General features: G+C 32.9%; 4 protein-coding genes across 9 annotated transcripts; 3 read left to right on the forward strand and 1 right to left on the reverse strand.

Moving 5' to 3' along the window:
- Positions 1-13433: 13433 nt before the first annotated feature.
- On the forward strand, positions 13434-19709 carry LOC128173468 (uncharacterized). Of its 2 annotated transcripts, none has more exons than XM_052839158.1 (2): positions 13434-13483; positions 18712-19709. In XM_052839158.1, the coding sequence occupies exon 2, from the start codon at positions 18721-18723 to the stop codon at positions 19507-19509; it is 789 nt and encodes a 262-aa protein (XP_052695118.1). In that variant the 5' UTR covers positions 13434-13483; positions 18712-18720; the 3' UTR covers positions 19510-19709. The 2 variants fall into 2 exon arrangements, with proteins under 2 accessions (XP_052695118.1, XP_052695117.1); XM_052839157.1 differs by lacking the exon at positions 13434-13483 and adding an exon at positions 15491-15603.
- Positions 19710-24052: 4343 nt separating this feature from the next.
- LOC128170687 (uncharacterized) lies at positions 24053-51382 on the forward strand. Of its 4 annotated transcripts, none has more exons than XM_052836447.1 (5): positions 24053-24166; positions 27046-28837; positions 31543-32063; positions 32185-32214; positions 50300-51382. In XM_052836447.1, the coding sequence occupies exons 3-5, from the start codon at positions 31974-31976 to the stop codon at positions 51083-51085; spliced, it is 906 nt and encodes a 301-aa protein (XP_052692407.1). In that variant the 5' UTR covers positions 24053-24166; positions 27046-28837; positions 31543-31973; the 3' UTR covers positions 51086-51382. The 4 variants fall into 3 exon arrangements, 3 of the variants coding, with proteins under 3 accessions (XP_052692407.1, XP_052692406.1, XP_052692408.1); XM_052836448.1 differs by lacking the exons at positions 24053-24166; positions 27046-28837 and having other exon boundaries at positions 31438-32063; XM_052836446.1 differs by lacking the exons at positions 31543-32063; positions 32185-32214; positions 50300-51382 and having other exon boundaries at positions 27046-29289.
- A 2441-nt stretch (positions 51383-53823) lies between these two features.
- LOC128170427 (uncharacterized) lies at positions 53824-57154 on the forward strand. Its single transcript, XM_052836196.1, has 6 exons — positions 53824-54470; positions 54794-54930; positions 55161-55510; positions 55685-55813; positions 56197-56389; positions 56514-57154. Exons 1-6 carry the CDS (start codon positions 53970-53972, stop codon positions 57037-57039), a joined length of 1836 nt encoding a protein of 611 aa, XP_052692156.1. The 5' UTR covers positions 53824-53969; the 3' UTR covers positions 57040-57154.
- LOC128170428 (uncharacterized) lies at positions 55637-60162 on the reverse strand. 2 transcript variants are annotated; one of them, XM_052836197.1, is made up of 6 exons: positions 59753-60162; positions 59310-59502; positions 58858-59038; positions 58122-58747; positions 57326-57568; positions 55637-55776 (listed from the first exon to the last, which is right to left on the reverse strand). In XM_052836197.1, the coding sequence occupies exons 1-6, from the start codon at positions 60059-60061 to the stop codon at positions 55754-55756; spliced, it is 1575 nt and encodes a 524-aa protein (XP_052692157.1). In that variant the 5' UTR covers positions 60062-60162; the 3' UTR covers positions 55637-55753. The 2 variants fall into 2 exon arrangements, with proteins under 2 accessions (XP_052692157.1, XP_052692158.1); XM_052836198.1 differs by lacking the exon at positions 55637-55776 and having other exon boundaries at positions 57404-57568; positions 58604-58747.
- Positions 60163-60948: the final 786 nt, after the last annotated feature.

The raw sequence follows: 60948 nt of genomic DNA on the forward strand, positions 1-60948 counted from the left end.
AAAGTATCACATGATACATTTATTACGATCTTCTTAAATTTATTTTTACCTATCAGTTTAACATGAATCGCTTCCGGAATATCGCGGGAAGTGAGCCAGACTTAAAAAACCAAAATTGCGACCGTGACGAATCTTGTTATTAGTATTTGGAATAATCTTATAATATAAAACATACTTCTAACGGCAGATTTGTTTGTTTGTTATCTAAATTGGATACCGGATTGTAAAGTTTCAATTGAATCACAATATTTAAATATTCTAATAATTAAAAAAATCTCCTCAAATAAGTAGATCTTATAGCAAAGTTGTAGTTTTTATTCATTTTACCTTTGGGGTCTTATTTTACATAAAAATGCTGTTACAGCAATGTTCTAGAATTATGAAGGACTGTCCCTGTCGGGATTCAGTAAAAAAAATATACACAAAATATCAGGCAAAACTGCATCTTAACATAGTTTGAAATGCCCAAATCAAACTCATTATTCTTTTGAGCATTTTTAGGTCACCTGAGTCACTCAGGTGACCTATTGCAATTGGTCTTCGTCCGTCGTCGTGCGTTAACAATTTTACATTTTTAACTTCTTCTTAAAAACTACCAGGCCAATCGTTACCATTTTTGGTGTGAAGCATCTCTATGGTAAGAAGAATCTAAATTGTAAAATTTATGGCTCTACCACCCCTGGGGTGCCACGGGGGGGGGGGGGGGGGGCAAAATATGCAAAAAAAGCCAAATTTTCAAAAATCTTCTTCTCTATTTCCACACGTAAGGAAAAATCTGAATGCATTGTTTTGATGTCAATGAAGCCTTCTACCAATGTTGTGAAATTCATAACCTCTGGTTCAGGGGGTTCAGGCTCTAGGGTGGGGCCAATATTATATAGTAGAAATGTATTAAATCTTAGAAAATCTTCCTCTCTACCCCCATATATATTTGTTAAAAACTAAATGCATGATTACGATGTCCATGAAGCCCTCTACTAAAATTGTGAAATTCATGACCCCTGGATCAGGGGTTTAGGCCTAGGGTGGGGCCAATATGGCCATATAGTTAAAATGTACTAAATCTTAGAAAATCTTCTTCTCTACTCCCAGATATATTTGTTAAAAACGAAATGCATGGTTATGATGTCCATGAGGCCCTCTACCAAAATTGTGAAATTCATGACTCCTTGGTCAGGGGTTCAGGCTCTAGGGTTGGGCCAATATGGCCATATGGTATAAATGTATAAAATCTTAGAAAATCTTCTTTTCTACTTCCATATATATTTGTTAAAAACTAAATGCCTGCTTATAATGTCCATGAAGCCCTCTACCAAAATTGTAAAATTCTTGACCCCTTTGTTAGGGGTTCAGGCTCTAGGGTGGGGCCAATATGGCCATATTGTAAAAAATGTTTTAAATCTTAAAAAATCTTCTTCTCTACTCCCACATATGTGGGCAAAAAACTGATTAAAATGGTTATAATGTCTACTAACTCCTCTACCTAAATTGTGAAATTCATGGCCTCGGGACATGGAGGGGGGGGGGGGGTGCAATATGGGAATATAGTGTTAATGCATATACTGTTTAAAAATTTTCTTCTCTTTTCTCACACATCTGTATTAAAAACTGACTTATAGTTATGTTTACCAGGGAGTCCTCTACTGAAATTTTAATTTTCATTTCTCCGGGAGTATGGGTTTTGACTCTAGGGCAGGGCCAAAATAAATGTATGGGTGTTAATGCATATAATGTTAAAAAATTATCTTCTTTACTCCCACACGCCTGAAAGGAAAACTGAATTCATGATTTTGTAGACCAGATCTGTAAGTTTTTTGCGAAAATTATAGGTTTCATTGTTCTTTTTTTAAAGATTTCAGGCAGGGGGGTGGTCGTAATTACAAATTTATAATTTTTCTACCCCAGAATGAAACCTAATTAATTAAATGCATATATAAGACTCCTCGACAAGTTTGTGTATGGGTTATATGCTACTCAGGTGACCGTTAAGGCCAATTGGCCTCTTGTTGAAGAAAAGGTGGACAATAACAAATTCAAACATTCAAGACCCCCTTCTTTCAGTACTCTCGGTACTATAATTTGGGTGTTGCTGAAACGCGGAACGGAACGGAAAACGGAAAATCTTGTCTAATGTTATTTACTTGATAGATTTGTTAATCATGCTAAAAAAACGATATACTTTATGTAATTTTTAAATTTTTTTGAAAGATTATCAATATTAGATTATATATTCAAGAATAACTGTTTCCTCAAAATTAACAGTACATGCATTGACCACTATATTCTATCCCAAAATATCCTCGATTCACAATTTGCTGAGTAACTCGATATATTAATATATACCTCAGGGTTCAAGCGATTTTCTTTCAGAGGCATAAATAATGCTCATTATTCCCTCTTTAAAACATCCTCTCTAGCTCATCAGCTGGTTTCAAAACATGGCTAAGAATAAAGAAGTCTATGGGGATTTGCATTTCAACAGACCTTGATTATAACTTTGAAAAATCGGCAAGGTCTTCTTAGTGACTTCCAAATAAAGAAAAGGTGTCAACATTTTCCATTATAAATCTCCGTAAGAAATCTGTTTTCGATCCTGTGAATTTTTCTGATTAACAAATGATATGTCCATGATGTTTTGTTGGATATTTCCCGTTTCATCTATTTCAATTGCATCTTTTACAGGTATGTGTATTTTTTTTTAAATCGTCCAAATGTGCTGCATGAATATTTTGGGATCTACATACTATAGTCCCAATTTATAATCGGAAAATCTAACCAGGCAAAGTCTAGAGCTCTCTATTCGGATCACATGTATATAGCTGCAGGAATGAACAACTGCCAAGTAATGCTAACGTAAACCAAATTGCATGGCTAAAAATACTAGTTTCACTAAATACCGGGTATTTTAATGTTTAATGCATTTTAATTTTTAATGTCGTCAGTCGTACGGTTTTTTCCCCATCTTAATGATACTGTATCGTCTGTATGATTTAAAATCGTATAGAACTCCAAAAATTCAATTTCCAAAGTATATGTACAACATATTTGAAATATAAAAATACTCAAAAAACACATAAAACGCTTTTATTAAATGCGTACGTTACGCTGATATGCCAGCAATACAATATAAGAAAAATAAGTAAAAAAAATTATAGCTAATTTACTCGTTTAATCATGTTATTATTTCACAATTCGTATACATTTGATTTTTTTCCGTTTCATACTCAACTAAAGACAATTGAATACAATGCTATATTTGATAGACATTCATAAGAATATCAATAAGACAGACACATGTTGATAATCATTTAATAGATATGAATAAATGATGCAAAGTAAATCATTTCCGGCCAGTCTATACCCTTTTAAAGCAATAAACGTGATATGATATTTTCCGTTTTCCGTTCCGTTCCGCTTTCCGTTCCGCGTTTTAGCAACACCCCAATAATTTTACTTTGTCGCCTGGGATAATCTCGGCGATGAGTCGTTAGCCATTTTTGTCTCTGTATACACACCCCTGGGATTGTGTTTGGAATTTTTTCTTTAACGTGGTTAAGTTTGTAAAATATCCAGAGGTGCTTGAGGTTCTTAAGACTTCTGCGAGATTGGTTCAGTTCTTGAAAAATGTTCGAGCGGAAGTACAAGTGCTCGGATAATATTTTCAAAGTACGCATGTACTTGTCTTTTTTCCTATCACATCCTTCTTTGATTTATGTTCAAACATTAAAGTTTATTAAGATATATGTCTTATTTCATCATCTAGCGGTTATTAAAATTAAATGATATTCAGAACAGAGTTATCGTTTGCGTTCAACCACTCTGCATGTGGTTGTAGGTAGAAACATTGGATTGCTTAATAAAATAATAGCCATGTGTGCATGACATGCTTTAAAAAATATTGGTGGCTGTTTTATATAAAATCCTAGTATATCGAGCAATTTTCAAGGAACATTCTAAATAAAATAAAATAGTCTGTTTCACTAATTAATTGTCTGTTTTAAAAATAATGGTCCGTAGTGCCATTTTTGACTCCTTATAGAAGTTTTAAGGACATGAATATTGCAACTTTTTAAAAGTTGAAAAATGGATTTAAAACGGGTTATCTCGCTTTGCTTAATGAACGTAGAAATAGGCATACCACGTTTTCTATTTAAGAAATGAATACTTACATTTTATGATTTTTTATTAAAATATTCTTTTAAAAATTAAAAGTATTTTTACTTTTAGTTCTGAAGTTATCTTTTTTGTGACATTTCATTACTTATAAGTCATTTCTAGGCAACTGATTATACCAAGGCGGTGAAGAATTCTTAAAAAATATATATTTATTGTTTTTTGGGGTTTTTTAATTGAACTTTCACATATTCACATACCATAGTATAAGTATTGCACATAATCACACACACACACACACACACATATATATATATATATATATATATATATATATATATATATATATATATATATGTTGCAGTGTATACATTTACATTAAATTTATAGTATTTGTTTGATAGATATAATTAATATTTTGATATAACGTATATATATGTATTACTTCTCAGAATAGAATACAATATAATTTGAACAAGTTGTGGTATATAAATATATGTGAAAATGGTTTTCTTTTTAGAAAAAAAAGGAAAAATTCAAAGATACAGAGCAAAAAAAAAAACAAAAACAAAAGAAAAAATAATAAGAAACAGGGACATTAAGGAGAGAATAAAGATGGTGATGACTTTTCCAAACGTTGAAATATATCTTTCCAATAAATATCAAACAAATGATAATTACAGATTTTCAGAAGAAAAAGTTTTTCAATAAACATTCTTCTGGTTATAGAATTCTTAATGTTTTCTACATTTAGCCTTGATGTTTTTATTTTAGTTTGCAGAATACATTGTTTTGTGAAAAGATTGATTAAATTTTTCAACCTATGAATATCTCTATTATCAAATTTTCCAAAAAGGATTGTATATTGGTCAAAATTTGTTTGTAAACCAAAGATATCTGTCATCCATTCCTCCAAATCAATCCAAATTTCTTTCACTAAATAACAGTCAACAAAAATATGTTTTATTGTCTCAGGGGTCTGTTGACAAAAGTAACACAGTGGAGAATTTACTATCCCTACTCTATGTAAATGATAATTGATAGGCAAGATTCTATGTTATAGTTGGTATTGAAGTTACAGTAATTTTGAATCTTTTGTGCACTTAAAGGGCAGACTTTAAATTTTCCTCCATTGTTTTTGAGTTAATCTGATTTCTGACATCCATTTTTTCCTGATTTTGGATTAGTTTTTTTCTTTGATATCAAAAGGTTGTACATGTCACAACAACCCTTCTTAGATCTACAAAATATTTCTACTGTATTTGGGTAACCAATATTACAATTCTTAGTTAACGGTATATTTAATACTTTCACATAATTTTGTAATGCTTGTGTTAGACCGAGATATTGAACACAATTTGTTTTTAATTTGAATCTCTTTTTCAACTGATTATAACTAAAAATCTGATTGTCATATTCATACATATCCCATAAAACCTAAGTTAAATAAATCCTTAAAGAAAACTGATTTATTGTCGATTTTAATATCTGGATTATACCATATGTGTTCCTTAAACAATCTATCACAAAATATATATGATTTTACCTGACATTTTGAATCTAAAAGGGGACAAGGGGATGTCGAAAAGCCCTTACTTTTTGTTGAGGACAAAAAAGTTCTTGTTTTCCTTGCTTTTGATTTTCTATCAACTGGTCTCTCTGCACCTTCACACATTTTTTTAAACGGATCAAGTTGCCGATTCGTATTTTTCTTAATTTTTTACCGGGTTTTCCAACGGAAAAATTCGGTTATTAAAATCGTCAAAATGACATGCGGGCGGGGGGGGGGGGGGGAGGGGGGGGGGACTGGCATAAGGGTACCCTCATTGTACGGATAACTCTTCCTACAGTTTTCAAGATAGGAAGTTGTTCTTTCGAAGATCAGTTGTACATATATAAGAGGTCTGCATAATACTATGCTTTTGATTTTTGATAATTTATGAGAAAAAATACATGTACGAGCTTTTGAACTTAGTCATTTTTTGTCAAAATATTGCATATAGGGTACCCCATTTCATTGGACACGGTTGTTAGTGTTTATCAATCCGGTTTGCTGTCATATTGACAGCTTTTCACTTATTTCTTTTTATTTTATAAATTTATGATTCATATTGAATGTATGGTATAGTTTGCCTGTTTTGGACAAGCTTGAGTTTCTCATTAACACTTATTTTAGACCTTATCTCATTTGAAATATTGTCAGTAAGTTTCCAATGGCAGTTTAAACGTAACATACAATTTTTAAATGTTTTTTTGTATACTGGAAATACGTTGCATGATATAACTCTGTTAAAAGGCCTATGTGATGTCCTTTGTATTGATGTTTACTAATTTTATTTTTATCGGGCTCTGCTTCTTTTACCCGTTGCCATCTAAAAGTCCCACGTTATGTACGATCAATAGTATTTTACTGGTTGAAAAATAAAAAAATAAATCTTTATTTATATATATCACTGGAACCTCGAATCAGAATATTTCTCTCTCATAAACCCGTGATCTCTCGGACAGCTTCTGACTATTTTCCAAGCATACACTACATTGTGGCAGAAAAATCAAGGATCATTTCATTTCTTTTTATTACACCTCTTTATGGTGTGACATCCTTGATCAATTTATCCTTGGTTCCGAGGAAAAGGTATCGGTAAAATAACTTTTTGAATTACAAATAAATAAAATTTCTGCATAATAATATAAAATATATATTCCTGAATTTACCTGTATTCTAAGATATCTCCTTAAAAGAACTAGGCGATAAATTAGCACGAAACACTAGAACTAATGTATATAACACATGATAAAGAAAAATTTTCTGTTGTTTTTAAGCATTATCTTTTATTTCCATGCAAAACATAAAAGATAGTAAGCGAACATCAAATTAAAAAAAAAGATTGAACAAACATTGCACGAATCAAAGGAGACATATCTTTCAGGGATACCGTCGTCATGAATCCATTGATGACTGTCAACAGTTCATCAAAGTGGTATCGTGGATTCAGAAAACTAGTAAATAGGATTCTCACCCATAAAAATGTGAAACTGTATTCCTTTTATTGATTGTATGTCAATATGGATATGTATTCCCTTATATATTTCGTACCTCAATGGCTGGTATGTGAATTAATCGTCGAATAATGCCAAAGAACTTATTGAAAACGGTCTCATGAAACATCGTTTAATTGGAAAAAATGATGGTATTTTGGAATCATGTTTCGTCACGTCTTGAAAAAATGTAAACTCTGAGTTTTTGCGATGAACATTGTCCTGTTAAACCCAGCCAGTGAATCTTTCTGATGGAATCATGCAATTGAAAACATAATTTTAAACAACTTTGGAAGCATATGCGGTAGCTAAGGTAATGGCGCATACCCTAGTATATATATTCGTTATTGACATTTTTTATTCATATTTCAGAAACATGTATTTGAGGGTGTATCCATATTAAATTTTATCCAGTTGACTGGTCAACGGTTATAAAAAACTAGGTATTTTGATAGTCACATGGGGTCATTATAAGCATTCCAAATTAATTTTCTGTATCGGCTCTAATACTTGTCTTCTGATTAAATTCCACCTTCCCTGATTAATAGCTCTGTTTTAATAAACTGTTATATATATATATATATATATATATATATATATATATATATATATATATATATATATATATGAAACAATTTAAGGAGTTATTAGAGTTGGAATCGCTGAATTCAGTAAAAAAAAATGATAAAACCGTACATAGGTAAACATATACAACAGACTTTATAATGCAACAAATTTTACATGGCTAGGTATAAATTTCAAAATACTGGCTCAAATGTTTAAGGAGTTTGAGTCGTTACTTAAAAACCAAACTGTATTTGAAATTATATCAAAGTGTAATGTAAACGTAATAGTATCAAATTTGGCAAGTTCAAACGGCCTTACACTATTGAAATACGACCAAATAAAGGATTGTGATTAATTTCTGTAAAAAAATGGCTTAATTATAAGGCAGTCGGTAAATAATTAATGTTTGATTGCTAGGCCGTCGTCGCTTCAAATGTTCTGATAATGTACCTTTGTGAGCTCCTTCAACATGAAAAATATAATATATTTCGTTTGAACTCTTATTTTCTTTTTGGAAAACGTCAATTAGAATCAGGGCGGGTCTTAAGGTTTTATCGGTTAGTCGTGTTTGATATGTATTCATTCTGACGTTCAAACTTTGCACGGGAAAATTTGTAGTGTATGGTCATCAAAATCAGTAATTGATAAGGTTCTTATTGAGGTAACCGGTATAATGGTAATGTGCTTTTGAAGATATATGAAATGCTGCTTGTCCAATAAAAACTTAAGAAGTTTTCAGATACAGTTGATCCAGCAATAGCTATAGTCACCAGTGTTCCGGTATGTAACATCTTACCACCCGTGTATGCACACCATACAATTGAACCGAACATTACTAGTTCTACAAAACCGTTAAGTGTATCAGACCCCTTAAGGTCAGACGACACGTTCCTCGAGCATATTTTTTTATCTCCTCGAAATAAAGAGTTTCAATAAAAATTATTATTTATAATCATTTTTTTAAATGATTTAGAATTTTTATTTGATACATTTGTTAACGTAGATGGCCGAGTGGTTAGTACGGTGGCCGCACACTGCTAGGACTTTAGGTTCCATGTGCAGTGAGTTCAAACACCAGTCCCGGCTTTAAATATCATAATAAAAAATTTTATATTAGCAATTCAAGCGTATTCTCAAGATGATTATATTGGATATTTCATATTCTAGTATTTTGCAGAAATTTATGGTAAGGTATCCTAATTTTTTGCAAGAAAGCTTCTCAATGTAGTAGTAAATCAATGACAAATTCCTGGAAAAAAAGTTATATAAAATTGTCACTGTCACAGTGTAGCGTATAAGACCACTTAACATGCAATACAGTTAATGGTGTAAGACCACATGACAAAACAATCAATGTATAACCAATAACAAAAAATAAACTCACAAATACACTAAATAAATAAATAAAACATTAACCTGAACATTCTATCGAACACGTATAAAAACAGATACCTAAATCCTATATACTTCAATATTACTAATATTGTTAATGGACTCCGGCTCACTGACCAAAACATGGGTATGGATAGTATCATAGTAAAGAGAACAGCCCGAGTATAGTCCATTACCGAACAATACCTGATGTGACACAATTGAGGCACTAAAAAGGACAAACTTAAAGTAAATTAAGAAGTACCCTTCAGAAAAATGTATGCATGAATTAATCTATTAATTGTGACAGCTTGCAGAAGACAAAATCTTAAAAAAGATTTGTTTAAAGATCAGCTTGAATCCTTTCAATGAATGTTTATTTCTCTCAAACCATATAAATGCTACATGAGCTAAAAAGAACCCAAAAATATTTACAAATGTACAAATGGAGTATCAAGTAAGGAAGAGTACAGGAAGTAAATAAGTATTTCAAAAAGACATCGTTTATGCCTCAATTAAATCATACATGGACTGGATGTAATAGCGCTTGAATTACGTCAGACATTGTTTAATGATGCATATAGAATTACCTTTAAATGCAAAACCATTGTGTATTGCTTTTAAATTTCCTGTTTATTAAAAAAGACAAAAATTACCTGCACCGAAAAAACTAATCACAGTATTGCCGTTCGCATCTCTAGGTGCTGATTTAAGAGAGAGAGAGAGAGAGAGTGAGTACCACATTCTTTATAAGTGTTACCTCAACAGCTTTTGCAGCAAACAATATATAACGACTCGCTTGTGATTAACAATCAAACATATGCAGAGAGTTGATGAGATCTGTTTTGTTTGTTCCTGTTTTATGTAAAATGACTTCTTTAACCGCCATCGGACAATCATTCTCATGTAGCATACTTATGATTTAAGTTCTAGCACTTACCACTAAAGTGTTGGCACCTCGAAGCATGAATCAAACAAGAAGCAATCTCAAAGATCTTAAGTGAAATCGGAAGACATATAGCAGCTTAGATAAATTGCCTTTAAAAGTTCAGTCTTTGAATTGAAAATCGTACTTTTCAGGAACAAATAGCGTATATAGCTGTCATTGGTGTTATATAATTGATACAAATAAAAATGAAAATTGGCAAACTCAACCCTGGGTCTATTCAAGAAGGATACAAACAATCAAAGTACTGGAGTACTGAAAGCCGGGCTCTTTTGGTGTGTCCTTGTGCATATTGTGTAGTAAAGACTGAAAATCTCTCTCTCTCTCTCTCTCTCTCTCTCTCTCTCTCTCTCTCTCTCATGCATTTAATGTCGGCAAAGCGTCAGTGAGCGACTAAATTTTGTAAGCGGCTATAAACAAAAATATGTCTGTCTAGTAGAAAAAAGTTCAACAGTTGCTGCCATGAAATTTGCAACAAGCGTTATATATTCAATCCCCATTTCTTCAACACGCAGCAAAGTAGTTCATGGAAATTCATTCGATTTGTATGTGTCCAATATGCATAATCTTGTTTTTAAATCACAATATTAATAAGAAAACTAAAAAGATTGACAATTCTCTCGAAATTAAAAAAGAAACAAAATGCCAACACTTTTGACAAAACGTGGCTCTTTGTGTAACTATTTGGTATAGCGGAAGCTTTTACTTTTACGTTGTTTGGTTTTTTGTTTACTTTTGAAGTTGCGCTATTTATAGTAACATTGGCGATTTGCTTCCTACAGACAGAACTCTGCTTTCAGCAGAGCCCGGCTAAAAATGAGTGTGAAATAACTCGTAAATATACCTTTTTTCTCAATATATATTTATTTAAAATAAGTTTAAAAGAAGAAGAATAAGTGAGGTCGCACTCAATATTAACAGCATCAATCTGATATTGAAAAATACCATTTACACAGAGCGTTAATATAAATAGTTTTGTAGTATTTTTATGCGAATAACCCTTTCTACCCTCAACAAACTAAGAGCATTTTCAAATGGCCTACTCTACATGTGGTAGACAGTTGTTTTTTTTCCTTATTACATAGTGACATCGTCTTGTGGCATGAATTAAATATTAATAAAGGAAAATGTTGTACACGGAAACAAAATTATAAAAATAAAGAAACAATTATAGTGATACATACAACATGTTGAAAAAAAAATATAATCATAATTCAGGAACATTTAGTAATGTTGAAAGATATTATTTAAAGCTTTTTTTATATTTAGCTCTGAATAATCATTTTTCAAAAAATGCATTGTCGTTACGTACATGTTCATTTGATTTACCTGAATCCTTTATTTTATTTCCAGAGCAGAAGAAAAATAAAATATCGTATTGCTAAATTTCAAATGTCAATTAAGCTCTGTACAAATTTGGTATTTTGGTTTTGGTACAATTTACATATATGAACATTAAGGCAGGCATATACCCAGCTAGGTTTTAAGATGTCATAACTACATATTCAACGCATAATGCTAAAGTGTTACTTAGTCATTTTACAACAATTACTGGTCTTAACTGTACTGTTAATTAAGATTGCACAAGTCGGTTGTCGCGATACCCGTTACAGGCATAAAATTAAACATTTACCTACTAAATGTCGGTATTAAAAAAATGTTCATTTTTCTATTTGTATAAACTTTAACGCCATGCGGCGCAGCAAATATACATCATAGCGAGCGCAGCTCTCCGGCGCCGGCGCGAAGCGAGCTCTACCGGCAAGGCGTGTGTGAATAGAAAATTCGGACTAGTTGCACATTCATTCAACGGATTTTTTTGGCGTCAGTAAATCGGACCAGTAATGCCTTGTTTTAATCGGACCAGTAATTCCCTATAAATATGGTTTCCCATTTCACACTCTCACGAGAACAAGATAAAGACTATGTACATCATGCATTGTAAATAAAATAATTCCATTACATTCTTCTTCTTACATTTCTTGCACATTGATCTCACAGAATATTTCGGCGTCAGTATATTTCGACCCACAATGCAATTTATCAATGTCGGTCGATCTCACTAGACTTGATTCCTTCTCGCGAGAATCAAAGTAAAACTTTTGAGAAACAGATAAATTGTGTAATTTCAAGAATATCATGCTTTTTAAGTAAACAAAACAGTATATTTCACTTAGGTTTTTTTTTAAAGAGACAGACGACACTTGACGACGTGAACTTTGACGTCACAATAAGGGGAAATTACTCTAAGTAGTTATTGTTAATCTGCTGAAATATTAATACCAAAATCTTCTCAAAATCTTGCAAAGCTAACGAATGGGGACATCTTTTTTTTTTTAATAGGAAACAGTTGTAACCTGCTCTCATTTTGGATGAAAGCTCACATTTATTTTATTCACTATATATTAACAGTATCTTCCAGAAACGTTTTTTTTAAAAGAGGGCGCGGCAGCATCATTCAAAACATATTTACAAGCAAAATGAGAAAGAAATTCTCAAAATCAGGGAAATTCTAATCCGGGTGAGGAATTGTGAGTGCGTAGTATGCATTTAGCTCTTTAACTGCTCAATGGTATTTTAATTTTCACATTTATTACATCCTTTCGGGGAGGGGGGGGGGGTCCAAAACCGTTTTTCTTATAAGATTAGCAATTTTTTTTATACGTAAATTATATATTTTTTTTTAAACGGGGGGGGGGGGGGGGGGGGGGGAGGGACTCTATGATAAGTCAATTTTTTATATGTAAGTTTAAAAAAATGTCTGCTGCAAGAAAAGAGGAACTAAACTGCAATAAACATTATGTTAAAATCTTTATTATTCAACAACATTGTATCTGAGATAAATTCTATTTAATTAAATAAACAATCTTATAAATTATGAATAATGAAAATTTACTATAAAAAATAGGCATGTTTATATTTTATTTTGCATTCAAATTCATTTACGTTACGTTGATACTTTCATTTTTATTGATTTATCATAATTCATTATTTGATCACATGCTGCGCTCGCCCCAACGGTCGCACCGTAAAACATATTATGTAGAAAATGACTGTAAAGGACGTTTCATATAACTTTTACCTAAATATAGAAATATTTTTATTGAAGAAAAATCGGGTGTTTACATCATAGGAGTAATCGGAAGCGTTGCTATGAATTTGTGGTTGCTGCGGGTCACTTGACGTAGGCAAGTTTGTCAGCTTATCGGAAATGATCAATTGATGTCATTGATTACAAAATTTTAAAGTGGTGAAATTTCTATGGTTTATCTTTTTTTCCAAAGAGAATAAATGCTAGCAAAAATTAAGCAAGAACTTTATCAATATTTCCTGCAATTGAAAATATGTTGGTCATGTGATTGAAAAGTTCCGGTTTTATCCTGAACGAAAATATTACATACACTAATAGTTAAATATTAAAGGCCCACGATACAAAAAATATAAATCGTAAGTAAACTTTTGGTCGATTTTTTAATATTCATATATATAACAGAGAGCGAAAGTTATTTGGGGGGGGGTGTTAGTTTTTTTTTAACTTTAGTAAGATTATTCTAATTGTAACGAATACTTAAATAATAAGTGATGACAATTTTTTGCTGGATTGCTGAAATTTGGCTGAAGTTTTAATAATATTACTAGCATGCACTGTTTTGATCAAAATAATGATAACTGACACAAGGAACAAATAACTCAATATTTTTTGATCGCTGATACAATAATGACGACTATGAATGAAATTGCTTACATTGTTATGCAAACGACATATACTCTGTGCGCACGGTGTATTTGTTTATACAAAATTCGAATATAATTGCAAACTATATATACTTATTTCTTCTGTGTTTTGTTTATTTTCAACGTCCTTCGCCTGTTCAAAATTAAATGGACATTTTTTTGAAATTCGTAAAATGAGCAACCCTCAATCTGGAAAAAATCGACAGTTAATTTCTACACTAGCAAAGATACTCTTGTACTGTTTAACAACGATGCACACTTTTGAGTTCATTTAATTGTATGATTAAGTTAGTTAAATATGTGTAGCATCATGAAACAATATTTCCGATGTGCGTTGTCAGCAATTAATAAGAAACGAACTTTTTTGCTGTTTTAAAGTTTCCTGTTTGAGTCAAACCTTTTTAGCGCAGAAAAAAAGTTATTAATAAAATAAAGGAAAGAGCTACTTCAAACATGCAGATAAAGCATGGTACGAGAGTCGTGATTAACGGCTTATCGCTCAGAACATCTAAGCAGAGAATTGCTTTATTAAAACATCATACCCATGTAAAAACCTTTATTCGAAAATTGAGGCGGTAGACATGGGTTACAGATTTTCGATCGGTTGGTTAACAAAAATTTAACCAATGGGGGATCAAATGTTCGTGGCTTTCATGGGTAACCCTTGCCAACGATTTTAAATCCCCATAAATCTATATACAAGCATTTGTTTAATATTTATTAAAATTAGTCCAGCTTGCAACCAACGAAATTAGATCCCTACAAACCAGAAAATAATGGCTACTCAAAAACATTGACCCCATGAATTAAAATGATTCATCAGTAGTCAGTACAAAATATTTATCCCCTTTTCTGATTAAGGAACAGATCATTAATGTGTACACATTTTATTTATGAACTAAACATGGTTACCATTTCCATATTTTTTGTATGTTAGAGTTCGACTTTGACAGATGTTCTTAAACAACCTATTATCAATCATAAAATATATAGATGAAGAATGTCGGATTTGATATACTTGTATCCTTTATTTTATTCCCAGAACATAAGAAAAATAAAATATCGTAATGTTAAATTTCAAACGTCATTAAAGCTCTGTACATATTTGGTATTTTGGTTTTGGTACAACACACATATATTAACTTTAAGGCAGGTATATACCCAACTAGGTTTTAAAATATCATAACTACATATTCAACGCATAATGCTAAAATGTTAGTTAGTCATTTTACAACAATTAAGTGGTCTTAACTGTATTGTTGATTAAGATTGCACAAGTCGGTTGTCGCGATACCCGTTACAGGCATTAAGTTAAACATCTAACTACTGAATGTCGACATTAAAAAATGTTCATTTTTCTATTTTTAAAAACTTTAACGGCAAGGCCGCCCAGCAAATATATATCATATGTACAAAATGACTGTAAAGGACGTTTCAGTTAAGTTTTAGATAAATCTAGAAACATTTTTATTGAAGAAAAATCGAGTGTTTACATCATAGTGGTAATCGAAAGCGTTGCTATGAATTTGTGGTTGCTCCGGGTTACTTGACGTAGGCAGCTTATCGGAAATGATCAACTAATGCCATTGATTACAAAGTTTTAAAGTTTATAAACTGTAACCTTGTGTCCTTATTGGTGAAATTTCTATGGTTTATATTTTTACCAAATAGAATAAATGCAAGCAAAAATTAAGCCAGAACTTAATTATTATTTCCTGCAATTGCGAATATGTTGGTCATGTGATTAAAAAGTTCTGGTATTATCCGGAACTAAAATATAACATACACAGATTGTTTAACATAAAAGACCAACGATACAAACTATATAAATCGTAAGTAAACTTTTGGTCTGTTTTTTAATATACATATATGCAACTGAGAGCGAAAGATAGTTTTGTGTTGTTTTCAATTTTAGTGAGATTATTTAATTGTAACAAAATAGTTAATTAATAGTGATGGCAATTTCTCGTAAGATTGCTGACTTTAATAACTTTACTAGCATGCGCTGTTTTGATCAAAATAATGATAACTGATACCGGGACCAATAACTCAATATTTTTTAATCGCTGAAACAGTAATGAAACTACACCTTGCCTTTTTACGACTTAAGATGATATTGCTTACAGTGCTATGCAAACGACATTATTGTACTATTGTGCGCATGGTGTTTTCGTGCATACAAAATTCGTATATAATTGCAAACTACATATTCCTATTTCTTCCGAGTTTGTTTATTTATTTATTTTTTGATAGTATGAAAATGTATTTTTTTATCATTCAAATTGTATGATACAAAACATATTAATAAACTAACTGCTTCTACATAGATCTCAAATTTTCAAAGATACAAAGTGTATTTAACAGTGCAATGAAACAATTGCATCAATATTGCATATATAATGAACGTTTACTAAGAAAACAAATTACATATTAAGCACATTTTATATTGAGAGAGAGAAAGCACTCTAGAGTGAGTTTGTTTATTTTAAACGTTCCTTGCCGGTTCAAAATTAAGTGGGCATTTTTTTTAGAAATTCGTAAAATGAGCATCCCTCAATCTGAAAAAATCGACAGATTCTTCCCTATATTTCACCAAATTATGGTGATTTTTTTTTATAGGGCAATTGTTGATGCTTCGTGGCTCTAGCACTTTCTACACTGGTATAAATACTCTTGTAGCGTTTTACAACGATGCACACTTTGGAATTCATTTAATTATATGATTAAGTAAATTAAATATGTGTAGCATCATGGAAAAATATTTCCGATGTGCGTTGTCAGCAACTAATAAGTAACGAACTTTTTTGCTGTTTTAAACAGTTTCCTGTTTGTAGTCGAAGCCTTTTAGCGCAGAAAAAAAGTTAATAATAAAATAAAAGGAAAGAGCTACTTCAAACATGCAGATAACGCATGGTACGAGAGTCGTGATTAACGGCTTATCGCTCAGAACATCTAAGCAGAGAATTGCTTAATTAAAACATCATACCCATGTAAAATCCTTTACTCAAAAATTGAGGCGGAAGGTTACAGATTTTCGATCGTTAACTTACATTTGTGTAATATAACTTCGATATTATTTTCTCAATAAAAAAAATATATCTCTTAAATTTTAAGTGTCTGTATTTAATTATCAAACTGAAAGTTTTTTTAATTCCTCTCTAAAGTACAGGATCATTCAATCAACTTAACAAAATAAGGATGTTGGTCGGTAAAATAAGCCATTAAGCTTTGAAATGTTACATGAATGATATGATTTGTCTAACTATAATTTGTTATTCAGTTAAGAAAAAGTCAAAATATTTCTCACTTTTAAGTTAAGGTATTCTCCTATATTTTGATATGGAGCTCGTCGTTTTAAGGAAATTAATAGTCTAAAAATAGCTACGATCGTTTAGCCTGCCAAAAGATATTGTATAATCAAATGAGTATCTATAATAGAAATTGAGCATAATTACAGTTTATACAACTTATTTATCTACTGAGTGTTGATCTTTTAGATAGGAATTTATAGTGGTCAAAATAACTAATAAGTCGATGACATATTTATAACAATTGGAAAAACGTACCGTGTAACCTTAAAAGCGTGCTTTGTACGTATAATTTAAAATTTTTATGTAAAAACCCCCAAAAATAGTTTTATTTAAAAAGTGAAATTTAGTCTCTTTGTTACTTATAATATGACAAAACGCGAACATATTTTTATAACTCATCAAAAATGAGAGCAAGACACCAAAATAGATATAGTAAATCCTTCCAAATACATAAGATTTGTCTGTTTCTAATTCAAAGGTTTTAACGTAATATTCTAGGATTGATATCTAACGTGCGAGTACCCATTATTGCCGAATGTTATAAAAACAGCTAGATTTCCGCTATCTAATCGTAGTTTTCAGCTACAAACCAAATTAATTAAATAATATAATTTTTAAGACACTATAAGAGTTGGGAATGAAAAAAAATCTACTTCAAACAGTTTGGAACTCGCCTTAACAAATGTAAGCCTATGAAAACGTATCTCAACTGTATCCGTGCGATGACACATGCCACAGAATGTTTGACTTGTAATCCATTTTGATGACAGGGCATTTTTTGTTTAGCTCCAAATTCGAAGAATATTTACCTCCTTGTTATGATATTTGACAAAAATACGCAAGATACAATTCCTACTACACAATGATAAAGAAAGAAAGCCGAGCGTCTGCTTGCTTGTAAGACGCCATTTTGTTTGCAACCTGAGGCGGATAAAAGATTTATCCACACGCACTTGCGGTGTGAATCAGAGGCGTTGCTATTAACTTTCACACACATTATTTCTTTTACTGGACACACATAAATATATATTGAAAAAGCTTTTAATAAATGAACAATGCATTTCTTTAAATTTTAATCATTTGTCCCAAGACATGTGAAGCGCATGTTCCCCCGTTTGTGTGCATGTGGCCGCAGGGACATTGAAAAGAATATTGCTTATAATATGATTGAATTGCGTTTATGATATAATTTTCTATGTTATATTCTTACATTTTATCTTAAATTGATAGATTCTTTAAAAAGTTTGACCTTTTTACCGATTAATTATTGGAAAAAAACCGAAAAGATATGAGCGGCAATAATGGGTACTCGAACTTCCGGTAAATCGAAGGTCATGGACAGGGTTTAATTTTAGCCAGAAGTAAGTCGATATTGATGAAAATAAAATAAAATAATTCCTCAAATTAAATAAATGATCAGTGCAGAGATTTGCTTAGAAATTTTTACATGACAGCTTACATGAAGAGAGTAATAGAGAAAAATTGTGTATTTTTCGGCAATTACTGGTACTCGCACGTTAGGGAAAGGAAGAGCTAGAAATAACGCAATGTCATTTTTTTGAGAGTTTTATATACAAGTTATAAAATACGACAAAAAACATGTACTTTAAATAACGTTGTTTTTTTCAGCAAGTCATTATGGACTACAGTAAATCATATACAAAAGCAAGAAGTTTTTTTGACACAGAATTTTCCTCTGAGCGAAAACAAGTTATTAAAGATTTAGAGGCCCTAGAATTGGATGTTCAACAAGAAGAAAAGAACCGGAATATTGGGTTTTCAGTGTATTCAGGAGTCGGTATTATTGGATGGGGTTTAATCATGGCAGGGGTTTTGGCAGCCCCGATTACTGGGGGCGTTTCTACTTCTTTGATAGTTGCAGGTCTTGCATCTGAGGGTGCCTCTGGTGGAGCATCTTTTCTTCATCACGGAATAAAAAAGAGCATTGTACAAAGTAAGATGGGTAGCCTACGAAAGAAATTAAGAGAGCATGAGAAAACTTGTGAAGAAATGAATCAGCATTTATCAGAGATGATAGACAGAATGGAAAAAAGGGAGATGGAAAATTTTTATCACACTGACCCGGACCAGGAAATGAAATATTTACTTAAGCAATTCAAAGTCCTACTTGAACATTCTGACAAAATGAAAAAATTCAAAGCAAAGACCGGTGATATTTACGTACTGATATCACTGCAAAATTTATTAAAGGATGTTTCTTTCAAAGAACCAAGGGATGAAGACAAATTCGCAGCTGTCACGTTCGTTGTCGATCTAAAGTCTTTGTTAGAAGATCCAAAGAGTAAGGCGGATCTAAAAGGAAGCGGCGAGTGCAAAGAGGAATGGTTAATAGAAAAAGTTCGCCAACGATACCAGGAAGAATACGATGATATCAAAAAGGTTATCCATTCTCCTAACTTCAACTAAAAGAGCAGATTTTTTGACAATAAAACAATTGCTAAATTTAAGTGGTTTCAAATGTGTAAAGTTTTAAATTCAATAAAGTTTCTGACAAATTATACCATATATTTATGACTTAAATGCATCGTGAAGTTTTCTACCTTATATCATGAGTATATATTAAGAAAACAGGCGAGCCCGGCGTTTCATTTTTGGTCGATATATTTTAAATACACACTCATTACTTTTCGTTCGCCACTTTAATATGACCATTCTATAAAAAATGTAGTGCTTACGTTAAGTTATGAAAATCAAACATACCCAACTGAATCCACCGTTTATGAGATTCTTTGAAAATTTAAAAAGTAAAATTAAAATTTGTTTGAGTTACCCTTCCGTATACAAGTAAAACACATTTTCAAAAATCCTTTCTTCATGTTATCGGGGTAGAATTAAATTTGAAAAAAAACTTGTTTAAAATTTTAATACTTTTAAAAGATTTTAACCTCGATACCAAGTTAAAGGGATTTATATAAAAAAAGATTTACTTGGAGATTATTTCGGGTTTACTTTTCGAAAAGTTATGTCCAGTTGGGGTTTACTTTGCGTCCACTAAGGGTTTACTTTGGGTTTACTCGAATTTTTCTTTTGGGGTCATCTTTAAACATTCAAATGAGAAGCAGACCCGTCTTTTATCTAACTATTTTTCTGCCTGTGATTCCCACCCCTTTTGAATTCCAAATATACATGTAGCGTCTGCCTCGGAGTTTAGTATGGGTTTATTTATCGCTAGGTTTGGTCTGACCGGTATATAGCACATTGGCCTCATTCAAACTTTAATTGATTTCTAGCGGACTAAAAATGCCGTTTATCATTATAAACAAACACTGAAAAATGTTAGAACTAGGCATGATCTCGTTGCGAGAGGATGTCCGTCAGAATGCACCGGAAGTTGTTTCTTTCTATCAGTTCTTTAAATCTCCTTATATTCCATTTAACCATCTCTAAAAACTTAAATAGACATAAAATTAAACTTTAAAAAGACACTTTTATTGCGAGCTTTTATAAACTTTTTCGGAAATTAGTAAAATCCATCCTTTTCAAAACAAAACTGAAATTAAGAAAATAAAACCGTAAGTCGGCACTAGGGAACTGAATCCGGATCACCTGGTCCCAAATCCACCACTCATAAGCCAAAATCTCGAGAACACGTGGGTCATGTTTTGTATTTATTTGAAAGTCAGCATCGAAAAATAACAAAAAATTTGAATAAAAAAATTGGAAAATTCATGTTTTATTTTTTTTCGGAGACGACCGGAAGTGAAATCTTTAGCCGAATGTTATAAAACGTCATTTATTTGGTCGTCACATCCGGTTCCGAGATATTAAATATTTCATTTTTTTTCCTCTTCACGATTCTTTTTATCAAAAAATATCGTATATATAACTTAAAAATTTTCAGTGGTGTAAAAGAGTCTCAGCCACAGTGCCCTTCGTATATCCAATCGTTTGCCATCACTTCGTCTCCGAAATTTTTTTTTAAAAAATCATGACTTCTGGGGGTAGGTTAGGGCCATAAAGGGGGAGTAGAAGTTTAACATAGGAATATCTAGAGTAAATCTTTAAAAATCTTCTCAGAAATTCGTCAACCAGGAAAGCTGAAATTTTTGTGGAAACATCCTTAGGTAGTGTAGGTTTGCAGTTGTGAAAATCATGACGCCTTGGGGTAGGTTTGGGCCACAATGGGGAATCAAAGTTTTGCATAGGACTATATAGAGAAACTCTTTAAAAATCTTCTTTTCAAACACTTATCAGCCAGGAAAGCTGGAACTTGTGTGGAAGCATCCTCAGGTAGTGTAGATTCACAGTTGTGAAAATCATGGCCCCTGGGGCGTAGGTTTGGGCCACAAGGGGGGGGGGGGGGTTAGAAGTTTAACATAGGAATATGTAGAGTAAATCTTTAAAAATCTTCTTGTCAGAAACTAATCAGACAGGATAGCTGAAATTTGTGTGGAAGCATCCTCAGCTAGTGTAGATTCACAGTTGTGAAACTCATGCCGCCTTGGGGCGTAGGTTTGGGCCACAATGTGGAATCAAAGTTTTACATAGGACTATATAGAGAAAAACTTTAAAAATCTTCTTTTCAAACACTTATCAGCCAGGAAAGCTGAACCTTGTGTGGAAGCATTCCCATGTAGTGTAGATTCACAGTTGTGAAAATCATGACCCCTGGGGGTAGGTTTGGGCCACAAGGGGGGGGGGGTTAGAAGTTTAACATAGGAATATGTCGAGTAAATCTTTAAAAATCTTCTTGTTAGAAACTAATCAGACAGGATAGCTGAAATTTGTGTGGAAGCATCCTCAGCTAGTGTTGATTCATGATGCCTTGGGGTAGGTTTGGGCCACAATTGGGGGGGGGGGGGGGGTCGAAGTTTTACATAGGAATATGTAAAGTAAATCTTTAAAAAATAATATTCTCAGAAACTAATCAGCCAAATGATTTTTTATAATTGTTAAGACTTTGGCCTAAGGAAAATTCTTCGGCCTCACAAAAAGGTTCAGAGTTTGATGTAGGTTTATTTCCAATACATAAACAATTGTTAAGGATCTTTTTGAGAACTGCAATACTAAACATGTGATATGCCTATAAAATCATCATGTTAGAAAAGGGACTAATGATTATAAACGTAAGAATATACAAGGAGAAAAAATTGACTTTATTTATACTGCATCTACATGTATCATTGTACATTGTCCAGATAGTTTGTATTATGACTACATAAAGCTGATTTATCTTACCTATTGTTCCTCAGGTGAGCGATGTGGCCCGTGGGCCTCTTGTTTTGTCAGCGTTATAATTCGATTTCTCCAAAATTTTGTCTGTTGTTGTGTTCATTATGTACTGGCATTTGAAGTCACCGGTATATAGCAAGAATTTTTAAACTTTGACCTCGATTTTACTTTTATAGTGTTCAACTTTATACTGTATTAAAATCATAACACCATAATAGTTTGAACTATAGGTATTTGTTTCATTTCTTCAAATTCCATGTCACATTTTAGCAAACATTTCAAAAAATTATTATTTCTGTTTTCCAAAAAAACGGCGTGTGACATGGGTCGCAAATAAAATATATGAACATTTTAGGTCCCCATCTTTGTATGCAAGTGGTTTTCGGATGATTGACATTACTAATTTTTTAGGTGCCAACCTCCTTATCTAATATCTGATTTAAAATAAAACGAATAAACTCGTTCATATTAGAAGCGAAGATGTATGTTATTACTCAGGCATGTAGCATGGGGGAGGGGGGCATGGGGGGGGGGGCCTGTCCATCCCCACTTTTTCTTGTTGTAGTCATTTCCTTTTATCATATTGAGAATTGAATAAAATGGAGTTCCCTCCCTTTTTGGAGTTTTTAAAAAATTGAATGGGAAAGAAAGAAATTAATATTGAAAATTAAAATTTAAGATTAAGTGCCACCACCCCCTAGTTGTTGATGTCCCTTTTTTTGCTTGTCAAATTTTTTTGGAACAGTCTGACCCTCCACTTTAAAACACGATGCTACGTTCCTGTAATAAAGCTTATTTTTAAATCTTAAATTAAGTATCAGCATATCATATGATTACGCCATTCATTCATCTAAAACTCTGAAGGGGCAGTTGATTTGGATTAACGATTTAAATTTTGAAAATGAACTTTTATAAAAAGGGTAAACATACGTCAATAATCTTAACATGTTGTCAAGCACAAGAACAACTACATCGATGTAAAGAAAGGTGGTGTATAACGAAAAAACGCGAAATACCCCCCTTATCTCTCTATATATGAATTCAATCAGTAGCTCAAAAAAAGACGAAAAAGTAAGGTCGTACTGAATTAGAACAGAATAAACGTGATGTTAAAATTTATTAATTTCCCGTTTCAAAATTTAAATCACGTTAATTTTCCGTCTTTTTTTTTCAATGTTGATCAAAATACTCATACCTACCATACAATTGAATATTTTGTATACTATTAACCAGATACCTCAAGGTGGAATAACACATCATCACAAAATGGCTGACCGCTGATCAAAACGTCATTTCGTTTTATTAAAAAGATTTCATGGACTGAAACATGTAACTTACTCCATAGCCAAGTGGATAAAGTGCCGGACTTGTGAACCGTACATACCGAGTTCGAATCCTGCAGAGGCTTTTGTTGTTACTTACTGGAATAATTATATTAGACATTCATTTTTTATCCCCAAACTGCAATTTTTTTCTTATTTGCCATTTGTACAGTTTATTTATAATTATATCAATCATTATCAAAAAAATTCCTATTAATTTGGGTGACTTTTCCAAGGAGTGATATTTTACCTTAATGTCGATTGCAATGCAAATTCATTCAGACCTTTTTCAGCAATGTTTTATAACCCGTGAAGATAGAATCAGCGTTCTCGTTTTTTCAACTATATTTCATTACGTAATGCATTTCGAGATCTGAAATGCTTTAAACAAACAATGCATACACATAAGAGGATTTAATCGCTTTGCCGAAAATCAATACTCGCATAATAGCGAGAGGAAGTATTCAATAAAGGTTTATATGTTAAGGGAATAAACTGTTCAGGTGTAATCATTTCTAAAATGTTATGAGTTCCGTGGTGTCTGGCTTATAGAAAGTGGCATTTAAAAGGTAAGATCGTTTCCATGTTTTTTTAGATCTTTTTTATATGATTGCTTGTCCATTCCTTCGTTGTGCTATATGTTATCATGTACATACAAATCCAAAAGCGGAAACCCAAACTAACAAACCAAAAAGCTATAAGAAATTAAGATTCAAATGTTTTATGCACTGATCTTCGTTACCTTCTTATAAATATTTGATGTATTGTTATCTAAAGTGTTCTGACTTTCAAAGTGTGTTGATGGTTTTTTTTCGATTCCCTATCGTTTTGTCGCATATCATAACAAATACAGCAATCTTCAGAAATTATGAAAGCAAAATTCTTCCTTTTTTAAATGTCTCTCAAAATGTTTACCCCGCGTTAACATTAACAAAAGTTCAAATTTAAAGATCATGTCTTATCAGGTAGTGATGTTAAGACCGAGACTTTTAACATCGTATATATTTCAAGCAGTCAGTGTACAGTTCAGCAATGTTCGATTATTTATTATTTAAATGCCCCCAAAATGTTTACTGGCATTTATTTACATTTGTTGAAAACTGACATCATCAAGAGTTGCCTTGCACAAATTTTCAACATTATCATCTTGGTACTTTAGTGTCGAATGCAATGAATTACCACTTGAGATAAAATAAACGTTCTTGGTTTTTATTCTCTATCTTTCATACTAAAAATGTATATAATTTGTTAATACAAATAGAATACATATGTTACAAGATAAAATCGATGGCCCCCCCAAAAAACCCGCCTAAAACGGTGAAAAGCAAAATCCTTTTGAAGTTTGCTTTTCATTTTACTATTAAGATTATACCCCGGATGTTTTAAAGAAGTCATTGTTGTCTGCTTTCGAGTAAGGGACATTAAAGCGGTATAATCGATTGAATATTATTAAGACCCGTTTTATATATAATAATTAGTTATATTTGGTCGTTTTATATAACACATATTACATCCTCCTTTTTTATATATGTTTTAATTACTAATGTTGTATTCAACGGGAAACTTTACATTTAAACGTTATCTTATTTAGGATGCAAAACGTTGTGTCCGTTCATTACATTATTACCTTAACGTATTAGGTAGCAAACCATTACCCAGTTTTTTTTCAATAAGCTGTAAACTGTTAGCTCTAAAATATGAATTTTGTGTACATTTGCAAAACTAGATTGTTATCTAGTCAATTAATTTGCGTGTTTTAATAGCCATTTCTGTATCAACTATTTTGTTACCAGAGACTGTGAATTTATTTACGCCTGTTTGATATTGTTAATATTCATCTCAATTCTAAATTTGAACTTGACGCTAGAAAAAAGTATTTGATGAATGCAATTTACACTAAATGATTAAGGTATGTATGCATTAATCTTACATACATGTCCAAGACCAACTGTGTTGTTGATATCGACGATATCGACAACAAAATGCCGATATCGACATCGAGTTCGATAAATGCTAAAAAACCAATTATGGTGTCGATATCGATGATATCGTTCACAAAATGACGATATCGACATCGATAATAAGTATAAATAATAACTAATAAGTTTTAAGGCTAACTATTTATAGGCGATATCGTACACAAAATGACGATATCCTAAACAATAGCGATCTTTATAATTACATTAAAACAAATAAAACAATATTGTTTCAATCGTCTAAATGATGGGTTTTAAGGATTGTAAAATGATGTAATTGTGATCGTGTAGATAGTCAAATCTAAAGATAAGCATAGTACAGTTTTCCAAAGTACTTGAAAACATTCTGCACTAAAGCAAATTGCTTTTGTTGTATACGTATGTCAATCGATATCGTTACGATATCATCGATATCGACGTTAAAATATGGTGAGTTGCAGTTGTGTTTATATGCAAATCGATATCGATATGATATCGTCGATATCGACGATACGACATAAAATATGGACAACTTAAGCTGAAAACAACGGAAAATAGATTTTGACACGATATCGTCGATATCGACGTTAATTACGGACAGCGGTAGTTGTGTACATATGCAACTCGATATCGATACGATATCGTCGATATCGACATGAATATGGTCAAATTCAGTTGAGGACAAAGAAAATCGATATCGATACGATATCGTCGATATTGACGATATCGACGTTAAATATGGACGTTAAAGGACTATGTGCGGTATGGTCAAATATCTGCCCCCGATTTCAACCAATTTTTAAATAGTATCGTATAAAAATGAAATCTTCAGAAATCATTGTAAAGAGGATGCCTATAACTTTAATCTTGATTTTAGTCATCATTGCTCACTCGCTGTTTATCTATGACGTCACCTAAATGACCTAATTCCCACAAATTTGCAAACAAATGAAGATATTCTCATTTTTGCTCTATATTTTGCATTCGGAAATATAGAGCGCAGGTCTGCTCAAGTGCGATTTTAAAATATGTTTTTCTTCAGATAGTTATACATATCATACTAAAAAATGGTACTTGAGCAAGCCTGCGCTCGATGTTTCCCAGTCGAAAAATCATCGGAAAACACCCATATTTTGCCACAAAACATTAATTTATCAAAATAATGCAATATTCATGACGTCATTTCTACATTATGACGTCACTGTGGTGATAACTTTTTACACCTTTATTTCCAATATGATTTTAACTATCTTTCACCTTATTTTAAAGCTCTTTCTAGAACTTTGATTTTGGGGGGCAAAAATTGCATAAAACCGCACTTAGTCCTTTGGACAGCTGTAGTTGTGTACATATGCATAAGTTCTATTATATTGCAATCAGTGAATCGATATCGATACAATATCGTCGATTTTATCGATACTACATCGTGTCTTTGACATAACTCCAATCTTAATACACATTAGCTTTATTTCTTAAATCAATAACTTTATCAGGTTGTGATGTGAAGACCTACACCTTCCCAAAACATCATGGATGCAGCGAGCAAGCAATATCTGGTACCTTCATGTTCTATGTGTCCTGGGGACGCAGAATACTTCTGTGCATCTTGCTCGTGTGACCTTTGTCTCAATTGTAGGGACAACCATGTAAACAATCTGAAAACAATAGATCATAATGTGGTAATTCGTAAAAAATATAACTTTATGCCGATACAAGAGTTATGTATTACACATCCAGGAAAGGCTTACAAAAAATACTGTGAACGTTGTGAACTGCCCGTATGTAACCGTTGCAGAAAACAGAGAAATCACAGACAGGTTGTTCTAAAAAAAGCATATAAAAGCAAAGTTAAACAATATAAGGCAGTCATTCATACAATCAGATGTGATACCCTTTTTTCAAGATATGTTCTCCAGGGAAGAATCAAAGCTGAAGTCAAAACTGTCCAAACATGCTTCTCCCTCTGTCAGTCAGAGCTGTCTGCAAAGGCCGAGACATTGAAGAATATCGTTAAGTATGTGCTATTTGATCTATTGAACAATGTGTTCTGTGACTTTGATTTCAAACACAGATGTTTAAAACAGAAATTTGAACTGAGCAGACGTCTTGCCAGAATACAAAGATATGAATACAGATATGAACAGTCAGCAACCTGCTCAGTGATAACCGGATTATGGAAGAAGATCGTAATTCCGAAGATATGTCAAACAAGCAAAGCAAACACAAGCAAACTCTCTGTGACTGATTTACTACACAAGACGGGTGTGATTGATACACTGTGCAAAATCGAAATAGGGGGAGGAAAAAGGTATATGGGAAATGCGTGTTTGCTAAAACTGATGCCTAGTCCCGAGTTACATCAAACTATTACACTGAAAAACGCAGATGGATGTAAGCACATCACATTTATGACATCAGATCAAATTTGGGTCAGTGATAAAAACAACAATATTATGTTGACAAATAAAACAGGTGTCAGTGACAGAAAAAACAATATCACGTTGACAGCTACTAGTAGTGACACAATGCAAAGACAGAAAAACTTTTTAAGTAATTTCTATAAAGGTTTTGGATTACATATAGTTAATAGAGAGGGTGAGTTTGTTTATATTGATAGGGAGAATAACATCAATAAACTGGCAAGAAATTTAAAAACAATTACTACTTTTATAAAGTTAACAGATAAAATACAATTACCTCAGTGTGTATATTGCTCCCCTTTAACTGGGGATCTTCTGGTCGCAGCGTTTATAGTGAATACAAGGTCTTTTTTGCCATCAAGCGTTGTAAAGCGGTACAATCAGAGCGGACAACTCACACAAACCATACAGCACGACAGCAAAGGGATGAATTTATTTAGAAAACCTTGTATAACAGAAAACAACAATGGTAATATTGTTGTATCTGACTTGACATCAGTAGTGGTGACAGAGGCTGGAGGCAGCCATCGTTTTTCCTACACAGGAATTTCATCAGGATTAGAACTATGGCCAATTGGAACCTGTACGGAATCGCAACCGCGATCCATACACGATATTCTTGTGCCTATTGGAATATGTACAGACGCACTGTCACACATTCTGGTGTGTGATGAAACCACCAACACGGTCCAGATTATAAACAGTGACGGTCAATTCCTGTCCTATCTTCTTATAAGACCATCAGGGATATTTTTTCCACGGAGCCTGAGCTATGATGTCAACACTCACCGTCTCTGGGTCGGATCACCGTGGTTCAAAAATATGTGTTGCTTCAGATATATGACCCGACAAACCGTACAAACCGGTAGGTTGATTATAACTCATCTCTTTTCCCGTAGTTTTGACTTGGAAAATTATATATTTAAAATTTCATTTGCACGTGTTTCTCATATGAATCACTACTTGAGCAAATCGTTGTTATTACTGCAAAGACTTGGTTAGGAGGTCACATTAGCGTATGAATAAATGTGACGCTACTTTATCTATGTACAGATGAAAAACATCTAAAAATTATTACAGAATGAAATCACAGTTATTTAGGGCATAAATTATAAGCTCCCTAAAGACATACTTATTTCTTGTTATACAAAATTTTATCTATTAATTCCCCCGACAAATTACAAATATTTAGGTATATTAATTGTTTACTGGGCTATATTCGCCCGTGTAATATACCTGCAAACAGTTTTAGCCCATCTTGAATTCGCCCAGAAACAGTTGTTTTTCACTATTTGTTACTAAAAAGCTTAAATTAAGTTGATTGATTTACTATACTCTCAGCATATTATTCATGAAAGAGAAATTATAGTTAAATGCCTCACAAAAAATTTTACATTAGAAAAGTAACGCCTTATGCGGCTTCTAAGAGATAATTGATAGTAAACTTAACTACCCCAAAATACACGTGGGTTTGACATGTTGACAAATAGACTCAACACCATCCAGAAGGTTGCATCATGCGCATCAAAAAATAGTTCTATTAAACTAAGTGTGACAATTCCACTAAAGTAATATTTCTCCTAGCCACTGGATTAAAATTAAAGAAATTGTCTTTTTATATAGAACTACAATTGAACAAGTTAAGTTTGATTTGATATTTTCTTGCGTAAGACCTTTAAGACAACTAAAAGTTCATAATAATTAATGATATTTGCAGAAAATATATACATAGTAGTAGTAATCTATCTCTTTTATGCTATTGTATGAAAATCTACTTTTGACCCTGGGGAATTAAACAATAGGAGATAACTGAATTCTGGAGTAAATGTCTGCTAAAATCCATCTACAGTTCATAATTCAAAATTCAATAAAATTTATTCAGTGAGTGGTTGAGAAAAGAACTTGGAATGAAAGGAAACCAGAAATGTAAGAGTTTATGTGGATGTGTTATAAAAAAAATAAATGTAATTAATGGACATTAGTTAACTAAGAAACAGAAAGTTCACTTAAATATTAGAATTAATTTGCAGAAAGTTATTAATCTTAATTCTAAGACAAAGACAGAGACTGGGTAAAATGGTGTCTGAAGAGTCTTCAATAATGTCCCTCGGAGCTTTGATAACGGTAGTCACTGATTAATGGCTAGTGATTTAGTGATGATGCTTTTCCATCAGTCATTAAAGATGTGGTTTTTCTTAAAAGACATGGCAGCTCTAAAATAAATAGAAAGTTGGGTCATGAGCATCTAAATATAATTCAAAATCAATACTGTAGGTGCCAAAAAAGGAAGATAGAAAAAAATTGTCTCTATATATTAATAATATTATATGGAACTACAATTGACTACGTTCAGTTTGATTGGCTATTTTCGTACGTAAGACCTTTAATTGCCCAGCTAACAACAAGAGAAAACGGGCGAAAATAAATTGGTGAATGGAATTTTCCTTTCTTCAAAACTTTTTTGTAGAGCTGATAAAATTTGTCAGTTATCTAGTACGTATACCACATAAACATTCGCTTATAGATCAGAAAACAACACCATCAAAACAATGGAATAACTTAATCGAATACGTTACAGTATGATAGTAGGTCATATAATGTAATAATGTTAGTTCAATGAGAATATTTTTTATTATCATTCTTATGGTTTCATGTTGCTTCATACAGTAAATCATTTAATCATATTTTAAACTAATATACCTCTTTATTTATTGTCAATGTAAAAATAAATATACAAAACATAAGAAATTATCTAACTGGCAAATGGTTTCCATGGTATCTACCCATATTGAATTGTCATAGAATCTTTTCACCAACTCGATTAAATTGCTTTTTTAATAAACGTAATCGCTACATTAAATGCAGTCCGATAACTCTAGTTTTCTTTACAGAGAAGAATATCTGCATGGCCGATAAAAGGAAGCTTTTCTTTAGCATGATAAAATAGGTATTTTTCTGACTACACAGCAAAATATATATAAACAGTTACAAATGTTTTGCCCCATGAGACCGGGTGACAATTTAATTTGCTAGTGTTTTGATCCCATCACTAGAAAATATGAATACTAAATAATCTAAAATTTTGATAAAATAAGAATATGTTTTCCCTCAGCATGTGATGTATCGTCGGGAGTTATATTTTCAATATGTCCTTACTTTCTTATTTCTAAATCTAAACCAAAGCACAAATGATGTAAAGGGATCCAGGAGTTTAGTCAAAGAAATGGGAGAATGTTAAAATATAAGTAAGATGAAACTGATGTCTCCACCAAAGTTTCTTCAATCTCTCAAAGTGACGCATATCGTTGACTTTTATCACATTTCATGCGGCACATCAGATCGAATATGGGTCAGTAGTGAGCATGAGCTAATATTGGTTAACACGAAAGGTAAAGTTCTTCATCATCGAGAGGATATGTTTTTGGAAATGGTTGGAAATGGTAGCGGAAAACACACAGTAAATAGCGACAATGAGCTGTTTTATATACACAGTAATAATAACATCCACAAACTATCAAAGGACATGAAAAACACACGATTTATTAAGAAATGTTCTTTTTGGACCCACAGGTGTATTTACTGGTCTACGATCACTAATGATCTATTAGTTGGGATGTGTGGAGAAAAAACATGGACATGCAAAGTTAACCGATACAACCGGACCGGGCAACTGACACAATCAATACAACACGACAATACAGGGCTTGATCTATACTGTATGCCTAATTACATAACAGAAAACAATAATAGAGATGTAGTGGTGTCTGACTCCAACCTGGCGGGTGCCGTAGTGGTAACAGATTATAAAGGAAGGCATCGTTTCACCTACGCAAAACATCCGCGAAAATTTTTTCCTGTTGGAATCTGTACTGACGCGATGTCACACATCCTGGTGTGTGAAGGTGTTACTAGATCAATAAATACATTAAATAAAGACGGCCAGTTCTTGTCCCATCTTGGAATAAAACTTTCTATCTTTGACAACCCATCCAGCCTCAGTTATGATTTTAACAGGAATTGTATTTGGGTTGGATTTAGGAACAGTCATTCATGTACGGTGTTCGCTTACAGATATATTCATCAACAGACCGGTAAGTCTGAGTTTAAATTATATAATAAGCATGCAAATTATGCATGTATGACAAAATTGTATTGCATGTATAACAAGAATTAAATTTAAAAGTTTTAATAGTTATTTATGTTTTGTTTAAGGAAACAAGGAGGAACCGGTTTATAAAAAAGGTACATTTTTAAACTCAATTCAAGTGAATGAAAGATTTGCAATACATATTTTTTTCATCTTTTGATAAATTGCTACCTTGTTTAAAAATTGAAGTTGATTTAGAACTGTTTCAAAATGCACCAAACTAAATCGACTGACATGCAAATTAATACATTCATATGCATATTGTGAAATAACTGTAAGCTAATTAGAAAAAAATATAAGGTTAAATAAAAATCGAGTAGTAGAAAACTATTTCACGCGTTGTACATAAGATGTTTGTTGCAAATATAAGAATTTACGATACCTCCATCAGAAAAATCGAGACAACATATGCTTAATATCGTTGGTTTTTTTAAGATAAACTTCCTCAATGTCCGGAAGAAAATTCTTTATCTTCCTCAAGACTTGTCTGAGAATGGAGATATTATGGATATCGTCAACATTCAGAGTTAAACAAGACCTCTGTACAAATGAATATGAAATCAATTTATTATATTGTACACAATGGGGTATACTATAGTTTGATATAAAAATAAATCAGTTGTTTAGGCGTCGAGGCATTACCTTTATGAGACCACCTTTATCATATTATATGAAAACCATCCTTTATGATCTTGGATATTCATAAATTCTGTTTTGACACAATATCGTATATCATCGTATATCATCTGTTAAAAAATTGTATGATAATCATATGTTCATATGTTAATCAATACAACAATATATAATTTAAATTGCATCCTATCATACTTACAATATATATCATATACTACCATAAAATACCGTAAAAAATTGTGAGATCTGATATTATAGCGTATGATATGACATTGTATTGTGTTATACATTATAATTGTATTTGATCAAATAATAGAATATCATAAAACATAATACAATATAGTATTATATGAAAAAATTATTTATATCATATTGCAATAATACATCATAACATTGAAACATATGATATTATATTGTATAATTAAGCATTCAAACAAGATGTGGTCACAACTGCAGCGGTATGCATACAAATTGTACAATGCGCGCTAGCGCGTTATGAAAATTTGTTTTCACTCATCGTTGCAGTTATAAGACTTCATCTTTCAAAAAATAATGAATCAATGCTGATATTGACGTTTTTAAACATGTATTTCCTTCCCGCAAATACATATGTATGATTTTTTTTTAAAAAGCTCTGTCTTATTCAACGAGTAATGCGAAATTAACGGAATGGCCACCGGAAGAGCCGAAATACAATGTATGCTGACAAAAATAGTGCACAGCGTTTTAAATTCTAATAATACAATTTTATTTTTCTACCTGTAATTTAATAAATTTACTCTTGGTAAACTAGGAAATTAATAAATTGAATTCATTTAACTGTCAAAATATATATACATCAATGAAATATTTATCAGCGTAAGTATAATATCAGGTCGTTATCCGGTCTGAAGTCCCGAGAAGAGTCAGTTCTTGTTCTTCGAGAAATACTGAAGGAATACTAAATGTATTCATATGCACCGGATTTGGTGATTGGGTCTTCTGTGTTGTGCGTAAATATCACTCAAATCAACCAATGTGATTTAATAGAGGGGAGAAAGTTAATGTAAATATTATAGTATGATATTGTATTGTATGATACTGTATCATATTTGATACATAATATGATATTTTTTTATATAATACAATATAATTTGATACAACATTGTATCATATCAAATGATACAATATCATGGGATAAAGTAAAATATTATATAATACAATCATATTATACACATTGTAGCATATGATACAATAACATATAATTAAAATATCATAAAATACAATTTCATGTGATATGATAATATATCATTTAAACCAATATCATATTATACAATATCGTATGATACAATATTTTATAATATTACAATACCATATATACAATTTCATGTTATATGATTCTATATTACAGAAACCAATATCATAACACAATACTGTATGATACAATATCATAGAATATACAATATAATATTATTCAATATTGTATCATATTTATCAATACGATACATAACAATATCATGATACAATATCATATCGTAAAATATAAAAACAAGATATGTTTGTAAAACACTTATGCCCCCCCCCCCCCTCCTTTGGAAACATCCACAAAGAAAATGAACTGTTAATAACTGGAATTTTTCTATGTCAAGGGGTATAACTCTGTCGAAAATTGCTCGATCGTACCCAATATCAAACGTGACCTAGATACTATCATGATAAACCTGTTTACAAAATTTCATTCCAATATATTGATCCTCTGCGAAGAAAATGAGCGGAAACTGCAAATAACTGGAATTTTTCTACGTCCAAGGGCCATAGCTCTGTCGAAAATTGCTCGATCGTACCCAATATCGAAATTGACCTAGATATTACCATGATAAAACGTATACCAAATTTCATTTCAATATGTTCATCCTCTGCGAAGAAAGTGAACGGAAACTGTTATTGGACCGACCGACAGCAGCAAAGTAATATGCCCTCCCTTCTTCGAAGGGGGGGGGGGCATAAACATTGATACAATATTTTATCGTATCATATAACGTTTTACAATATAACATATGGTATTATATTGTATCCTATTAAACAATAGTGTTCCAAATCATTCAATACTATATCATAGGAATCATGTTACATCATTTAACAACAACCACATCTATCTTTCAAGCAGGTTTGAGTGAGGTAGGAGATTTCTCTAGCATCCTTGATAATGGAGATCAGGCTCTGCATCTAAAGCAACCTCTGCGTTTCATTTATATTATAGTTACATCAACTATGCAAGCTATTATCTATAAAACATGTGACCTGTTCGAAAAAACTAAACCTCATCAAGAATCATAAACCTATGGCTCTGAATCAGCATTCAAGCCTGTCAGGTGCATCAGTATCAGCAAGATTAGTGAAGTTAGGACCAGTTAACTAACATATCATCATCAGCGGGCACCAGCAATTAAAACTTTTACCTCCTCCAGCATCTCCAACCAATGCCTCTGATTCAGCATCCATGCCTGTCAGGTGCATCTGTATCATAAGACACACCATACATTCAGGTTAGGTGAAGTTAGGACCTGCAATAACTAAGATATATATTTTGAGCATCCTTAATAATGGAGATCAAGCTCTGCATCTGAAGTTACCGCTGCGATTCATTCATATTACAGTTTAATCAGCTTTGCAAGTTTGAAAAAGTACTATTATCTATTAAACATGTTACCTGTTCCAGAAAACTGCATTATCCAGCATCCGAAACCTTTGGCTCAGACTCAGCAGTCAAGCCTGTCAGGTGCATCAGTATCATAAGACGCACCATCCATACAAGTTTAATGAAGTCCAGTAGTAACTAAGATATAATCATTAAAGGGCACCTGCAACAAAAACTTTAACCAGCTCCAAAATCCTTAACCTCCTCCAGGATCCAAAACCTATAGCTCAGATTCGGCACTCAAGCCTGTCTGGTGCATCAGTATCATAGGACACACCATCCATGCAAGTTTGGTGAAGTACGGACCAGCAGTAACTTAGATATTGCTATTAAAGGGCAACTGCAACAAGAACTTTAATCTGCCCCAAAAACCTTAACCTCCTCCAGCATCTGAAAGTTAGGAACGAGATTCAGTAGGTCCAGATGCATTATCCATGTAGTTTTGGTGAAGAGAGGACAAGTAATAGCTTAGATACAGGAGCTGCAACTAAAACTTTAACCAGCTCCGGACGCCGACGCCGGGGGTATAGCATATGCTCCCATTGACTTCGTCTCGGTGAGCTATAAAGGCGAAAGCACGAAGATTCGAGTGCGAGGTTGCAAAGGCGAAGAAGCGATAGTAGTATCACTTATTCGCACTTAACTCAACACTTTCGTCTTCGCATCTTCGCGCTTCGCCGTCGCATCTTCTATATTCTTCATATTATTTATGAATTATACTTGCATTGAGGATTTCCACAATACAAACTGCTGGGTACATACAAGTTCATTACCCAGAATTAATGATGAAACCAAAATTATGAAAAGTTTACTCCACTGTTAGGCTTTATAACCAAGCTGAAGTTAGTAGGCACTGACAGTAGCCATTACGCCAGTAGAGGTTAACGGCCAATAAGAAAAATCGTCAAAGTACTGAGAGTACCCGTACAGAAAATTTTACTTTATCCTCGGCATACTTAATATCAAGATGATTAATGCTTCAATAGTTTGTATGAGCATTGGTAACTTTGGATACAATAAAGATCGTGTGATCAAAATCAAGCAGGATATAAACCCCTAACATGGGCCCTAACCTCTTATCAACGCTTTTAGAAACAATCTTTTCTTATTATAATCGATTAGTGTTTATTATCTATTAAGATTTACTATAGTCAGGTATTCCTCACAAATTTGCTCTAAAAGAATAAAGTCTACTCATGATCACAAAACAACATTACTACAAATGTTTAGAATATTGATGTTCATGTATTACGTAGAAAAAAACAAAACTAACGCAGAATGATTTTTAAAAAAATCACTTTCCCAAAGAAATGTAAATAAGAAGTATCCATATTCCTACGTTACCTGTCCCCTTAGTCTTTTTCCATAAAGATGTACACATGTATCATTCTTCGATTGACAATTCATTCACCAATGAATATTGCTGATATCATTACAACAATTATTTTTTCATGATTATTGTTCGTTAATTATCTCACAATATCCTCATTGTGTATGAATTCTTCTTTATTTGCGTCATTTTCCGCCGTATGTCGACGAGAGAAGTAACGTATCTATTAACAATCAATTTGTGGCAATGTAAGAGTGTTTTGTGTATGCTTGCTACGGATGTGAAAAACTATATACAGCGATTATTTACAAGTTCGGTGTTTATAACTTCAAGATCAGTTGAACAGAGTGAACAATTAAGTAATTTCAAAGTCATATCTTGGATACGGGGTAACCAATTTCTATTCATGTTTACGGGGGGGGGGGGGGGGGGGTTTATTCTTTTATGGGGGTCATTTTTCTTCATGTTTAACATGAAGAATAATAACCCCCTGGGTCTTTTTTCTTCAGAAAAATCCAGTTATTCTTCAGCTAGGGGGGTTATTATTCTACGGGGGTCATTATTCTTCATTACACCGGCTCTTATTGTAAACACTGTATGCGACAGGCTCATTTCAATAGGTATATATATGAACAATACTAATCGTTACGTTTCTAGATACATGCATGTACTAATAACATTTTGCCAATAAACTAAAAAAAAGTACCTATATACAGGCATGTTCACGAAACTTTCCTAAGATATGACGTAAGTGTGTTCCTGAGCTTCAACTTTGGAAAAAAAGTTAGGAACATCCAAATATCAACTTAGGCTTAAGTTAAGATATCCTAACTTGCTAAAATCATTCGACTTATTTTTTTTCACATCAATTATCAATTATATTGATATAATTTGAGAGACTTGTGCAGGATAAAACATTAAACATTTTGCTAAAAAAATTAATGAAGTTTTTTCAACAAAACTGATTTTTGAAAGATTATTTCTCAGTATGAAGCGTTAAAAATTAAGAATGATTACGCATGGGGCTAGATGTAGATTTACTATTTAACAAAGGACATTTGAAACATTGTTGGTCAATGCTAGAAAAAAAATTTGATGTAACCTACTTAGTGTATTAAAAAACATGTAAGCGAATAATTTTCTGACCCTAGTGCTAGTATTTGCGAGAAAAAAAAATGTTTTATTTATCAACTCCCAAGCAGGCATTAACAACGGAGAAGTAGAGAGAGAGAGAGGAGAGAGTTAGAGTTAAGAGCCCTTCTCTTCATACCATGTTAAATTAAACGTACATGATATATGGAGGGGGCGATATATATAAATTATATATATCATCCATTTCAGTGTAGATTTTCATCCCTACTTTCAATTCAAAAGAATATGTAAAGAGGGCAGTTAAGAGCAATTTTGGATACAGTACATTTTGTGCAGTCCGTGATTTTTTAATTCTGCAGTTTCTCTAGAGCTATGAATTAACGTAAGTTTCCGTAAGAAATAGAGGAAATCATACTCGGTAGATGTAAATATACGAAAATGAATCAAAATATGGTTCAACATACGTATAAGGTACTGTGTCATATTATTGTGTAGGGATTTAATTTCCGCGCTTGCGCGGGATACCATCCAGTATTCCTAAATCATGATCAAAGTTAACAACTCATGTAGGCAGCTATCTTTGTTTTTTGAAAGTAGGAGGTCAGACTTATCCGAAATCTTGAAAAACCGATAAAAACAATCAGTAAATCTTCATAATATGCTTGGAAAAGGACTTCTAATGTTAAGTACTGTTAAGCTTTCCCAACTATTTCATATTAATTCCTTTGTCCTAGCTGTAACATAACAATAAAATAAAACCTTGATTGTGGTTTAACATGTAATCAGAGATATCTCTGGATTGCGTCAACCATCCGTATCAAGAACTATTCAGAAAACTTCAAAATTTTTATTTAAACGCGCCAATGATTGCATCAAGTTCCCCACAGTTCTCGCAGCCAAGTTAGCGGTCAAACAAGGCTTCTCCTCAGAGTTCAACATGCCCAACACCCTAGGATGCTATGATGGGACTTTAATTGCAATAAAGCCGACAACAGAGAGAGAAGATGCATATGTGTGCAGGAAGGGATACCATGCCATCAACGTCCAGGGTGTGTGAGACCACCGAAAATTATTGTTCAATGGCCAGGCAGCACACACGATGCCTAGAAAGCTGCGAGAATGGTTGGAAGGCCAACTTTACATTGGGCATCTGCTGGTGGATCAGGCGTACCCTTTAAGGCAATACCTGATGACACCGTTAAGGAATCCCCACAGGCAGGCTGACCGGGCTTTCAATGCCGCCCATAAAAAGGCCCGACAGAGGATTGAGGACACATTTAGGCGGTGGAAGAGCAGATGGATGAGCATCCACAAATACGGTAACTTTTTCAAACATTAAGTTGCAATGATGCAAATGTATATGAAATTTTATTATATGATTTTATTTCTATTACTTAGTCGACCTTTATGTTACTACTTCTCTCTCTCTCTCTCTCTCTCTCTCTCTCTCTCTCTCTCTCTCTCTCTCTCTCTCTCTCTCTCTCTCTCCTAATACACATAAATAACAATTTTATAGGAGGTCTATTGACTGTAGCATTTCCAACAGCCGTAGACGTGATAACCTCCACTGCAGTACTCCACAACATATGTGAGGAGCAGGGAGTCCCAGTTGAAGTTCTACAGGAGGGCGATGATATGAAATGAATCCGAAGATTCGCTCCTCTCCCATTACTGACACAATATCCTCTTCCATACTGCTAAGCGCACATCTAACTTCCCGCTCCCCGTCTTACATCGCTCTTTGTGTACGGCAGATGCCCTCTTCTTGGTCCCCCTCTTCACATCGTCCTATTTCTTTTTTAATTCGTGAACCATTCTTGTCGAGAAAGATACTACGTTTACGTCCTCCATCACTTCGAACCACGCTTGCTTCTTCTTCGAGTTATAGATTACATCGCTGAATTTTGAATTTATGATATCCAAACAGGATTGGTACTATTAATATCAATGTGGTAAACCTCTCTCACTAAGGCAACCCACCTACCAAAACCGGACCTTAGTCTCGCAATTCCTCTTTCGGTCTTTCTCTTTTAGGCTGATAGAGAAATGAACACTGCGACTGCGACGCGCTCGTTTATACACCCTCTAAGGGTCACGTGACAATCTTTGCCGGTTGCTAATCGACGGTACAAACAGAGTCGTCATATGTCGTACGCATGATTCAGCATTACATAACGTAAAATCGTTAGAAAGGAATCTCATCACTAACGAAAAGAAAACCACTGTCTTCATCCTTTCAATCACTCTTTTCAGACAGTGCAAATACAAAACAAAACTTAATGGATATCATTTGTACATAAAAACATCAAGACAGGGAATATTTCATAGATGACAAAACTATTCCCATTCATTAAAAAGGTCTTCGGTCTGGAGTCTTTACCAAAGAGCTACTTCGATTGGGTAACCTGAGTTAATTTTCGCTCATATAAGTACACATCATACATGCGCGAACGAATTTACAATAGAACGAGTTAATAAATTCTCGAGTTGAAGCCAATATAAACATAGTCTCGTTCGACCAGACGCTCGGCTGTCTCCGTAAATCTCCGACGAGCAGAGAGTCTGGTAAAGCGTAACGTTGATCATAGCTACCGATAGGGGGCGCCGATTTAGTTTCATTTTGAATCGTTGTGTCACTGTGTTCCGGTTTGAGTTTGTGTGATATACAGTGCTTTATTCTATTGCTGTTAAAATTAAGGAACTTACGTCGATTTAGTCTTATACTATAGTCTCGCTTTCCGCAGACTCATTTAACATGGCTGCACTTGAATTTGACGAAGCGGTGAATGTTTGTCTACGAGTTTTACACGATCGCTAGATTTTAAATTGAAAAACCTTAAAAACATGTATTGCTTCTACCCTATCCCATAATATAACACTGTACAAGTAAATAAATCCTTTCCATTTATAACCGTTAATAAACTTTCCAGTTGAGATCATTCAGTTTACCCAGATACTGCACAAAGGGTTTAAGAAGTCATTTTCGTTTAAACAAGACTACATTTGAAGTTATCCTACAACTTGTTGCACAAAGTTTAGTAGGAAACCACGGGGGGGGGGGGGGGGAGGAAGAAATAACTCCCGAGAAACAGTTATTGTTGTTCATGTGGTATATGGCCAATCAGGAGTATATGAGACTACAAATATATAGAAAGACCTATTACATGAGGGTTGCATCTTAGGTTTAGCTCATGTAAGCTCAAAAGTTCATAGTTGGGACGTTTTAGAGTTACTCGATACGTTTTATTTATTCTCCAGTTAACCCGCGTTTACTCGGGTTACCCAATCGAAGTAGCTCATAGTAAACAAATAGAACAGCCCGAGTATAGTACATAATTGACCAATACCTGACACAGGGCGAAAAACCATCTTTAAGCAAGTCCTTAAAGGTGGCTTAAAGGCGACTTAAAGGAGCTTAAAGGCTATACAACCTTTAAGCCGCCTTTAAGTCACCTTTAAGCAAGTGCTTATAGGTCCTTAATGTCCAAACTTCTTTAAGCATCTTTAAGTGGCATTTACGCTCTCTTTACACTGCCTTTACGCTGTCTTTAAGTGGCCTTTAAGTCAATATTGATCAAGCTGAACAATAAAAACATATATAAAATGCAAAAGCTCTTTTATAGAGATGGGAGGGGGTCATCCGAGTGATAATATAATTTCCAAGAAAAAGGGGGGGGGGTGTTCCAAAGTATGTTTATTTTCTATTATAAGTTAATCGGTGAAAAATCTCTCTCTCTCTCTCTCTCTCTCTCTCTCTCTCTCTCTCTCTATCTCTCAGTTCATCCGGTTATTAAACAAAATAAAGATAATGAACCAAAAATGCATGATTTAATTTGTTAATCGGTTTAAGGTTTGTATTTTTTTTTTCAATTTTCATTATTTCTAACTCTAGATCTGCTAGATACATGTTAAAGATGAAAAGACTCTCAACTGCCTTTGTTATATCGGGCAGGATATTACTGCTTTGTTTGTCTAGACATAGTTTTGTTCGTTTGTGTATATCTAATTAGAGTCTATTGTTTGTCCAACTTAAGAAAACCCCTGGAACTAACACAGAATATACAAGATATACACAACAGTTGTGTCGTGTGCCCAGGTGCATGTTTGTGTATATCTAATTAAAGTCTATTGTTTGTCCAACTTAAGAAAACCCCTGGAACTAACACAGAATATACAAGATATACACAACAGGTGTGTCGTGTGCCCAGGTGCACGTCAGGGTTTCTAAAAGCGTTGAATCTTAGTATGTACGGTATACGATAAGTCTAGTGAATAAAAGTTAATTTACATTTGTAATTAATTTTCAAAGTATTATTTCCTAGCTCTTGGTTTCAAAGATGTTACGTCTACAAATTAACGATACATGTATGTAAGAGTAAAATCTTGAGGCTCATTAATTAATGTACCGGTGATCATAAATAGGGGTTGATTATTTAAATATATGTATAAGGGTAAATATGTCAAATATACCCGGCCTGGCACATCATACTATTGTATGTACAAGTCATTTGCAATTCCCACATGCAGTAAATACGTCACCGGTAATTGGTAATTTTGTTTGTTATAGAATTGATAGTTTATAAATCATGTACATACAATTACATGTAAATATTTAAACATATTGGAACGGCGCCGCGATCATGAAAACCAGGAAATTGCGGGAAATTGAACAAATACCCTAATAGTATCAATGCATTTAATAAAAGAAATGATTTCATTTTCTTTCTTACATTTTTATAGCTATAAATAAGATGAACGTATATCTACTCGGTTTAAATTTATTAACTACATGTAAGAAAGCCTACTATAGTGAACCTAACGGTTTCCATTTAGGTATAATATATTTTTGTTCACTGAAGACCAAGTTCCGTATTTCATTCTAAATACATGCATGCATGTAATTTATAAATTAGATATAAGTGATTGTTACAAACTGAATGGTTTGTCAAAATCTTTTCAAGTAAACACATTCAATACAGTGATTCAATATCCACTGATATATAGGATATAAAAACGCTCTTATATATGTAAGTTGCCGTGACGCAGAGGGTGTGTGGTGATGCTAGTAAACTAAGGGTCCCAGGTTCAATTCTCGCCGTGGCCGGGTTTTTTTTTTGTGTTTTTTTTTCATTTTTCTTTCTAGAACAAAAACCGTTTTAATACCTTTTCTTTCATAAAGTTAATACATTTTGTTGGAAATTAAGCACAATATTGAATTAATTTTTTTTAATGGCTTAAAGGTAGCTTAAAGGTGGCTTAAAGAAGTTTGGACATTAAGGACCTATAAGTTGTCCTTAAAGGTGGCTTAAAGATAGTCTTTAAGCTGCCTTTAAGCCATCTTTACGCTTTCTTTAAGCCACCTTTAAGCAATACATATAGCTTAAAGGCAGCTTAAAGGTGGCTTAAAGATCGTCTTTAAGCTACCTTTAAACACCTTTAAGCTATATTTAAGGAGGACTTAAAGATGGTCATTCATCCTGTGAGATGTGACAAAATTGAGGCACCAAAAAGGACATAAACATAAAAAAATTTAAGAGGTACCCGACAGAAAAATGTATGCATGAATTAATCTATTGATTGTGACAGTGTGCACAGTACAGAAGACAATATCTTAAAAAGATTTGTTTAAAGATCAGCTTGAATCCTTTCAATGAATGTTTATTTCTCTCAAACCATATAAATGCTACATGAGCTAAAAAGAACCCAAAAATATTTACAAATGTACAAATGGAGTATCAAGTAAGGAAGAGTACAGGAAGTAAATAAGTATTTCAAAATTACAGCGTTTATGCCTCAATTAATCAAACATGGACTGGATGTAATAGCGCTTGAATTACGTCAGACATTGTTTAATGATGCATAGAGAATTACCTTAAAACGAAAAACCATTGTAAATTGCTCTTAAATAACCTGTTTATTAAAAAAGACAAAAATTACCTGCACCGAAAAAAACTAATCACAGCATTGCCGTTCGCATGTGATGATTAAGGTCAGACGACGCGTTCCTCAATTTTAGATAACTTTTTCCAGGAATTTGTTAATGGTTTACTTCTACTTTCACAAGCTTTCTAGCAAAAAATTAGGGTACCTTACCAGGCATTTCTGCAAAATACTTGAGTATGCAATTTTCTATATAATCTTCTTGAAAATACACTTGAATTGCTGATATAAAAATAAATACATGTACAGCACAGCGAATTTCACTAAATCAGAATTATATCTCCGCCGGGGCGAGGTTTTGAACTCACGACATCTAGAACCTATACTCTTCTGGTAGTGTGCGGCCACGGTTCTAACCACTCGACCATCTAGACAAGTAACCAATTCCAAGTCAATTTTGAACATTTTTAAAGTAATTATAAAATTAATATTTTTTATAAGAACTCTTTATTACGAGGAGATAGAAAAAAGATTCTCGAGGAACGTGTCATCTGACCTTAAAGAGAGAGAGAGAGAGACACACACACACACACACACACAGAGAGAGAGAGACACACACACACACACAGAGAGAGAGACACACACACACACAGAGAGAGAGAGAGAGAGAGAGAGAGAAACACATTCTTTACAAGTGTTACTTAAACAGCTTTTGCAGCAAACATTATACAACGACTGACTTGTAATTAACAATCAAACATATGCAGAGAGTTGATGAGATATGTTTTGTTTGTAACGTTTTATGTAAAATTACTTCTTTAACCGCCATCGAACAATCATTTTCTAGTAGCATACTTATGATTAAGTTCTAGCACTTACCACCATAGTGTCGGCACCTCGAAGCATGAATCAAACATCCCTAAAACGGAAAACAAATATTCAAGAAGCAATCTTTAAGATCTTAAGTGAAATCGGAAGACATATAGCAGCTTATATAAATTGCCTTTAAAAGTTAAGAGTCTTAATTGCAACTTCGTTGTACCCACTATTGCAGTAAATATATGACATCTTTGAAAAAGAAGTAACTCAATTTAATTTACATGTTCAAACTTTCTGCTTTGTCAGCAAAAAATGATATCCCATCATGTTAATCGCCGCGATTATGCAATAGATTAAAACTGTACCATGGTTTTGATAGTGTTTGGAATGAAAAACATCTTCAATAGCTGTTATAACGTAAATCGTTTTTGCAGCTCGGACAAGATCGTTTTTGCAGCTCAGACAAGATTCGTTTACATATCACGTTGTTTATTGCCGCCAAGAGCGTTAAATATACAATTCACAAATAATACATTCGCATAAATGAAAGTTAATGAACGTCCTGTTCCCCATTAAGTACAGATAGAAGAATTTGTTTAGACTTTTAGCATTATTTTATTTGATCAAATGCATTCGTTTATCGACTAAATGTCACATAAGTACTGCAAGTACTAAAACATCATATGAGAAGGTCAAACAGTTATAACCTCAAAGAATAGGAAGGATCAAGAACTACATTTTTGAATCAAAGTACTGAAGAACTGAAATTATTTTGCATGACAAGTACATGTAGTTTCTAATTTGTATTTGAATTACGCACATTTTTATAATATGAATTTTTGGACTTTTTCGACAAGAACGTCGAGAAACCCCCATATGAATCATGTTAAATAATATTTAAAGATAAAATCAAACTATATATCAGTAATAGAAATATTTCTCGAAAATTGTATGGATCCAAGCAATATTGAACTCTAGTCTCGTTCAACCAAACGCTCGGCTGACACTGTAAATCTCCAACAAGCAAGAGAGACTCTCTGCTTGTCGGAGATTTAACGAGACTATATTGAACTCTGGCGTAGGATTACATACGACTACAAAAAATATCTAAATTGTTCGTACCATTTGAAATCTGACCATTTTCAAGGTATTTATAAATAAGTTTCCTTGAAAAACAATGCTTTAGCATACATTACTAGTACTTCGAATTTATCAAGAACTAAGTCTTGTCAGTAGCCATGCTTTGTGCTGAGGTCCAAACACTGTTTCACTTTCGGTTTGTCTGAGTAACTGCATAGGAGAGTTGATTAAAATCAACTCCCAATTAAAAATGGTACTGTTTCTTATATTTATTTCTGGAACAATAAGCGTACAAAGCGCAGTGTTTGGTTTCATATAATTAATGCAAATATAAATAAAAATTGGCAAACTTAACAGTGGGTCTATTCAAGAAGTACATAAACAAAAATGAGTATGAGTTAACTCGTTCATACACCCCCCCTCTCTCTCTCTCTCTCTCTCTCTCTCTCTCTCTCTCTCTATTTTAAAATGAGTTCAGAAGAAGACGAATAAGTGAGGTCGCACTCCATATTGACAGCATCAACCTGATATTGAAAAATACCATTTAGACAGAGAGTTAATATATATAGTTTTGTAGTATTTTTATGCGAGTAACCTTTATCACCCTCAACAAACTACACGCACTTTCAAGTGGCCTTCTCTACATGTAGTACATGGGTTTTTTTTTGCCCTATTACATAGTGACATCGCCTTGTGGCATGAATTAAATATTTATAAAGGAAAACCCTGTAGACGGAAACAAAATTATAAAAATAAGGAAACAATTATAATGATATATACAATATGTTGAAAAAAAAATATATAATCATAATCCAGGAACATTTAGTGATGTTGAAAGATACTATATAAAGCTTTTTTTATATTTAGCTTTGAATAATCATTTTTTGAAAAATGCATTGTCGTTACCTACATGCTCATTATAGGAATTTGTTTCTAATTGTGTAATACATTAAAGATAAAATCATTCATGATTTAATTAAATTTTTGTTTTGTCTGAAACTTTTATGAAAATATTTGCATTATCCTAGGGACTAGTTTACATTAATATAAGACCAGCTAAAAAAGCCAAATCAGGTATTTTGTATTATACAATATCTAACCTCTTGCTAAATTTTAAGAAAGTCATTGGCTTACAGCAGTCAAGTGGATACCATGTTTATTCCATATATATTATACTCTGGATACATTGTTCGTGAAATCCGTAAAATGAGCATCCCTCAATCTGGAAAAAAATCGACAGTTAATTTCTACACTAGCATAGATACTCTTGTACCGTTTTACAACGATGCACAATTTTGAATTTAATTGTATGATTAAGTTAGTTAAATATGTGTAGCATCATGAAACAATCGAAAATTTAGGCGGTAGACATGGGTTACAGATCGGTTGGTTAACACACATTTAACCAATGGGGGATCAATGTTCGTGGCTTTCATGTGTAACCCTTGCCTACGATTTTAAATTCCCATAAATCTATATACAAGCAATTGTTTAATATTTATTAAAATTAGTCCAGACTTGCAACCAACGAAATTACATCCCCACAAACCAGAAAATGATGGATACTCAAAAATATTGATCCCACGAATTAAAATGATTCCACAGTAGTCAGTACAAAATATTAATCCCCTTTTCTGATTTAAGAACAGATCAATAATGGTTACACATTTTATTTATGAACTAAACATGGTTACCATTTCCATATTTTTTTGTATGTTAGAGTTCCACTTTGACAGATGTTCTTAAACAACCTATTATCAATCATAAAATATATAGATGAAGAATGTCGGATTTGATATACTTGTATCCTTTATTTTATTCCCAGAACATAAAAAAAACAAAATATCTTAATGCTAAATTTCAATTGTCAATAAAGCTCTGTACATTTTGGTGTTTTGGTTTTGGTACAATACACATATTTAAACTTTAAGGCAGGCATATACCCAACTAGGTTTTAAGATGTCATAACTACATATTCAACGCATAATGCTAAATGTTAGTTATTCATTTTACAACAATTAAGTGGTCTTAACTGCATTGTTGATTAAGATTGCACAAGTCGGTTGTCGCGATACCCGTTACAGACATAAAATTAAATATATACCTACTAAATGTCTGTATTAGAAAAAAATGTTCATTTTTCTAATTTTTTAACTTTTAACGGCCGGCAAGGCGGCGCAGCAAATATACATCATATGTAAAAAAAAAAAATGACTGTAAAGGACGTTTCAGTTAAGATTTAGATAAATCTAGAAACATATTTAATGAAGAAAAATCGGGTTTTTACATCATAGTAGTAATCGAAAGCGTTGCTATGAATTTGTGGTTGCTCCGGGTCACTTGACGTAGGCAAGTTTGTCAGCTTATCGGAAATGATCAATTGATGCCATTGATTTCAAAACTTTAAAGTTTATAAACTGTAAACTTGTGTCCTTATTGGTGAAATTTCTATGGTTTATATTTTTACCAAAGAGAATAAATGCTAGCAAAAATTAAGCCAGAACTTAATTATTACTTCCTGCAATTGCGAATATGTTGGTCATGTGATTAAAAAGTTCTGGTATTATCCGGAACTAAAATATAACATACACAGATTGTTTAACATAAAAGACCAACGATACAAACTATATAAATCGTAAGTAAACTTTTGGTCTGATTTTTAATATACATATATGCGACTGAGAGCGAAAGATAGTTTTGTGTTGTTTTCAATTTTAGTGAGATTATTTAATTGTAACAAAATAGTTAATTAATAGTGATGGCAATTTCTCGTAAGATTGCTGACTTTAATAACTTTACTAGCATGCGCTGTTTTGATCAAAATAATGATAACTGACACTGGGACCAATAACTCAATATTTTTTAATCGCTGAAACAGTAATGAAACTTCACCTTGCTTTTTTACGACTTTGAATGATATTGCTTACAGTGTTATGCAAACGACATTATTATACTATGTGCGCATGGTGTTTTCGTGCATACAAAATTCGTATATAATTGCAAACTACATATACCTATTTCTTCCGAGTTTGTTTATTTATTTATGTTTTGATATTATATGAAAATGTATTTTTTTATCATTCAAATTGTATGATACAAAACATATTAATAAACCAACTGCTTCTACATAGATCTCAAATTTTCAAAGATACAAAGTGTATTTAACAGCGCAATGAAACAATTGCATCAATATTGCATATAATGAACGTTTACTAAGAAAACAAATTACATATTAAGCACATTTTATATTGAGAGAGAGAGAGAGAGAGAGCACTCTAGAGTGAGTTTGTTTATTTTAAACGTTCCTTGCCGGTTCAAAATTATGTGGGCATTTTTTTTTAGAAATTCGTAAAATGAGCACCCCTCAATCTGAAGAAATCGACAGATTCTTCCCTACATTTCACTAAATTATGGTGATTTTTTATGATAGGGCAATTGTTGATGCTTCGTGGCTCTAGCTATTTCTACACTGGCATAAATACTCTTGTAGCGTTTTACAACGATGCACACTTTGGAATTCATTAAATTATTTGATTAAGTTAATTAAACATGTGTAGCATCATGGAAAAATATTTCCGATGTGCGTTGTCAGCAACTAATAAGTAACGAACTTTTTTGCTGTTTTAAACAGTTTCCTGTTTGTAGTCAAAGCCTTTTAGCGCAGAAAAAAAATTAATAATAAAATAAAAGGAAAGAGCTACTTCAAACATGCAGATAAAGCATGGTACGAGAGTCGTGATTAACGGCTTATCGCTCAAAACATCTAAGCAGAGAATTGCTTTATTAAAACATCATACCCATGTAAAATCCTTTATTCAAACATTGAGGCGGACGGTTACCGATTTTCGATCGTTAACTTACATTTGTGTAATTTAACTTTGATATTAATTTTCTCTTAAAAACAGATATATCTCTTAAATTTTAAGTGTCTGTATTTAATTATCAAACTGAAAGTTTTTTAAATTTCTCTCTAAGATACAGGATCATTCAATCAACTTAACAAATTAAGGATGTTGGTCGGTAAAATAAGCCATTAAGCTTTGAAATGTTACATGAATGATATGATTTGTCTAACTATAATTTGTTATTGAGTTAAGAAAAAGTCTAAATATTTTTCACTTTTAAGTTAAGGTATCTTCCTATATTTTGATATGGAGCTCGTCGTGCTGCCCAAAGATATTGTATAATCAAATGCGTATATATAATAGAAATTGAGCATAATTACAGTTTATACAACTTATTTATCTACTGAGTGTTGATCTTTTAGATAGGAATTTATAGTGGTCAAAATAACAAATAACTCGATGACATATTTATAACAATTGGAAAAACGTACCGTATAACCTTAAAAGCGTGTTTTGTACGTATAATTTAAAAAATTTAAAAGGTGAAATTTAGTCTCTTTGTTACATTTAGTATGACAAAATGCGAACTCATTTTTATAACTAATCAACAATGAGAGCAAGACACCAAAATAGATATAGTAAATCCTTCCAAATATTTAAGATTTGTCTGTTTCTAATTCAAAGGATTTAACTTAATATTATAGGATTGATATCTAGGGAAAGGAAGAGCTAGAAATAACGCAATGTCATTTTTTTCGCGAGTTTTTAATACAAGTTATAAATTACGACAAAAACATGTTCTTTAATTAACGGGTTTTTTTCAGCAGGTCATTATGGACTACAGTAAATCATATACAAAAGCAAGAAGTTTTTTTGACAAAAAATTTTCCTCTGAGCGAAAACAAGTAATTAAAGATTTAGAAGCCCTAAAATCGGATATTGAACAAGAAGAAAAAACCCGGAATATTGGGTCTTCAGTGTATTCAGGAGTCGGTATTATTGGATGGGGTTTAATCGTGGCAGGGGTTTTGGCAGCCCCGATTACTGGGGGCGTTTCTACTTCTTTGATAGTGGCAGGTCTTGCATCTAAGGGTGCCTCCAGTGGAGCATCTGTTCTTCATCAGGGAATAAAACAGAGTATTGTACAAAGTAAGATGGATAGCCTACGAAAGAGATTAATAGAGCATGAGAAAACTTGTAAAGAAATGAATAATCATTTATTAGAGATGGTAGACAGAATGAAATTTTTTTTTTATCACACTGACCCGGACCAGGAAATGAATTATTTACTTAAGCAGTTCGAAGTCCTACTTGAACATTCTGACAAAATGAAAAAATTCAAAGCAAGGACCGGTGAAATTTACGTACTGATAACACTGCAAAACTTATTAGAGGATGTTCCTTTCGGAGTACCAAGGGATGAAGACAAATTCGCAGCTGTCACTTTCGTTGTCGATCTAAAGTCTTTGTTAGAAGATCCAAAGAGTAAGGCGGATTTAAAAGGAAGCAGCGAGTGCAAAGAGGAATGGTTAATAGAAAAAGTTCGCCAACGATACCAGGAAGAACACGATGATATCAAAAAGGTTTTCCATTCTCCTAACTTCGACTAAAAGAGCAGATTTTCTGACAATAAAACAATTGCTAAATTTAAATGGTTTCATTTAAATGGTTTCAAATGTGTAAAGTTTTAAATGCAATAAAGTTTCTGACAAATTATATCATATATTTATGACTTAAATGCATCGTGAAGTTTTCTACCTTATATCATGAGTATATATTAAGAAAACAGGCGAGTCCGGTGTCTCATTTTTGGTCGATATATTTTTAATACAAACTCATAACTCTTCGTTCGCCACTTTCATATGACCATTCTATGAAAATTTAGTGCTTACGTTAAGTAATGAAAATCAAACATACCCAACTAAATAAAAGTTATCCACCGTTTATGAGATTCTATGAAAATTTAAAAAGTAAAATTAATTTTTTTTTAATTACCCCTCTGTATACAAGTAAAACACATTTTCAAAAATCCTTTTTTCATGGTATCGGGGTAGAAATAAGTTTAAAAAAAACTTGTTTGTGAATTCTAAAACCTTTAAAAGATTTTAACAACGATACCAAGTAAAAGAGATTTATATAAAAAAAGATTTACTTGGAGATTACTTCGGGTTTACTTTTCGAAAAGTTATGTCCAGTTGGGGTTTACTTTGCGTCCACTAAGGGTTTACTTTGGGTTTACTAGAACTTTTCTGTTTAGGTCATCTTTAAACATTCAAATGAGAAGCAGACCCGTCTTTTATCTATTTTTTCTGCCTGTAATTCCCACCCCTTTTGAATTCCAAATAGACATGTAGCGTCTGCCTCAGAGTTTAGTATGGGTTTAATTTTCGCTAGGTTGGTTATGACCGGTATATAGCACATTGGCCTCATTCAAACTTTAATTGATTTCTAGCGGAATAAAAATGCCGTTTATCATTATAAACAGAAACTGACAAATACAATGTTAGAACTAGGCATGATCTCGTTGCGAGAGGATTTCCGTTTAAATGCACCGGAAGTTGTTCCTTTCTATCATTTCTTTAAATTTCCCCAAATTCTATTTAATGTTTTTATAAACTTATTCGGAAATTACATGTAGTAAAATCCATCCTTTTCAAAAGGTAAGTCGGTACTAGGGAACTGAATCCGGATCACCTGGTCACAAGTCCACCACTATAATGATCTCTCGCTTTAGAACTTTAAAGCCAAAATCTCGAGAACACGTGGGACATGTTTTTTATTTATTTGAACATCTATATCGAAAAATAACCAAAAAATTTAAATACAAAACTTGGAAAATTCATGTTTTATTTTTTTTGGAGACGACCGGAAGTGATGGCGGACGATTGGATATACGAAGGGCACTGCGGCTGAAGACTTTTTAACAAGACTGAAAAAAAATTTAAGTTATATGTATGATTTTTTTTGTAAAAAAAATCGTGAAGAGGAAAAAAATAAAATATTTAATATTTCGGAACCGGAAGTGACGACCAAATAAATGAAAATAAAATAAATGAACATTTTAGGTCCCTATCTTTGTATGCAAGTGGTTTTCTGATGATTGACATTACTAATTTTTTAGGTGCCAACCTCCTTATCTAATATTTGATTTAAAATAAAAACGAGTAAATTCGTTCATATTAGAAGCGAAGATGTTAATACTCAGGATTGTAGCATGGGGGGTGGGAGGGGGCATTTGGGGGCCTGTCCCCCACTTTTTCTTGTAGCAGTCATTTTCTTTTATTATCATATTGAGAATTTAGTAAAAAAGGAGTTCCTCCCTTTTTTTGGAGTTTTTAAAAAAATGAATGGGAAAGAAAGAAATTAATATTGAGATAATATTGACTAGATAGGATATATATAGTAGAAATGCCCTCAATTTTTCTAAAAATATACTGCACGTACATTAACAAATATCATATTTGTTTTATAAAGTTGATAACAAGCACTAACTATAGAAACTGTTTGATTTCTTCACAAGTGTTGGTAAAATAAAATCAAATGGATGGAATACATGCCTATTTCTGGAAAACACCAAGAAAACCACTATTTTTAATTTTCTTGCGTTCTAAAAAAAATATGAGCGACTAAGAATACCACAACAAAATTTCGTCTGTAGTTACTTTCTTTGTTTAATTTTTTTTCGTGGTATTCTTAGTCGCTCATGTTCAAATATCGAAAATTCGGAGAAAAAATCGTGTGAAAAATTATAATAATCAGTCTGAATCGATCGGCGTAATTTTTTCCGGAAACAAAAATATTGTGACGGTGAGGCTCAACTTGCAGAAGTTTTGTAAGTGCACATTATTTTATGTAGTTACATTTGTGTATTTTCACAAAATTAATAGCAATGTTACTGTTCATTATGATTTTATTTAGTTTTTATCCTTTAAAGTATGAATTTTAATGTGAAAAACACAATAAGTATCAAGATTGACGCGGCTTACGTAGCGTTCCTGCAGCACAGCTGGCGACTGCTTGAAATGACTACATACCATATCCTTATAAAAAGTTAAAATTTACTAATTTAGAACAAATATTATTAAAAATGTTCATATGTAATATGTAAACGGTGTGACCGTTGGACCAAGCGCAGATTTAACACAGTGCAGATTGATTTTTGTTGAAAAAAATTCATTTGAAACGCACACAGTAGGATCCGCCTGGTTGCCTACTCAAATCATCAGCCAAAGTTAAACCAAACGTCGCGTGCTTAGTCTACATTATGACGTCATGTTACAGACGTAAAACGTACACGTTTTGTCTTCGGAAATAGACCCTTTTAATAATATATGCAGACATGCGCAGAAGAACTTCCGAGTGGATAAAGCACGAGTTGTTCTGTGAAGCGTCAAAGTTTTATATTTTTGCAAAATATGCTTTAAAAAAAATCGAAAATATGAAAGTTTTACCCAACTTAACCAATAATAAAAATAAACTGAATAAAATCATTTTATGATACACTGGGTTTTTTTTTTTACTTCCTTTACGAGTGACAAGCATTTCCTGTTTACCGTAACCTTGTTTACATTAGCAACAAGTATGGCGACCCGCGAAAACTTGAAGAAAACAAACATAAGTGTATTACGTAACATAGCATCTGATCTTGGTATAAATTCAAAGAAAAAGAAGAAAGATGATTTAATATGCGACATATTATCCAGTCAAGCACCAGAAGTATCATTAACTCCTGTTGTTCAGTCGATATCTGCCGCTGATGGTGCTGGAGCCGGAGCTGTAGTGCAGTTCAAGGAAAACATGCCCCCTTTTAATGCTGTTCATTATGAACCGATATCACACAATACTCAACTTCCGAAGGTATCGTTCACTTCCGTCTATGAATTCATGATCACAAGAAGAAGACAGGGGGATCAAAGTATCCAAAATTTCAAGGGCCTCGATAAGTCCGTGAAACATTTTGACGCTGGCGATGTCCAGGATATATGTTTAGCCCAAGTAAGTTTATATTTTCATACATTAAAAACAATCTCCCAAGCCCCAAAACTTCCATAAACTATATATATACACGTATTCACCACACTGATTTGGCAAGCAACAAAAATATTTTTTTTAATATCAGACCAAGGTGGTAAAGAATTGCTAATATATATTTTACATATAAATATATATAGTGATTACAAGTAAGTTTTAAAATGCCATCAAAACATAATCCTGTCGTCCGTCATTTTCTCTCCCCCCCCCCCCCCCCCAAAAAAAAAAAATAATTATTTTATTTTTTACACTGACAGTATTATCTAATTATTCTTAACAAATTTCAGATTGATGGTTCAACAGTGTACATAAGAGCATACTGTTTAGCCTCCATGAAAAAACAGCGTTATCAAGTTTTTTTGTGCATTACTCATGCTGAAGGCAAAAACAGAGTGGACTTCGCCTATTGCCAATGCCCCATAGGGTAACTTTTTTTGTTTAGTTTATATCTTAAAAATAGCTAGCATTGTGAAACTTGATACTTCATACATACTTGAGGATTTACTATTTTTGTGAAGTGAATTTTGTTATCTGCATACTGTTTAAAAACATAGTTATTGTTTTTGAATAGCATTTTTTATTTTAATAGCTATATAGCTCATCAAAATTGCTTGTCTCTGGCACTTCACTTTAAGCCTGTTTTACTTTCTACAGATTAGCTCAAGCATGCAGTCATATTGGCGGTCTGCTTTTTTCTATATCCAATGTGCAATCCTCAGCAAAAGCTTTGGTGCAAACGGACCAGAGCTGCACATCGTCACTTTGCCAGTGGAATGTTCCACGAACAATGAACCAGAAGCCAATGCCTATTAGCACCCTGAACCTGTCAAGGCCGAAGGTAGTGGCGAGCAGTGAAACCGATGTCAATGTAGCTATGTTGTCATCACCATCACATGGTTCAGCAATGGCAAGGTTCGACCCAAGACATTCTGAGGACAGACACCACAGCCTCACATGGTCACTGGATCAACTAAGGAAGCTTAAAGCTAGTTTTCCCCTTACAGGTTTATTTGAAAACTTGCTTACATTTAAAAGCAATTTCTCTTTTAAAGAAAACAAATTCATTTGTAAGTGCAATGTCTCTCTGAAATGAAACAGATTCTTTAAATTTATTGTTAACTTGTGAATTCCAATCAATATATGCACAAATTTAATTGCTGCCTTTAATTGCTGTCTAGGAATGGCTCATCTCTGGAACATCCCAGACACTGGTGTCCCAAGTGTAGTGGAGAATGAAGTGGAGGTGACTACAGCTGTACACCCACTGCATCTGAAAATGGAAATGATGGTGTTTTCAGATGGGAACTGTAAGTTGAAAGTGTGTTCAATCATATATAACAAAGACCTAAACATAGATTAATTGCATGACCAAATAAAAAAGATAAAGCACACAAGTGTACAAATGTGACATATATTTTGAGTTTATGAAAATCAATAATACATGTACAAGCATTGCACAGTATATTTTTCTCCTTTAAACTACGGAATCTGTAAAATACAACAAAAAATATTTTTTGTTGCTTGTATTAAAAAATACTTTTAATACAACCCTGTCTTTTCTCCCTTCCAACAATTGTAAGCTATAAACAATACAATAATATAAACAATCTATATTTCAAAAAATGCATTTAATGCAAACAATCATGTATTCTTAAAAAGCTCGATAAGAACATTTTTTGTAATTTGTCAGTGCCACCACCTATGATAGACCAGGAGTTAGTGAGCTATATAGAGAAACACACAAGAGCACAGAGACTTAGTGACCTCTGGAAAAAGCTTCATCTCGGAAGGATTACTAGTTCCATATTTGGTGATGTTCTTCAATCAGGAGACAAACCAACATCCCTTATCCAACAGATTTTATATGGATCGAATCTAGACAAGTAATTAAATTTTCCTCACTGTCCAAGTAGCACAATACAACAGAATACTGACACTGTTTATTTTAAAAATAGAACAAAAAACTTAGTGAATGTTGATATTAGAAACTAATTTCTATGATTTTAGGTACTCGAAGCTACCTCTGGCAGTCCAGTGGGGAGTTGACCACGAGATGGATGCTAAGGAAGACTACCTACAGATCAGAAGAGCTATTCAAATGGAAACTGATGTACAAGAGTCTGGTCTTACTTTATGTTCAACCCATTCTTTTCTAGGGGCTTCCAGTGATGGAAGAGTGGTTGATAATGAAAGCACTGGGCTGCTAGAAATTAAATGTCCCTACTCCATCTCAGGACAAAATGTAACATTGTTGGGAATATCAGACATTATGTCAATGAACTCAAAACAGTTTTGTCTCGAAGTTGGTGAATTGGGTCCTACATTGAAAAAATCGCATAAGTACTATGCACAGGTTCAAGGTGAGATGGCCATCATCGGACTCCCCTGGGTGGACTTTGTAGTATGGACAGCGGCAAAGTCAGACAACATTTTCATTGAAAGGATTTACTTCAATGAACAATATGTTACAAATATGCTACCAAAATTAGTAGAATTTTACATGAGGCATATTTATCCACTACTAGTATTGTGAAAAAAACTGTTGCTCATATGTATGATGTGGCCCGTAAGCTTCTTGTTTATCCAATGTTTTAGGATCAGTGCCTGACTATTAACGACATTTTTGAAAATAAAAGTGTCTGAAAATTGTTATCTATTTATTTTTCTATAGAAAACTACTTCATTTATTTGTGGAATTAACCTTACTTTTTTTTAAACAGCAAAAGGATAGCTCTGATTCAGTTTTTGTGTAATCTGGAATAATTCTAGGAATAATCATGCAAAAGTAATTAATTTCCCATTTAAATAATTTATCTTACCCGAAGAATTATTTGATTCATCTGTCAAAAGTTTCTTTCCATCAACAAGTGGATAATCCAAGTTGGTCAGCCAACAACAGACTTGAAAAATCTTTGTGATGAAGTGGACCATAGTAAGAGGAATCGTTCCTTCCAAGATGTGATAATTCTTCACTCGCCCAATGCTCCTCTCAACATGAATACGAAGTTGGGCAATCTCTTTGGTCTTAAAAACTTCATCAGTGGAAAACTGGCCCGAAGTGCCTAAAGAATGTTAAATTAAAAAAACAGCTTAATTCAACAATTGTTATTTGCAATGTTAATTGTTTTGATCTGTAAACATTTTACTGTTGGACATTTATATAAACTAATCTCATATTTTGCTGTTTAAAGCCCCTCCAATCTAATGGATCTATTACACTTCTCAACCATTTAATCAACTAAGTAAAGCTTCTACTGCCCACTGATTAAGGTACCTTACTACACCTAGACATATACTTTTCAAGACACTACGTCACAAGATGGGAATTTAAATGTTTTGTTAAACTATTTGCATCAATCAGTTTGGTTGAATAGCATCATAGCTCAGTGGTTAAGTATTGGGCTTGTGAATCGCAGATCATGAGTTCGAATCCACCTGGGGCATTTGTTCACATTGACTGAATTAAATTTTTATCCAAAATTGCACATTTTTTCACCTATTTGACACATATATCTCTTATCCATCATGCTATCTATCATAATCAAGTAATTTTCTACGGATTTGAGAAACTATTAGGTTAAGTGAGCCACCTTAAAGTTTTTTATCTTAATATACCTCTAAATGGTGGAATGTTTAAGAAACATTGTCTTTTTTCAAGTAAGTCAGCTATTGTGAAACCTTTGTCGGCCATTACGCTGTCATTTGGCTCAAGTAATTCTAAAAGGCCACATTCCTCTGTTAACTGACGGTCTGAAGTTTTTCCAGGCCATGCATCTGACACAAAAGTAATGACCCCAGAAGGACTGATGCCAACCAGAAATTTAACAGTGGTGTGATGTTTGTAGCTAGAAAACGTCAGGCTTTGGTTAATCAGGCTACTTGATGATTGTATGAAAAGTTCTGTACAGTCTATGATCACTCTGGTTGATGGATATTTGGCTTTAAAGGATTCTGGCATGGTTCTCATGATAATATCTTTGCTAGGAAATGGGTTTAAAAATTTAAGCTCTGCATGAATTAAACTTATCCAGGTAGAAAAATACATAGAGAATGAGGCACTGCTGATCTGAAATCTCTCTGATATGTCTTGCACGTACAGTCCAACTTTCAGACGCATGAGGACAGCAAAGAGTTGGTCGATCGGGCGTAAACATGATGGAGACATCCTAAGCCGGTCTGAACTCGATGTCTGCCCTTCCCCCCTCCAATATGTCATCCTAGAGCACTTGCTGGAAAGGTAGCTGTAATCAATTGAAATATTTTAGAAGTGAAATCAAATTGATTTAATTTTGCACAGTACTTTTAGATACTAAATCAAAGATAAAAAATTTGAAAAAAGGTAAACAATTACTTGTACAGCCACAGGAAGATGGCAAAAGAGGGTAGGCCTGTATAAAAGCGTGTCATGGCGTCATCATCTCTAATGCGTTCAGCACCCCATTTATGTTTCCGCAGCTCCTCCTGAAGTCTTCTAACTTCTTTTTTGAGATGTCTGTTTTCAATAAGAAGGGGGTCTTCTTCACACTGCACACCTATAAAAAAAATTATTATCAGTAACAACCATTGTAAATCTATCATTTTTTTACTGTATATAAATTAAGATTTTTCTATCATGGTCATTTAAAATCTCTATCTATATTTGTAATTCATAAATCGATTTGCAAATCAATTAATCTATAAATCTATTTAATATAATGATATCATTTGAAAATTTGCCAAGTGTGATGTAATAGTCAGCAAAAAGGAAATCCATTTTTTCAATAATTTTATTGTATTTTTCATGAAATCACATTCATGATTTACCTGAATCACAAGTCATTATGGGGACATCAACATCATCTGTTATTTCATGATAAGCACAAGGTACTGCTGCAGCTATATCTTGATCATGGTCCCCCGAATCATCCATCTTGCAGTAGGAGCCATGGACAAGCACAGAAAATTCCAAATGGGCTTTCTCTCTCTCGATATTAACCTTCTCTGAGCAAAGTCTTTCCTGGTATAAAAAATTTATAGTGCAAAATATCAATATATTACACATAAAAGTCATCCAGATATGTTCATAATTTAATAACTTTATGTATTCTATTATATTTGCAGAATATTTACGATATCGTCATTATTACAGGCATATATTCTATCCTGATCAGTATTTAATACCGTTACATTGCAATGCTGCCACTACAGGCCTATTTATATAATTATGGGGGATTATATGTTCATAAACATCATTAATTCATTGATACCCTGATCGTTTCTCGGTCAAGTCGTCTCTGTTCTCTATCAAAATCATCTTCTGTCCGCTTCTTTTTGTAGGAAAATAAAGTCGGGGCATAGTTTTCGTCGCCCGGGTCGTCTCCGTGCCATCCCTCAACAAAATGATCAGAGCAGATCCAAGAGTGTTCATTTGGCGTCCACTTATCTCTGTTCACGGCATTAGTCCATGCTCTTCTTTTCCTTTTGTCTTTAGGGAAACGAAAGAAACTGACCCCCTTTGCCCGTGCTTCGCTGTTACACACGTTCCGACACTTGTAGACACAGCAACACTTAACCATTTCCGTATATGCGTAAAGCGTATATGAGTCTCTAATGACGCTATCCACTCGGAAGCGTTTGTGCGCATGTGCGAGTAACTGTCCCGCAGTTACGTTAAAAGACCTTATAGCCGAAGAGTTACGTTCTTCCGAACCTTTTTTTATTTCTTTTTTCATTGTTTATCAATTTTTAATTTTTAAAAATTAAAATTCATATAAATGCAGCGATAATAAAATTGAATACTTTATTCAGTATCTAAAAGATCAGTTCCTTGATGTTTTTATTTTCCATCTGATAACTTGATAAGACATACATGGAACTAGTCGTGTTTCTTGATTGAAGCACTATTGAAACTTATCTGGTGTCCTCTTTTATTTCTTTTAATTCAAATTACCTTCTACTGAAACATTGGAAAATCTTAATTGAGTTTAGCTGCAATAAACATCGATAAGTACCAGTCAATCAGTGATCGAACTAACTTTTAAGAGTAAGCATTTAACGAGGCTGGGGGGTGGCTGCCATATTAAAGCGTTTTTATCTCTACACAAAAAAGATTTTCACTTTAATGTTCTATAATTCTTACATCGTACTGAAATTGTTTTTGAAAAAAATGGATATGATGGTACTGAAGCATTATTTAAAGAGTAAATTGATGGTAACCAAGGGATACAAGATGCCAAAAAACCATATTAGCTGTTTTTCAGCACCTTTTTTACTATTCAAAGGGAGGTAACTTGTAAAACTCCAAATATTTTGTTCAAATATTTTCTTTCTTTTAATTTTTTTTTTAATTTCACCATCAAAAATCTTTTTTAATGCTCAATCTTTATTACATATATATTGATTATTATCCTGTTAAAATTTGGAAATAATTTTGTGGCTACTTTTTTTTTCTTTACATATTTGC

This window comes from Crassostrea angulata, chromosome 2 (assembly GCF_025612915.1).
Source record: "Crassostrea angulata isolate pt1a10 chromosome 2, ASM2561291v2, whole genome shotgun sequence".
Taxonomy (NCBI): Eukaryota; Metazoa; Mollusca; class Bivalvia; order Ostreida; family Ostreidae; genus Magallana; species Magallana angulata.

Coding starts and splice junctions, on each gene's coding strand:
- LOC128170427 (XM_052836196.1), top strand. CDS start 53,970: ATGATACACTGGGTTTTTTTTTTTACTTCCTTTACGAGTGACAAGCAT. Junction 54,471..54,793: donor AGGATATATGTTTAGCCCAA/GTAAGTTTATAT, acceptor AACAAATTTCAG/ATTGATGGTTCAACAGTGTA. Junction 56,390..56,513: donor TATGGATCGAATCTAGACAA/GTAATTAAATTT, acceptor CTATGATTTTAG/GTACTCGAAGCTACCTCTGG.
- LOC128173468 (XM_052839158.1), top strand. CDS start 18,721: ATGGACTACAGTAAATCATATACAAAAGCAAGAAGTTTTTTTGACACA.
- LOC128170687 (XM_052836446.1), top strand. CDS start 27,082: ATGGATGCAGCGAGCAAGCAATATCTGGTACCTTCATGTTCTATGTGT.
- LOC128170428 (XM_052836197.1), bottom strand. CDS start 60,061: ATGGTTAAGTGTTGCTGTGTCTACAAGTGTCGGAACGTGTGTAACAGC. Junction 58,748..58,857: donor ATCTTCCTGTGGCTGTACAA/GTAATTGTTTAC, acceptor AATTGATTACAG/CTACCTTTCCAGCAAGTGCT. Junction 55,777..57,325: donor TGAATCAAATAATTCTTCGG/GTAAGATAAATT, acceptor TTCCATTTTCAG/ATGCAGTGGGTGTACAGCTG.